This window comes from Podarcis raffonei, chromosome 11, assembly GCF_027172205.1.
Source record: "Podarcis raffonei isolate rPodRaf1 chromosome 11, rPodRaf1.pri, whole genome shotgun sequence".
NCBI classification, from domain to species: domain Eukaryota; kingdom Metazoa; phylum Chordata; class Lepidosauria; order Squamata; family Lacertidae; genus Podarcis; species Podarcis raffonei.
The window spans coordinates 36129978-36202066 of NC_070612.1; the positions used below are offsets into that span (position 1 = coordinate 36129978).

The 72089-nt window shown below is 41.6% G+C and overlaps 3 long non-coding RNA genes across 9 annotated transcripts in view; all 3 read right to left on the reverse strand.

Moving 5' to 3' along the window:
* Positions 1-2523: 2523 nt before the first annotated feature.
* On the reverse strand, positions 2524-4511 carry LOC128423783 (uncharacterized). Its single transcript, XR_008332854.1, has 2 exons — positions 4411-4511; positions 2524-2751 (listed from the first exon to the last, which is right to left on the reverse strand). It is a non-coding gene; the product is annotated as an uncharacterized LOC128423783 (long non-coding RNA).
* A 22831-nt stretch (positions 4512-27342) lies between these two features.
* On the reverse strand, positions 27343-57318 carry LOC128423782 (uncharacterized). Of its 6 annotated transcripts, none has more exons than XR_008332852.1 (5): positions 54150-57318; positions 44654-44807; positions 38569-38818; positions 36398-37633; positions 27343-28228 (listed from the first exon to the last, which is right to left on the reverse strand). It is a non-coding gene; the product is annotated as an uncharacterized LOC128423782 (long non-coding RNA). The 6 variants fall into 6 exon arrangements; XR_008332851.1 differs by lacking the exon at positions 27343-28228 and having other exon boundaries at positions 32346-37633; positions 54150-54275; positions 56416-57318; XR_008332850.1 differs by lacking the exon at positions 27343-28228 and having other exon boundaries at positions 32346-36558; positions 37560-37633.
* A 6882-nt stretch (positions 57319-64200) lies between these two features.
* LOC128423276 (uncharacterized) overlaps positions 64201-72089 on the reverse strand; it is a 9921-nt gene continuing 2032 nt past the window's right edge. The window contains exons 3-4 of one of the 2 annotated variants that reach the window (XR_008332710.1): positions 66093-66217; positions 64201-64611 (exon numbers count right to left, since the gene is read on the reverse strand). This is a non-coding gene — a long non-coding RNA (uncharacterized LOC128423276). Of the gene's footprint in view, positions 64695-66092; positions 66218-72089 lie in introns of both variants that reach the window. The other variant, XR_008332709.1, reaches the window with a different exon arrangement.

Sequence of the window (72089 nt, forward strand, 5' to 3'; positions counted from 1 at the left end):
GATCCAAATGGTCCGTTTCCTCCAGGCGTGCTTGGAGTTGTTCAGCAACCACCCGCTCAATCACCTTGCCCAAGAATGGCAGATTTGAGACTGGGCGATAGTTGGCCAAATTGGCCGGGTCTAAAGATGTTTTTTTAAGAAGCGGTTTAATGACCGCCTCTTTCAGCGGGTCTGGGAAGGCTCCCTCACAGAGGGAAGCATTCACCACCCCGCAGAGCCCATCGCCCAGCCCTTCCCGGCTTGCTTTTATCAGTCAGGATGGGCAAGGATCAAGGAGACAGGTGGTTGGTTTCACTTGTCCAAGCAGCCTGTCCACATCCTCGGAGGTAACAGATTGGAATTGATCCCATGTAACAGGACCAGACAGAACTCTAGCACTCTCCCGCCCTGGCCCTGCTCCCACGGTGGAGTCTACCTCCTTCTGAATCTGAGCGATTTTATCTGCAAAAAACTTTGCAAAAGCATTGCAGGAGATCTTGGGGTCCCTACCAGGCCCCGGTGGTACAGGTGGTTCCGATAGATTGCGAACCACTTGAAAAAGTCTCCTGCTGCTGTTTTCTGCAGATGCAATGGAGGCGGCGAAGAAGGCCCTCTTCGCCGTCGCCATTGCCACTTGGTAGGCTCGACGTTGAGCTCTAACCCGTGTCCGGTCTGATTCAGAATGAGTTTTCCGCCACCGGCGCTCTAGCCGTCTCAACGATTGTTTCATCACCCTCAGCTCCGGGGAAAACCACGGGGCTGTCCGGGCTCCATGCAATCGGAGAGGGCGCTTCGGAGCCAGACAGTCAATAGCCCTGGTTAACTCCGCATTCCAGCGTGCCGCCAGGGAATCAGCTGAAAGGCCATCAGCTTGGGATAAAGCATCCCCTACCACTCTCTGTTACTTTTAATGTTTATGAACTGTTGAAAGCTGACTTGAGCCTTGGGCGGGTAAGATATAAATGCTTCGAACAGATAAATAACAAAACACATGTATTGCTTTACACCTCAGAAACTATCATGTATACCCAGGTGTTGAAAACAGCAAATATGTGCTGTGCTGCTGCAAGAAAAGAGCTGGTCTTAAGAGGGAACACTTCAGTGGTCACTGATAGTGGTGCATGGGGAAAAGTTGTCCGGGTGCTCTGGTGGACCAGCCTAAGAGAATGGCAGGGAGGCCAGCCAATCTCATAATATGGACTAATCAGGGTGTTGTGTGTCCACAGACAGTCTCCTTGGAATGGTCCTCTTCCTGGTTGCCTCTCCAGACACCAGTTGCCTCTGCTGGCCTCAGTCAATAACATAAACCTGTAGCTCCATTAAAAACAATGAATGGGCATGTTTGTGGGGGTTGGGGTGTTAGGGGAGGAGTAGTACCTCTGGTGGGGGACATATTATGCTCCTTCTGGGGCTGTTTGTCCACCTCTGGTCCCCACCCTCCATTCAGCTCCCACCTGTGGCTCCTAGAAGCTGTAAGCATGTGACAGCGGCCACACCCTGGGAATGGCTTTAACAGGCTGCCTAATCCAGGTGAGGGTAGCCGATGGGTCTCAAACCTCCTGTGAGTTAAGGACTTCCCTGCCCGCAGAGACACATAATTACTCTATGAGTTAGTGTTCATGCAAAAGTGCAATGAATTTCCTCCTGCATGACCAACTTTTTGGTTGATTCTGGCATGTTTTCAGGAAACTTATGATTACCAAGATAATTAATGCCATGACTTTTATTTTCCCCTATCCAATCCATAATTACACAGAAGCAAGTCCAACCATGGGAGCTGACTTTTTGGAAGTGACACGTAATTGATTGATCATTTATTGGAGCTTTTCCCCATAAGCACTCACATGATTGCAACCTAAGCCATTTCTTCCTCTTTAACTGTAGTTTCTCTCCCATTATTTACTCCAAAATTATAAAAGCAGTGCAGTGTAAATCTTTATATAATAACCCAGAAACCTTCTTAAATACAAATAAATGGGTGGCCTGCTGTTTGATTTTGGCATACTCATTTACCTTTCTTTACCTTATCTAAAAAGGTTGAGTCGGACAAAATATTAAAACACAATTACAAAAGCCATTATGAAAGCTATAACGGTCCTCATTCAAAGTCTCGGCAGCTTTTCTATGGATTCATATCGGTCTACAAAAGCTTTTCATTCTCCCCCAACCTGATGAGGCAAGAGGTAGTTAGCAGAATATAATGGAATGGAAAAAGAATGTGATGACCAAACAATATTGGTTGGTTTCAGAATAATCTACTCCTTGTGCTGTTACTTTTTGTTTCATTTGCGCAACATAAACACAGTTTATGGACAACTGTGTGGTGAATTTAAAACCCCGGAGCTCACTTCCTATTGCAGATAATGGATTGTTAATTGCTCACTGATAAAGATTGAGGCCCCAGCACCTGCAAACTGCAATAATAGCTGTATTTCATACATATGCATAGCAGTTGGACAGGTAGCAAAATAGCAACATTAACAGTAAAATCATATTCAATAGGGTTTATATCACATTTTGCGAAGAATGTGTATGACCACTGAATCAGACATACTTCCTTTTATGTTTTGTTGAATAGTACTTTAAATTGCAGAATTAAATGCTCAGAGCAGAAACCTTGTCAGTTGCAGTGTCACTGAATCAAATGCTATAAAGATGAAGTAGTCCTGCTGTTCTTTCTGTCAAAGCCTTCTGGCTATACTTCACAATTTGTACCTTTATTTGTTCCTCCATTTCGATTCCGCAAATGAAATGTTGAAACAACAGCATGTGCTGTGAAATACAGAAAGTAAATAGAAGGACTGAACTTGGGCAGAGGTGGAGAAAAATCTCAATATGAACGACTGATGTTCCCAATTCTGCAAATAAAACATTTTCTAACGTACTTAAAGGAAGATGGGAAGTGTAGGTGTAAAATACATTTTACAAAGCCAGTGCAGATCTTCTCTTGGGACCAAACTAGACATGGCATTATTCTCATCATTTAGCTTTGCACTATGACAGCTAGCATGATTTTATTTAACAAATAGGAGCTTAAGCCAGATCAAGGCCATGGAGGGGGAGCTTTAACCCTTTGCTCCCAGCACAGTCCCAATCTAAATGTGGGGTGGAAGGCAGACCCTCCAAGTTTCCCTATCTTCCAGGGACAGGCCCGGATTTACAGAAGGCATCCCAGTTTCTGATTTGATCCTGAAATATCCTGCTTATCCTTAGGACATCCCTATTTTCATCAGATAAATGCTGGTAAGGTAAAGGTAAAGGGACCCCTGACCATTAGGTCCAGTCGCGAACGACTCTGGCGTTGCAGCGCTCATCTTGCTTTACTGGCCAAGGGAGCCGGCGTACAGCTTCCGGGTCATGTGGCCAGCATGACTAAGCCGCTTCTGGTGAACCACAGCAGCACATGGAAACGCCGTTTACCTTCCCGCCGGAGCGGTACCTGTTTATCTACTTGCACTTTGACGTCCTTTTGAACTGCTAGGTTGGCAGTAGCAGGGACCGAAGAACGGGAGCTCACCCCGTTGCTGGGATTCGAACCGCTGACCTTCTGATCAACAAGCCCTAGGCTCTGTGGTTTAGATCACAGCGCCACCTGCATCCTGGGTATTGTAAGACATCCTTATTTTCATTGGAGAAATGTTGCATCTGAGCCAAGGAGATAAGTAACTATACAACCTTTAGAAGACATTTGAAGGTATAGGGAAGTTTTTTTTTAATGTTTACATTTTTTTTTTTATGTATGTTGGAAGCCACTCAGAGTGACTGGGGCAACCCAGTCAGATGGGCAGGATGTGGTTGTTTTTGTTGTTGTTTAGGGTGTCGCTATTTTCATCAGAGAAATGTTGAAAGGTATGGAAGTGCCCCACACCTGAAGTTCATAATAGGAAGATATTTGAGGAGTTGCTTCTCAAACTTCAGGCCTGTCTGCACTCCTAACCTCATATTTGTTTGTTTGTTTGTTTGTTTGTTTGTTTGTTTAAAAAACACCTCCATGCTCACAAAAAAGAGCATATCGGAAAGTGGCTAAGTTAGAAACTTCTTCATTAGTTCTGTATGAAAATGCAGCTTTTTAGCACAGAGGATCAATGTGCACTTCATGCAGGGACTCGTGGTGTCACTCAGATGTGTGTGATGCTTCACTACTTACTTTTATGCACTTGGCAGAAACACTGAAAAGTAATAAGCTGAAACACAAAAACTGTAATTTACTGCCGCATGTTTAGAACTGCTACAAAAAAAGGGGATTTGGAACTAAATTTTGGATGCAGTGGAGGGATCCCACCAATATTATATTTGGTCAATTTTGTTCAGTGTCTGGTATCTAAAATGGCATTTACCCAGTGAGATTTCATTGCTCTCATTGCTTTCATTTATATCCGGAGCTGGCATAAAGTAGAGAGAATTGAGCGAGGTATCTTGCTTCTCGCATACTTCGAAACCTTTGGTGGTCCAAGGGAGTGCGCTCCCCATCACTCCTTAGCATTCAGTGCTCTACTGATGAAGCAGCCAACCATCTGAGAGTCAATCATCTTTGATGCCTTCCCACATGGATGGAAGCTATGTGTCAATGATGCATCCACATGGGTGGGGCCAATTGCAAGGCTCTTTCCCATGGACTCATTGTGATGTCTACTAGAATTAGCCTGACCATTCTATCAGCACACAATCTACCCACAGCCACGGGAAGGTGAATCTCACCTGTCTGGAGGCTGCATCTACAGGACATGATATTCAGTGGAGGGGGAGGTGGCAATGCTCAAAACCAGATACAATCTAAAGATATTGTGTCATCATTAAACATAACAGATTGCACTATATTTCTTCCCTTTGGTTACAAAGTGCTCTTGTAGGGGGGGGAGCTCTAAACAATTACATTTCATTTTGTGAAATAAAAATAGCATTTTGTATTTGGTTGCTACAATTTCTTTTAAGAGAAGGAGCTCTTTATCTTCAAAAATGGGAACAAACATCTCTGCATGTCAATTGATTGTATTTAGACTTTATTTTCAAAAGCATTAAAAGGAACTCTGGAACAGAGAATAAAAAAAAAAATGCCAGCGCTCTTGTATGAACCCATTTCTGAATGTCAGGTACCTGAACCACACTCACAAATCAGAATTAGATTTCTTTTTCAGGTGTTGTAGGCACAGATTTAAGTTTTGGGCCATTATCTGAGATTCGTATGGCCTGTGCATTATGAAAAATCATTGGAAAATGAACAAATGAAAATCTAACTTCAGAAAAGCATTTTGCACAGGCTAACACCTAGGCTTATTCTTAGTCCAGAGAATACCAGTAAATAATGCACATAGTGCACAATGTGGCTTTCGATCTGCGTTTTGAACTTGGCTGTAGATGTTCTACTAGGTGCCGTGGTTTTAATACCTTATAGGCAAAGATGCAGTGTAGACATTCAAACAGCATATTAGTAACTGACTGAAGCCTATCAGCGCATGCACACATGCCCACATATATGAGAGCTATCCGTGTGATTCAAAGTGATGCTGATCATTCAAAGAATAGGTAGGGGAAAACCTAAAGAAAACCCCAATGTGAAGCTGCTGCTATAAATTACATGAGCTGTTTCTTCTCAAGTTAAGCATTACCCAAGGGTAATGTGCTGGCTGCAAGGATGAAACATGCCTAGGCATGTGCTGAAGCAAGAGACACAAGTGAATCTTGTTAATTAACACTAAATATCTGCATCACTGAAGACCAGCAATACACATAAATTCATAGGGTTGGATCCCAACAAAGTTTGTTGAATTTAGGTCTTACTAAAATCAATAGTAGGGACGCGGGTGGCACTGTGGTGTAAACCACTGAGCCTAGGGCTTGCCGATCGGAAGGTCGGCAGTTCGAATCCCCGTGACGGGGTGAGCTCCCATTCCTCGATCCCTGCTCCTGCCAACCTAGCAGTTTGACAGCATGTCAAAGTGCAAGTAAATAAATAGGTACCACTCCGGCAGGAAGGTAAACAGCGTTTCCGTGCACTGCTCTGGTTTGCCAGAAGCAGCTTAGACATGCTGGCCACATGACCCGGAAGCTGTCTGCAGACAAACGCCGGCTCCCTCGGCCTATAGAGCAAGATGAGTGCCACAACCCCAGAGTCGTCCGCGACTGGACCTAACGATCAGGGGTACCTTTACTTTTTAAAATCAATAGTACAAGTTAGTCATCATTTACATCATATGGAATGAAGTGCATTAAGTCCCATGTTTATCAGTCGGGATGAAGTGGATCCAACACACCAAAACTAGATAAACCTGTTCATGCAACTTTTGCGAGCGCACTATGGGAAACAGAAGAAGCAGCCATGGTTAACTCAACCATCTTCATGCTGCTGCTTCTTGCCAGATCCTATCAGTCTGTAGATTAAGGAACTCCAGCATTATGGTCAGATATTTTGCAATACACTGGTTCTGAGGAGGAAATAAATGTTAGAAATAAGGAACATTAAAGGAAGGTGCCAGGGCTATAAATGCTGCCTTGAAGAAAGTGATTCCTTTACTCCAGCAGAGTGGTGGCATTATATGAATTAAGTTCTCATTTCATCTTTAATAATCATGTGGCCTTTAAGGCAAAACCAAAAAAGAGAAGACACACTCTTCACCCTTAAAAAAATCTTTCTGACAGATGACTTGATTTCAGTTGTTGGGTAAAATAAAGCATGCCATATAACTCAATTCAGATGTAATCTGTGTAAAATTTACTTGAGCGGATTGACATTATTTATGTTCCTGGCTTAACCCAGAGTCAAGAAACAGCAGGTATGAGTCACCCACTATTTGACTGTGTGGTGATTTCCGATAAGTAAGGCGTGAATCCAGTAAGTGTTTGTGCTTTTGATGTTGATTTTTGACCTTGTGGAATGTAACTAAATCGTGTGTGTGTGTGCGCCATGTATGTATAAAGACTTTTTAGAGCATTTTATGTGGGGTGATTGAAAGGAAGATGGTATTCCCCTCCGTACTGAATAACAGTTGGAAAGCTCATAAAGGAATCTCCTTCTGAGGGAAAGTTAGAAGTAGAAAGGATAGGTAAAATTATTATAAAGCTTGCTGAAGCCACATGTGAGGGTGGTAGACCCATTTGTTGAAACCAAGGCCTCTCCTAACCACATACAAAATATATGTGTAGTGATTTTAATAACAAGAGAAGTGTGTACGTGAGGGCAACTGAATCCTCTTCGCATAGAGGCACCACCTATTAATTTCAATGGAGTTTCTGCAGATGAACTTCCCAGAAGTTCTGAATAATGTGTTCATCAATAAAGAGGAGTCATTTTCACAAACACAGAAATCAGACTAGTTTTATTTTCTAAATATGAATATTGTATCTAACCTTTGGCAATGTCAGTTGTTCTATATACATAATAACTTAAACTAGCAACAAGTAAAAAAATGTGGAAAAGAAAAAGATGGGATAGAGATTACATAGTGATTTTGGGGTTGTAAGCAAGTAGAGCTGGATGCTCTTTCTTCTTAATGTTTTTCTTTTTTAATCATTTCATTTTTTTAAAGGCATCAAAATCTGGGCTGCATTGTCACTACTGATGAAACTTCTGTTTTCCTGGTGCTGTTGAGCAAATTCTTAATACTCAAAGGCAGTTCAGTTTCTATCAACTGAATCCTCTTGGAGTTTCCAGATTGTATGGCTAGCAAGTCACTGGCATATCCTGAGGCCTTTTGCTGCTTATGAATTGTGCATCCTGGTTCTTCTTCTTAAAGCACTGTGATAGATCATTATTGGGTATGCATGGAAATCATCGTAAAACAAACTGAAAACTACCTACCAGCATTCCTCCTACATTGGGGGATTTAACAAGTGTCCAAATTAGTCAAAAAGAAATTTTGCCATGTTGAAGAGTAGCAGTCTTGAAAGTGATGTTTACTTAAGTCAGGAGTAGCTACCTTGGTGCCTTCCAGATGTTGCTGAACTCCAGCTCCCATCAGCCCCAGCCAGCATTGCCAGAAAAAAGTCAGGGATGGAAATGGGAGTCCAACAACATTTGGAGGGCACAACCACTGGCTAGCCCAATTTAAATAATGTGTTACAATATCTTAGCAATGGTATTGGAAGTCTAGAATTAAAGAAGTTGGCTGTTGAGGGAAAAACCCAGTCCAGTGTATTCTATCACAGATTTGCAAATACGGTGCTGTCAGCTCTCAGACAGTCTAGCCTCCTTATCATGTTCCAAGTTTGGTTGTTTGAGTCAGCGGTCTTGGTCCATGTGAGCAGCTGTTCAATGATACTAAGTCTTACAGATGCTTTCTGCAGGAGAAGCTCAGCAGCAGTTGCTCTTATCACTGTTTGCCCCAGCAGTAGTCACCTACAGTAGTCACTCCATTGACAAATCAAGAGGAATACAATGATAGCAGCTCTGGAATACATTTTTGCATGTTTAAAGATGAAATTACAAACTTAACATACATATGCAGAACCCTGAGATTTTGACTAAGCAGATTAGTGTGGAGAAAGCTCCTTAGTGAAAGAACTCTTTTGGCGACATATGTTAAAATCCTGCTACAAAACCCCACAGGGGTTAAAAACTTTTAGAAATAATTAATTCATAGAAGAAACATACCCTTTGCAAATCAAATTCCTCTCCAAAAGATCCCTAATGTAATTTATTCATTCTCTGGGCAAGAGAGAGGCTAACATTTGAACTTTTATCAGACAAAACTCTGGATTATTTGTATACTACCAGCCTTTCAGCAACCTTACAGTAGTACTGAATGCCTAGTAGCAGTGCTTTTTTTCTTAAAAAATGTTTAGGGGTACAGTGGTACCTCAGTTTAAGAAGAGTCCTGTTTGCGAACGATTCGGTTTATGAACTCCACAAAACTGGAAGTAATGTTCCGGTTTGCAAACTTTACCTCGGTCTACAAATGGAAGCCAAATGGTGGAAGGGCACCGGCGGCAGGAGGCCCCATTAAGGAAAGCGTGCTCAGTTTAAGAATGGATTCGGTTTAAGAACAGACTTCAGGAACACATTAAGTTCATAAACTGAGATACCACTGTACTCTCATTTTGACTCAAGAAAATCACCGGGAAAGGAAATGAAGCTGTCATCGGAGGTGGTAACAAGGAAACTGACCAATCACCATGCTAGATTGCAACTCCTGCATCACACATTAATCTCTTGCTTCCATCTGAGACTCAGGAAATACCATGACAGCAAATGTGGCTGCCATCAGGGGTAGCAACGGAACTGATGATTCACCCTGCTAGAGAAGAAACTAATTTTTTTAAAAAAAAAAAGTTTCTTCTCCCGTTAGCTTCACAAAATGCTTTGTGGTATGCGTACCCCTCCGTCCCCCCAGAAAAAAAGCACTGCCTAGTAGTATTGAGTGTCTAAATGAACTTAAGGATGGAGCCAGGAGGCATTTTTGTTTGTTTGTTTCTATGCTCCTAGTATTGGGGAGATGAAAAGCTGTCCTATTCTCAGTAAAGTATACTTAGGACTTCATATCATTCTGATTCAGGATCAGAGAGGAATGTGAGAAATCAACATTTATTCAAACATTTGCCACACTTGTTTACTTTGCTTCTATCCAGACTTTCTACTCTGTATGTTGACAAAAGAGTAGCACAAATGTTTCCAATGATACTTGGGAATGAAATGGGATTCAGTTAGATAGCTTATTGCTACACTGTACCGTACAATAGACTCCTGGATTTTGATTAGCTGTACTCCAGCATCATGCTGATGCAACTAGACCCATTGTTCAGGAAGACTTCCACATAATATGAAAATCAGTACAGTAATTTAATTCCTTTTCTTTTTGGTTGTCCTCCATGCATTCTATAAAATAGCTGTGCCCATCATAAATTTGAGAATTTTGCCCTTTCCTGGAAGAAATGATATTCAAAATTAGCACAGAGCATCAATATAAATGCAGCCTTTATTTGGACAAACAGAGGAGGTGGACTGATCATCGAGGTGCAAACTCTTGTGGATTGTTCATCTTCTAGAGTATAGCCACTGACCTTGATGGTTGATCTGTCAATAGCATTGCTGAAACATGGAACAGCAGGCTTACTTTACTCCCCTTGAAGCAAGATTTCTCTTCCTCTGATTCACAACCACAGCCTGGTTTACAAAGGAGCGAAATAGGAAGCAGACAATTAGGCCTGCTTCTAACACCAAGGACAGAGCCCCCTTTTGCTGCTGTGAATTAGCTTTGCACCTACACAGTCCTTCCTATCAGCATATACTGTTCTTTGTTATTACAGCCAAACCATAGTTAGTCATCAAAGCAGAATCAACTGTTTTAACAAACACGAAGTCTTTGGGGGGGGGGGAAACTCCACTTTTCTCCCTGATCAGCTAACATCCATTTTTCTTTCTGGAAAAGTTTGTGGAATGGCTGGTCATTCTGTGTCATTTGGCATCTAGATCCTACTATTTTCACACTGAACATAAGCTATCCTGACTTTCAAGTTAGATTTGTCACTCAGGCTGTACATACAGTATTACAGTAAAAATCTTCACTTAGATAGTAATTGCATCATCCTGATAATGTTAGATCTTCCTGGCAATTTTGATACTTCTAATCACAGAGTACTGGTACTGAGTCTATGACTGCAGTATATGAGAATGGTGTTTGTTTAAGAAGCACACACCAACCCTACTGCATTTTGTGATTGCTGCATTGTATTGGAACGATTGCTTTGCATGTGGAAGGTCACAGATTCAGCCCCTAAAAACTCCAGGATGAACCAATCAGCACAGACAACACTAAGCTAGATAGACCAATTGCCTGATGGCTTATATGGCAGCTCCCTAGGTTTGTGTATGCAGGCCATGTAACTGATGGGCCCCAAATGAGGCAGATTTGGCAGAGTTATAAGGGGAAACCTCGTAATTATAGTCTCTGGTACCTGAAATTCCTATTCTGTGCCAAATAATATATATCTGTTCAAGTTCACCTGAATAGAGCTGTGAGGCATATTAATAAAAGTATCTGCCTGTCTCATCAAGACACTGTACCATTATCTGACTGTATTTTTAATATAGCCCCCATAGAGAAAAGAATTAGAATTTGCTTTAAGCAGCAGCAAAATCTAGTATTGTGGGTGAGGATGGGGGTGTTACAGATAGTATATTTTCTATTTTCTCTTTGAGAAATTGTGTTTTTTAAAATACCGATATATTCCGTTTATATTCAGCCCCCCAACCTCTGCAGATTATGTTAGCCTGAAGCTCATTGAAATTCTAAAAGAAATTGCCTTTCTGGGTATTTCCTGTTAAAATGCTGTAAGATTGCTCATTCTCTTGATATTTTAGTGAACAACGAAATGATGGCAACATGAAGATTCTGCTTCTGGAAAGGCAAAGGATTCTATTTAACTTCTGTCAGGTTGTCCTAAAGGAATTCTGCATGATAATATTTATTTCTTCTGGGAGACATTCTAGATGTGAATAGAAGGGGATTGGGCACCGGGCAATGATGCAGAGGCAGCTGTGAGCACAAGTACCATATTTTATTGCAGTTGCTAAAGTAACAGCATCCCTCCCCTCCAGTATAGCCAAGAAGAGGCATATAAAGCGAGTTCAACTTACACATGCTGCACCCTTTCCTTTCAGCATCTTTCAAATTGTTTTAATGAAATCCCTGTTTTGTGAAATCGAATACATTTCTCCGCCATATATCACGAGCAATAGTGCCTGTGTGAAAGGGTGAGAAATCAGGCCAAACAGAATAAAGCCCTAACGTATATTTATCTGCTGATTCTGAACAGCAGGAATACTGCCAATATTCTTTCAGCCTCCTTTATTATCCTTCGTTCTACTTTGTAGAAGTGTCAAACACCAGAGGAGTAGCTAGGTTAACATGTAGAAGGCAGAAAACACAGATAAAGGCTGGATGTGTGAATGGACTTCATTGAAAAGCACTGTGGCAGAGATGCAAAAGTTCTGTCTGTGCTTTTAAATATGTGCTTGCCCATTTATTTATTTATTATTTATTTGAATGATTTCCATCATGGCTTCCAGAGCAACTTATAGATCACTATTTAAAGATGAAAAACAGTCCTTTTCTAAACAGATACAACAGCAAGGGAAATCAGTTCCACAGATCAAAGCAGTTAAGTGTGCATAAACAGTGTAAGGTGTAACATAAAACATGTAGCATAAAGCATTGAAAAATGTGTGCTTTGCATTAAAGGTGCATGCAATTAAAAGGCAGGGTTTGGATGTGTTCTTTCAAAAAAAATACACACATAATACGATGGAACTATGCTTGAACAGAAGTGAAACTGAAGTGAGATGGAATAAGGCTTCTCAGTCCATTCCAAACTTCCTTGGAATCTCCAAGAAATATCTCTCCTGGCCACAGAAGCTGTCAGTTAATAGCCAGGGACTGGGACTTACAAGTGATTCCTGCCTGTCAAATATGGGGTGGAGGTGGAATTCCGATTCGCTCAAAAATTAATTAGCCAAGCCATTTCCCAGTTTTAGAGGAAATGGCTTTGCTTATTTCTGAGCAAACCCAATGTGAGCCACTGGTGACTCACTCAATAAAACATTACCTTCAGAATCTTTTCCTTCAAGCCAGACCATACATTATGAAGGTACCCAATGCCCTCACAGACCAGTTTCACAAATCTGCACAATTTTTGTCATTATGTAACTCCTTTTGGGCGCAGCAAAAGAGCCATAAGTTCAAAGCTGTGAAGTAAGAGTTACTAAAGCTAGACTGGTCACATTGTAATAGTAAAATTGGCACATTTGATACCAGCATTGAATAGCACAATATAACACGCGTATTTAGGACGTAGCCTCTCTTCACAAACACACAAGGAGAAAGCAGGTACTTCGTGTTTCCAGGTGGAGGGTATTTTATAATTTATTTATTTCATAAAATTTATACACCACTTGATTGTAAAACAAACAAACAAACCCTCAAAGAGGATCTGAAATACGTGTTGATCAAGCTGTAAAAGACTGAAGTGGAACAAAATCTGGAAGCTATCTCTAGAAAATACAGTCAACCCCCTTCTTCCTCGCAACCTTAGCCAGTTTTGAGTGATACTTCTGTTATTCCAGGACGCTCAATTTCCTGCATCAAGATCAAACTTTGATAAGACAAACTCTCTGTGGAGCACATTTGGTAGTACTGCTAGCAACATGGGCAGCAGTAGTCCTGTCGCTGCTGGTATAGCTGTTGTTGTTAAGCTTTTAAATGCACTACATGCTCTGTGCCCTGTGCTGAAGTAAAATATCTACTTAGAGCATGGTTAACATGCTGTTTCCTTAAATTTAACAAATCAAGACTGATTTGCTCACTGCAAAAATGTGTGGAGGATTTTCTTTTCTTTTCCTTTTCCTGTCCGTTGTCATTAATAATATGCTGATTCATGTACTTATGGGTTTTTCATCTGTTCTGTAGGCCTTGTAGTTTTTCCTTGCATGTCTGCTAGCTTTTTCCTTTAATTATCCGTACATTGTTGTTTTTGGCAAGGCTGCACTTTCCATCTTGAAATGTTTACCTTCCAAAAAGGCCTCTCTCCTTCTTATCTTCATTGGCTTATTGATATTTCCTGTTCCAACAACTCTCTTCCTCCCCAAATGCTGTGTAGGAACATTAGCCTCTCGTCAGCCATATCCTCACCTTCACAGCTCACTTCTCTCTCTCCCTCTCTCTCACCACATTTATACCATATCTTTAAAGCAGTATGCTACCACTATAAAGAACCATGGCTTCCCCTCAAATAATTCTAAGAGTTGTAGTTGGCTAAGGGTGCTTAGAGTTGTTTGGAGACACACACCCCAAATTCCTCTCACAGAGCAACAATTCCCACAGTACCCTGTGAAGAGGGATTCATTTTTAAACCACTGTGTAGCACTGTGAGAGGAATAGGAGTCTCCTAACTCTCAGCGCCCTACAACTCCCACAATTATTTGGGGGAAACCAAGACTGTTTAAAGTGGTTTCACAGTGCCTAAAATCTACAGTGTGAACGTGGCCTCTCTCTGCTCTCCTTTTTGAGTAACAAGCTATTTCCTCTCTCAGAAGATGTTTTTGGACTTGTTCCCAAATAGCTCTGACATAAATTATGCCCGTTCTACCCTTCTGTTTCCAGTGAACAACGTTCCAGATGGGTTTCATCAACCTAGGCATTTTACTCTGAAATCCTGGGTGGTTCTGAGTATGTAAATCATGTGCATTGCCATGGACAATGGTGATAGAATTGGTGAGCTTATCCCCACTGGTGATATGCTCCATGGAGCTTAGTTTTGATCCACAAGAAGGCTATTGCACTGGGTTGCCCCAGCTGAATCTGTTATATTTATTCACCCTCAATGAATTTTCAGTTGACTATATGTTGTTACCTTCTTTAACGAAGCTAAGCTTTTTCTGGAAATCAGTTTAACTGAGTCAAAACAAACAGGACTTGTTAACTCTTGAAAGTGAACAGGTGAACACATCGGTAAAGCAATCCTATGCATGTTTAATCAGAATTTCAAGGTCCCATTGAGTGCAAAAGGCTTACTCCCAGATAAATGCACACAGAATTCATGCAGTCCTGGGGAAGTCTATAAATTATTTTAAGCAGTTTGGTGTTGATTTCTTGTTTTTATTATTAGCATTTATTTATTTATTTATACATACATACATACATACATACATACATACATACCCCACCCATCTGGCTGGGTTTCCCCAGCCACTCTGGGTGGCTCCCAACAGAATACTCAAAACACGATAAAAGATCAAACATTAAAAACTTTCAGGGCTGCTTTCAGATGTCTTCTAAAAGTCAGACAGTTGTTTATTTCCTTAACATCTGATGGGAGGGCATTCCACAGGGCAGATGCCACCACCGAGAAGGCTCTCTACCTGGTTCCCTGTAACCTCACTTCTCGCAGTGAGGGAACCACCAGAAGGCCCTCGGAGCTGGACCTCAGTGTCCAGCCTGAACGATTGTTAATAAGTAACAATATTAAGTAGCTCATTAAACAAAGCAGCAACATATCAGACCAAGCATATGAATTGCTGCACTGGCTCTTGGGACAGATGCTAACCCTAGCATTGAAAGAGCTTTACTTCCACCAAGTTCTCTATAATAAGTGGTTTGCAGCAAATTGTTTAACACAGTGGTAGTCAATATGGAGTCCTCCGTACATTGTTGAACTAAAAACCCCATCAGTCCCAGCCAGCACAGCCAATGGTATGAGATTATGGAAGTTGGTGTCCAACATCATTTGGAGACCTATACAAACGCTATTCCTGCTGTAAGTGTTCTTAAATTGGGTGACAAGCCTATTCTCAAACAAAATTGCCTGTAATGGGTGACAACTTCAAAAGAAGGGAATTTTAGAATTGCATGCCTAAACATTTTACTATTATTATTACTCTGTGAGGAACATGGCCTTACAGGATATGGGATGGTAGCATCTGTATCATCAAACATATTCAGGAAAACAGATGTATCCTCTCCAATATTAATTTATTGTTCTATCACTCCAAGTTTTTAGTGCCTCAAGACAGCTAATATTACATTTCCAAAAATGTCTATGAGTAAAAGTTTGTTCAGGTGTGAGTTCTTCAGATAACACATCATATTTTTTATTTAAAAAATTGTACTAATACAGAAAAGAAGTAGGTTTTAAACTTCCCTCTGTAGGCAAACTCTTGTGTGGGAAGAGATCTTAAAGTGCACAAGGAAATGTAATTATAACTCCAGCAATCTCCCATTTAACTTAAGAAAAGTGTTTAAAAATATGAGCAAAGGGAGGAAAGGAAAACATATTTCAGGTGTGAAAAGTTCTACAATCTTTGTCCTTCAGTTTTCCCATTTTACAGATAAGGAACTGACATTATTTGCCTGAGACTTCCAGTGAGATACAGACAATTCACATTTTGCATGGGGGTTATTTTCGAGACCTCCACTCATCAGTGGGACCCGTATTGTTCCACCCTGCCCCCATTCCAATCTTTTACTGACATTTTTGTGACATTTTTGGGTCAACTCCGGGTTCAGTGCCATGCACGATCACATGTCAATTGGATACACGTAAATCGGTCCTTGCCTGTAATTGATTTGAATACAGTTTTAGGTCCACATATTTGCCCCTAGCCAGCAAGGCAAATCTGAAAGCAAAATATTACATGCACTTGCATAACTGATGTGGAAGGGCATGCAGATCCTTATCTGTGTAAGCCCCATGCAGCTGTCCAGATGTGGATTTTGATACAGAAGATGTGTAATCTCAGAGGGACCATGGACTGTTGCACACAAGTAGTTGCATCCAGCTAGAACTTGGATCTGAGCCACTATCTGCATCCTCCACTATTCGTATTTTCGTAATTTTGAAATTTAAGGAAAAACAGGCTGACAGTTCCAGAATCATTATTACCACTGAATATTCCATAAAAAAACAGAGATTGACTATGTCAAGAAGAGGTATGAGAGGTCGAGAATAAATGAAGCATCTAGCCCCTTGGGCCTCAAAAGCAGAAGGCAAAAGCCCTCAGCCAATATATCACCCATGACAACATACACCCATGTGTTGGGAATTCATTTATGGATAAATATAGGTCTAGTTGTCTCTTGCCAGTTTAGAATGTGGGCAGCTCTATAGCCCAGACCTGTTCACTACTTGATTGAAATAACCTGAAAGGAAGCCGCGTTTTGAGGACTTTGGTCTGTTTGGCAAGAGTACATCTGTTTTATATGAGACACGCAATCTGTCTTATTCCAACCTGCATTTCTGGGTCACTTGAGACATTTAAACTGCACTTATAATTAACAGCTATTTTTAAACAGTGAAAAAATAGAGCACTGGTAAGGTACAAAAGCATTAAAATTGCCCCAGTTTTGCTTTTCAATAGGACACACTACTGCAATATGCTTCAAGATCAAAGAGAGCTCAGTAGAAAGAGACAGGCCGATCAGTAGGGATAAATAGTTCCCATTATGACGGTGTAAGAATAGGGTTCTTTCAATTGAAACAATTTAATAACCACATTCATTACATTGGTGTCCACTTGGTTTTTTATCTGAGCAATTTTTGCATAACTGGGGAGCAAGTTCAATTGAGCTTATTCTCTAGAAATTAAGATGTGCAGGGTTTGACGTTCAGAAATTGAGCATTAATAACCTGCAAAGCAGTTGTCTTGAGAGTTTTCCCCTGGATAGACTTAGATTTTGCAGACCACTAATTATGTCAAATACAAATGTGTTCTCCAGAATACCCCCCCCCCAAAAAAAATGCCGTTACTGGTTTTCAAAGCAGCTACGTTTACACCAGAAGGGCTTTTGGTTGTTTGAGCAACTTTATAAAATTGTGTTACAAAAGCAGGAGTTATGAAACAGCAAGGCCACTCACAAACATCCCCAGCAGCAGCCTCGGGAGGAGAAGAGCAAGAACTGATTCCTAACAACCCTGCTAAGCCAAACAACCAAGCAGTGTCACCAGGGTGACACTTCCAGCAACATTTTTTTTAAAAAAGCAACAAGAGGGTCATTGATAGATTTCTTTCTTCTTTCAATGCTGACTTCAGCTACGAACACCTATGTATTAGAAAAGGGTTGGGTTCTCTGCCAAACGGTTTGGCTCGGAATGATTAAGTTTGTAAGTTCTCAACACACAGTGAGGCAATGTACAAAGTGAGCTGCAGTGTTTTGTGGAAAGCTAGCAAGGCATGCTTGTGCACAAATGCTTTTTTAACGGAAGATCTGACTCAGAGTTTTGTTCGTGTCCCATCCAAGCTTCCCTACCCATTCCTTCCTGCTATCCTCCTAGCAGCAGGGGGCGGGGGGGAGTCATCTACCAAAACCTTTAGGAAGAACAAAACATTTCCCAGTGAATGCTCAATCCTATCTTGTTGGGGGGGGGGCGGTGTTTGTCACTATCGCCAAACCAGCCAAGAGGAAAGAACTGCTGGAGCATGCAACGGGTGGCAACTTCATGCTAGCCCCACTTTTCCTCTCCTCCTGCCCCCACGTCTTTTTTACAAGAAGACAAAGTGTAAAAACTGTGAAGTCACTCTTGCCTCAGTTAAAAGCTTTTAAATGGATGCCTTTTTTCCAGAAGCACTTCTCTGTTCACCCTTTTCCCTAGATAGGATTTGCAATATAAAGCCATACATGGATTTGACACACGAAAGCGGGGGGGACGGGGGGGGGGACTTGAACAGATCATGGTTCTGATAAAGCCGTGGAGATAAATGTACTTTTCTTAAAAGTAAAAAAATGAACAATTCAAGTCAATTAACATGTTACTAATTGTCCATATGATTGCCAGTTTCTATAGGGATGAGTTGAAAGTGATATAACAGATTTATAAATAGAAAATTATATCATTGCTATCTCTCAAAAACAATTATTTTGTGCTCTGTATGATAGATATACTCAATATTATTATTTTTTGTTTAGATACAACCCTGGCTAATTAAAATAAAGTAGGCTAGCTTTTTTTCAGAATGTTGTTTCCAGCCCTGGAGCTCAAATAACAGTGCAACAGCAGCATGAAATGTGGTTATAATAGCCCGAGACCACATTTCCTGGAACTAAAACATAGGAGATAATAGTGTGAAGGTACAAATTAAATGCAAATAAAACAGATTCTCCATTGTTGCTAATCCCTGGATTGGATTTCAGTGAGGAAATTAGCTGTAATGTTTAACCTCTTTGTGTAGTAACCATTGACACATTATTTGTTTTATTTTTCAGAGTTTATGAAAAAATTATTTGACAATTTGGGAAAGTTACCTTCCAACTTTTAAGGAAGTGATAGGAGTAAATGGTTTAGAGGCCATGAGTTTAAATTCTTGAGGTAGATTTTTATTTAAAGACAGCCATCAATAAGAAGAGAAATGGCATCCTCTGTTGCTATCTACCCGGTGGCGTTGTGGGTAAAACCTCAGCGCCTAGGACTTGCCGATCACATGGTCGGCGGTTCGAATCCCCGCGGCGGGGTGCGCTCCCGTCGTTCGGTCCCAGCGCCTGCCAACCTAGCAGTTCGAAAGCACCTCCGGGTGCAAGTAGATAAATAGGGACCGCTTACCAGCGGGAAGGTAAACGGCGTTCCGTGTGCTGCGCTGGCTCACCAGATGCAGCTTGTCACGCTGGCCACGTGACCCGGAAGTGTCTGTGGACAGCGCTGGCTCCCGGCCTCTAGAGTGAGATGAGCGCACAACCCTAGAGTCTGTCAAGACTGGCCCGTACGGGCAGGGGTACCTTTACCTATACCTCCATAACTTCTTAAAATCTAGAAGACAGCAAGCCCAAGACATATATATAGCAAAAAATATATAATAATAATCCAAATGGTGCTTCCTATCCAGGGCTGCCCCAAGACATTTTGGCACCTGAGGTGGACCCAAAAATGGCATTTCCCCCCCTCCCTTTTCCTTCATCTTCACTTCTGCCCTGCCAGTTTGAGCTTGATAGGATGTAAGTTAAGAGGGTTGACCTGCTTTCTTGTTTCCCCTCACTACCATCACCTTAAATAATGATGTCCAAAGTGGCTTCAGTTTATGTCATCATAGAGTTCACCCTGCTATGGAAAATCTTCAATAATGTCCATGCTAATTATTATTAAGTATCATGTATAGCCATTACTTGGGGGGGGGGTCAACCGAAATACCCTCTTTGGAGAACATGTAAACAACAAAATCCAAAATGTGTTCTCTGAACTCACATTTGCTTTGGTTTAGTGTTAGGTTCTCCTCATCCAACCATTTTAAGACTGCTTCAAGTCAATTATCATGGTCCACTGATGTGATTCCAAATACCAAAATGTCATCACATAGATTAAGAATTCCTGGGAATTCTCAGCGAGAAATTAATGTATGACATTCTGAAACGTTTCTGTAGCAAAAGCTATTCCAAAATGGAGGTGCTTGTAGTGATGGAGACTGAGTTGAAAAGTTTGTTACATGCCTAGATTCTGGATGGAGCTCCAACTGATGATGGTCAGCTGTCCAGTCAAGTTAGGAATATACCTGAAGGAGCGTCTTCACCCCCATTGTTCAGCCCAGACACTGAGGTTCAGTTCCGAGGGCCTTCTGGTGGTTCCCTCACTGCAAGAAGTGAGGTTACAGGGAACCAGGCAGAGGGCCTTCTCAGTGGTGGCGCCCAGCCTGTGGAATGCCCTCCCATCAGATGTCAAGGAAATAAACAACTACTTGACTTTTAGAAAACATCTGAAGGCAGCCCTGTTTAGGGAAGTTTTTAATGTTTGATGTTTTGTCATGTTTTCAATATTCTATTGGGAGCCACCCAGAGTGGCTGGGGAAGCCCAGCCAAATGGGCAGAGTATAAATAATAAGTTGCTATTATTATTATTCATTCAAGTCTGCAACAATTTAATCTACAGTAGGAATAATGTGTCTCTCTCAGTTAGTGACTACACAAATCAGGTTACTTTGGTTTTTGGACCACTACTATTGAAGAGACCCTGAGGTAAGACCTTGTACTCAGTATGTCAAGCTCTTCTGGAAGTTTTTATTTTTCTTCAGCTAGTTCTGCAATGCAGAAGGGCATTGGCAGCCTTTGGGCTCTCAGATTTTAGTAGCACTCTGGGTGGTGCTAACATTCGGCACATGCACACACCGCCTCTCACCACTGCAGTGTGGCACCCAGTGCAGCCACACCAGTCATGCTACCTTAAAACTGCATCTGAGAAGGGTATATGTCTTTGTGACAGCTTCATTGTCTAATCAGTGTCATGAATGTGAAGTTTTGCTTGCTTGCTTGCTTGCTTGCTTGCTTGCTTGCTTGCTTGCTTTTTAGCTTTTCAATTCCTTTAAAGATTTCTTGGTGAGTTTGGAGAGTTTGAGTCAGTTTGTCAACATATATTTCTTGGGTCATCTTAACCAGTCCTAGCACACTGGCTGTCTTGTAACTAAGCAATGCATCAGTGCCATCAGCTGCCACATACACTGAACTTGTAACAGATAATGTCTCTGAAGGTGGGCTCAGAACATGCCACATGCTGATAGTGGTTCTGGACTAGTGGTAGCTTCTGAGGGGGTGCATCATATGCACACTGAGCCCTCATATTTACAGTGTCAGTGAAAACTTCAGTCCTATGCCCCTGTATGAAAATGTGGCAGTGTGTCAGAAAGTTCTGTTTGGAAGCACTTGTTTGCCTGGAGCACACAATCTAAACATATTTGCGCTCTTCTTGTGGAGGTTCAGCCTGAAAATCATTTGCTTGCTTTTGGCTGTAACTGTGTGGTGCAAACTGTCATGAAATGCAGAAACTTGAGTAGTTATTTCTTTTCCCAAATTTGTGGATGGGCAATTATCTCTGTGGGGATAGGATGCTCCAGAGTTGTAGCAGGTTACCTGAGCTGTCTTCAAAGACTTTCGCTGTGCTTTGGAAGATTGATTGTCACCTTGCAGGTATGTCAGCTGCTTCTTGTTGGAATGGACCTAGAGTGCATGGGCTCCATTTCTCATTTTCTATGTCATGTCTTTTGGACAATGAAAAATTATGTTGATTTTGGGGACAAGAAGAACATCATGAAACTGGAAGCCAAAGCAGATCTCTCAGCACAGGTGTAATATGCCCAGGTTATAGCAATCTGTACCACCATCAGCTTCCAACCAATCCCAAGGGAAGCCCCACATAGAATGGATTACTGTCGTCCAGTCATGAAGCTACCAAGGCATGAATCACAGTGGCTAAATGCTCTCTGCTTTTTCCATGACACAGGACATCAGACCATGTCTATAGGTAATTTTTACTTTTTCTACTTGTATACTGTCAGGGAACTGACTTCGGAGCCAGGAGTGGAGGCAGGGCTCCCAAGCGATGCCGGAGAAGGGCCCAGCAGGGAGAGAGGAGACTCAGCAGCTGGGGAAGGAAATCAGCGTAACACCAGGGATAAAGGGGGGGCGGATGGGGGAATCGGAGAGGGGGCTCCAGGACTCTTCGCCGGAGACCAGCAGGGAGAGCACAGGTCCTCCGCTACCCACACCCACCCTGCGCAGAAGACTTCCGCGCAGGGAAAGTAGGCGTAGACTTGGCGTCAAAGAATTTATTTGCTGGAAGAAATTCAAGAAACGCCCACTGACGGATTCTGCTAGCGCCTGAACAGCCACGAAGTGAAGGGCTGTCCAGCCAGGAAAGGTTTAACCAGGCCACCTAGCCAGGAGTGGCGGCAACTTACGCACGAGCAACCCCATATAACCATTACATATACTTTTTTATATGTTTTCTTTATTGTTTATGATTACTTTTGTTAGATTTGTAAGTATGTAATTTTTCACATTGTAAGCTGCCTTTGAGGAAAGGCAGCATACCAAAAACAAAATGGTGAATGGATGGATGTTATTTGAGAGAACCGTACAATGAAAGGGAAAATAATTGAGGGATAAGGACTGGAGAGATATAAAGACTGAGGTGAAGCAGAATTTGGGGAAGTGGAGTTGTTGCCATGGGCTGCTGGAGTAGGAACTGGATTAGAGGCAGCTGGAGAAGGTAGTCAGCAAAAGCAAAAAAGAGACAGTGCAGAGGAAGCAAACAAGAGATGGAACAGGGTGGAGTGGAACAGATGTTTGAGAGTATGATGGTGCCATAAACTCTCTCAGTAAAGATGAGAGTGCAGTAATGTGACCAGGTTTGGGGTGTTTTAAAACTGAGGCACTCCTTGTCAGTAACACTTGAGAAGTCTCTCAGTACTTAACAGTGTTTATTAATATCCAGCAGCAAGGACTTTTAATAATGTGGAAGGAAAACCTGTGGCTGTGTATCACTCAACCAGAGGATCAACGTAAGCATGAGGCATGTTTGAAACAAAACTGGAATTTTATTTAAACATACTTGATGAGGATTAAAGTTTAATGATTACTTTCATAAGGCACCCCACTTTCTTTCAGCCAGATCACTTTACCAAAGAAATTGAGAATTTTGCTTAAAACTTCAATTTAAACCTGTTCTCTTTAAGCTAAGTCTTCCTAGAATGGCTATTTGTACTACTAAGCCAGTAAAACACTTTCAACCCCTTCTAGGATCTTTTCGTTTCCCTCAGGGAGATGATATTGGTTGTCCTGCCTAGCAAACCACTAACCACCTAGCTAAACCCTGGCTAAGCCCAGTTCAAGCCCTATCTCACAGTTTGTCAGGTTCTATCTTTTAACTCAACTCCCTCTTGATTGGATGATAATGACTCAAATAGGGGGCATACCTGTTGTAAGACTATCCCAATGCTGCATTATTATTTTTAATGAACCCACATTTCCTCCTCCATTGACTATTGTAACTAGTTATTTGAATAAGAGCTGAGGGAATAAGTATATATTATTATTACTTATATACCACCCTAATACTATTAAGTACTTTCTTAAAATATACAATAAATAAGTCCCTGCCAAAGCAGTTTAATATCTCCAACAAGGCATTGTAAGGGACACATTCAAGGGGAATAGGTGGCAAGAAATATTAAACTAGCGCCATGCTCAAACTCAGGATAGTAGAAGTACCAGTTTGTGTTCAAAAATATAAATATATTACCTTTGAATGTAACTCAGAACAGTTTAGCTTTTCCAGCGTACATTTTATAGATGCCTTTGAAGTCCTTTTGCCACAAGTGTGGCTTTTACCCCCATTAGGTAATTTAATAGGTAAGATCAACTTACTCTTTTGCCGCACCCTGCCCCCATTATACACTGCCACCATTAAAGCAGTTTGGGGTCATTGGTCATTATGGTTACAGTATTTTTGTGAAATCTATTCCTTGTTCATTTCACTATCCAGAAATATCTGCTTCTTTAATTGCTACAGTTTTGTTACATCTTGTTATTGTTGTTGTTATTTGTTCATTTAATTAATCCACAGAGAGAGTTCTGAACAAATTGCAGAATGGATTTTCTTTTTTTCTTTTCTTTTTTACAGGTGCAAGTGTGTAACAGAGTTGTTTAAGAGAATGGAAAATGAAGTATAAGGGGAATGCAAATATGCATAAGCCTCATTGTCATTTAACCCATTTGGAGTGGAGGACAGCATAAAAGGCTGATCTTTTCCTTACAGTTTTACATAGACGATGCTGCAAACTGAGCTTTTTCTTCTACTATAACCTTGGTAATAATGTGTTCAGTTAATCTGCAGTGTAGAGTCATCCCCTCAAAAAGTAATTCACTTCTTCTTCTTTTTCTTTTTTAAAGGTGGAAAATAAATATGGTGCCGTAAAATTGTTGAGTAGAGGAATCTATCTGGACATTTCACAAAACATTTCATTATGCTGATAATTCCCAGAAGTGCTCTCGAGAGTGCTTTAAGCTGAGGATTACTGCACTGGATCTGATGGACTTTTTTTGTAGCCCCTTTAAAAGGCAGTGAACCGTTTTTCTATTTTATTTAAATAATGCCCCTTAAAATGGATTTTTAGAGGTATAATAACTCCTTAAGAGTCAGTTATGCTAAACAGTTTCTCTTGATAGAAATGTTGTAAAACTCGTTAACTGCACAATTTCAGATGCCGGCTTGGTGAACACTAACTGACATTTGAATGGTCGGAGTTTGTAAAATAAATTGAAATAGTTGTTGTATCACACAGCTAGCTGTGCACAAGCTGTAGGCCACGAGGGGCTTGAACCTGACAGAAAATTACTTCAAGATGAATGAAAAGTGCTTGTTTCTCTTTATTAGTTTTTGGAGAACAATGAAAATGTTGAATTGTTTACAGAAGGGCTGATTAAAAATGGTCAGTGAGGCCATGTCCCCACTGCTAACTGTTAGCCACCCCCCAGCCTCCCCCCTCTTCTCCCCACCATATGCATCTTCTTATACCCATAATAGTCACACATCTGTGTGTGAAATGTGCTCATTTTGACATTCCTCTGCTGCTGCGAGCTGCTGAGGCCATTGTTAGGTAAAGGGCTGTTGTCAAGCCTAACAAGCTGGTCATGCAATTTGCTGGACACCGCGGCAGAGAATAACCCACGATGAATTGCTTCAACCTCAAACAATGCTCAGTTCAATATTAGAATACAGAAGTATTCTTTGGCTTTGTGTCATCCTGATCCTTGCAATATTTTGAAATATTCTATGCACACACACGCAAATCTCTTTTTTTCCTCTCTCTCTCTCTCGGTCTCTCTTCAGAAATGCATACCTACTGCCCAGAAAGAATATCATGGTAACCAAGCCTTACATGGTTGTTATTTCTAACATATGTTTTTGAATGGTGAAAAGAGAAATTGATACAAAGAGTTAAAGAGCGAGAGACACTTTTGTAACTCAAAATTCATTTTTTTTGTATGTCTTCCACTCCAGGCACAGTGGGATGCTTCAAAGTGCTATCCAATATTCTGTCAAACTGTTTGGTCCAATTTCAGGGCAATTCAAGTCAAGACCCCTTTAGCACAGCTTTGCCTGTAATTTCTTTTACTAACACATATGGTATTGTTCAACGAATTATAAAAGTTTGGGAGTAATTAATATTCCCATGGGGTAAGAGAGCAGTGCAGTCCCTTTGAAGCTTCAAAAACATTTCTCATGATTCTTTAAAAGAGAGGGGGGGGGAGAGAGAAAGAGAGACGGAAATCACTTGTATTTACATGGTACTGTTTTTAAAAAAGCCTCCCTCTCCTCCCCTCCCCTTCCAAATCCCTTCCCCCTTCCCTTAAACACACACACCAAGAGAAATCACCCATTAACATGCAGGAGTATGAATGCTATTTGTGGCATTCTGTCACTATACATTGCGTACCGCCCCAATGTGAAAGCAGGATTTTCTTTTTTCTATCTGCAGAACATGCATTCCAGGGCCTATTATGTGTATAAACAATAGCATATGTAATTACCTTTCCAGGGTGGCAATTACTCTTCAGATTCAATGGCTAGAGTTAAAGTAAAAAAAAAATAATCTGTTCCCATTGCTCACAAAGCTGCCAACCTTTATGGATCAAATCTTGGTCATCGGTAGCACAGGACAAACCCTATCAATCTGGTTTTTAAAACATCCATGGGGTAGGGAAGGGGTGGTGCAGTCCACAGTCCACATTGCTTTGGGGACTTTGTTTCAAATGTGTTCATTTCAAGCCTTGCCTACCCATCAATTGCTTTATACAATTCTCCTCATGGAGGGGGGGGGGCGCAGAGAGAGACACACACACAACTTTTTGCTAGGGAGGATTTCCTCAGCAATTCTGTAGGTATGAAAATTCCATGCCTGTCATGTCAACGTTGGTGGCTGGTGTAAAATGCTGACTTGCTTGACTTCCTTCAAGTTATGATGAGTTTTCTGGAGTAGGGGAAAGGAAATTGCATTTCTCCTCCACCTTTCCCTGCCTCCACCAGCCCCACTCCCCCTCCAGCCGCCCAATATTATTCCATATGGCCTGCGAAGCTAAAATACTGAAGCACTTCAGGCTTAGATTTTCCTCAATTAATCATCACATAATCAACTAAACCTTTAATGACAGTTTAAAATGTCACTAATCTGCAAATATTATTATTATTATTATTATTATTAATAATAATAATAATAATAATCCAGGATTCAGGACATTTGGAGAAAGTTGTGTAACTGAAAGTTTATACAATTCTACAGAAGTAAGTCCCATTGAGTTTGATGCTCCCGTGAAGGTGAATATTGCAGGAATGGTGAACTTGTGGTCCTCCAGATATTGTTGGGCTCAGGCTCACATCAGCCCCAGCCAGCATGGCCAATGGTCGGGGTGATGGCAATTGTAGTCCAACAACATACGGAGGGCCACAGTTTCCACAGCCCTGGAGTAGAGAACTGCATCCTAACACTGCAATTCTGTACCCACTTAAGAACATAAGAGCTTTTGAATCAGGCTAATGGCCTACCTAGTCCAGCATTGTGTTCTCGCAGTGGCCAGCTAGATGCCTGTGGGAAACCTGTTAGGAGGACCTGAGCACAAGACCACTCTGCCTTACTGCAGTGGCCAGCAACAGGTATTCAGATGCATTGCTGCCTCCAACCATGAAGGCAGATAATGGTCATCATGTCTAGCAGCCATTGATAGCCTCATCCTCCATCAATCTATCTAATCCTCTTTTGAAATCATCCAAGTTGATGGCCATCCCTATCTCTTGTGGGAGCGAGTTCCATTGTTTGACTATGAATTGCATTAAGAAGCCCTTTCCTTTATTTGCCTGAATTTTCCAACATTCAGCTTCATTACTACTTACAGTACATGGTAGTAAACCCTGCTGCATTCAGTAGGATGTGCGCCTGAGTTCACATGCAATTGCTGAAATAAGCTGCCTCCCTTTGCCAAATTTGAAGGTCTTAAAGATCATTGTTGCTTCTGGTTGTCATCCAAAGCTAGCAGATCATTTGAAATTGTACTTGATCTTCCTTCAGGAACCTCACAAGAGCACCTTCTCTGAGAGTTTGGAACAATCACTTAAAAGCCAGACAGTTAATTGATTAAAATAATTTATTAAGTTGACAGCCCCAACTCCCATTAATTTATGGGAATGGGGCTTAAATCCAGTGCTGAACATTTAATAAAATCAAACATAAGAATTTTCAACTGTACATGTAATACATATGTTTAATTTAATAGGATTACAGTTACTGTGGCTTCAGATGTGTCATTGATGAAAATGAAAAACATGCCTGGTACTTTTAATTCCTCTACATCTAACAACACTCTCTGTGAGGGACTGGCATTGAAAACCACACAGAAACTTTAAATGGTGCAGAACCCTGTCATTAAATCCTGAATGAGGCAACGTGCTGGGATCTTGTGAACCCCTTACCTGCCATTTCCACTCTTGGGTTGGCTGTGGGGCCAGCCTTGAACAGCATCTGGAAGCTACAACTGATACCGGATACCATGGCCAGATTGTTCAGATTGTTTACTGGATCTGACTACTGTGAACATGTCATGACAAGGTTTTTAAAACTTTTTACTAGCACCTAGCTTTTTTCCAAAGTGCTAGCTGAGGACCACCATCTCCAGCAGAAACCTGCCCATAGATTAAGATAATATTCAGAGATCCTTCTCCAGATTTCACTTCCTCAGCATGCTTGCCTGGCACTTGGGTTGCTTCCAGATGACCTGTTTAGTGAAAACTCTTCTTGATCAAGTGTTTACTGAGCATTCATTTGTATTTGACCCCGGGGGGTTGGGTGGCACATGTTATATGGCTTCACATCAAGCCATTTCTATTTTATGCTTTCCAATGCATTTCCCATCACTTTCCTTACCACAAAAAGTCCCTCCAAAATTGGAAGCCGATTATGGAAGCTCAAGTGTGCCAAATCCACTTTAACTGCTCAACCTGGTCCGCATCTGAATCTCACCTGTGAAACAGCAACAACAGTTTATTATGGAAAAGGTTGTATCAATAAAGATCTCACCTTGAGCTTTTTGGAGGATCAGTAAAATTAAAATGTAATATATAACCATAATAATTTGGTAGCCTGTCCAAAGTACCTTTCACTCTGCCGTTTGGACAGCAGAGTAGCATACAACTGAAATGATGGAAGACAACCCAGGTAAAGGAAGATACCTCTTTCCTTTGAAACTTTCATGCAGATTATGTGGGAAACCAGCCACATGGACTACATAGTCCACACTTATTAGCTATGTAGATGAGTAAAGGCCAGTATCAGACCCTGTGCTTCGAAACAACAGGAAACAGCTGATGTGGAGTTCTTTCAAGTCTACTGCCAGGATGAATCCAAAAATCTTGTCCCAAATACTTTTTTGCTCTTAAAAAAACATTTCCTAGTTATTATGGAACTTTGATGCCTTTAGCATAGAAGGAGGTGTGATCTGACCGCTGCAAATGTTTCTGTTTTTCACTTGAGGGTGTTCTTCCTGTCTCCAGAGAAACAGCCTCCGTGAAAGTTTCCACAAGGCTCACAGTTCTTCTGTTGGAAAGCAACCATCAGGCATTTATTTCCTGTGACATGAGTGCCTGCACCCCACCGCCTCCTCTGAGGCGACTCAGATTATGAGTTTTGACAAACCCCATAAACATGTCATTATGGGGAAGATGGGTTGTAGTCATTGCTCAGTAGTCTTTATTATTTACTACACAATGAATAGACTAGCACAAGGAAATACTATGAGAAGATGAAAGTAAGGTTAGTTAAACATTGAATTAACGGCTCTGTGCTTTATAAGATTGATAGCATCTAAGCTTGAGTTCAAAAGAACTGTGTAAATGTCATTCATTTACAGGTGCTGTTTGGTTGTTAGGACTGTTTTATTGTTCATAATACTGCTGTCTGTAAAGATATGAGCTTTCCACACTGAAGTTAAAAAAAAATAGATTTTACATAAGTCACAAAGTGACTTCAGGAATTGACCTCTGTAAATATTCCTGTTTATCCTCACCTATGGCTTGTATACACATTATAGCTTTGCACAGAATTTGAGCAGTCAACATGAGGGTGCATGAACTCCACCATGCACTTAATTAGAATTCCATTCACTTTATGGAAAAATCAAAGGGCAATGACAGAGCATCGTTCTGCTACTTCTGTGTGCCTTCTGAGTTCACGCAGCATTCATCTTACTCTGGGGACTTTGATGATATATTTATATGAAAAAATAAAATCATATATATATATATATGAAGGGTGGAAAACCTATGGTCCTTCAGTTGTTGTTGGACTACAGCTTCCATCATGCCTGACAGTTGGTTATGCTGGCTATGGCTGATAGAAGATGGAGCCCAGCAACACCTATAAGACTACAGGATCTAATGGCAGTTCATTGGCTTTGGCTGCAGTTATTCTTGATATAACCAACTTTGCCTCTGTCCTTTAGCTTTTCAACAAGTGCTACTCATACCACTTGAAGCAAGGGAGGGAAGACTGTTTGCCATCAAGGCACAGCTGCTTCCACCTGCCATGTCCTACCCTCTTCCACCTAGGAGCCTTTATAAGGGAACAGCTGCCAAATGAACTGTGAGGGGGTTCTGGACTCTTGAGTCTAGGTGTAATGGTGGCAGGAGAGTTGCTAGTTATGTACTTCCTAGCATTAGCTACAGAGCTACAGTACATTTGGATCTTAATTGGCCTGTTGATAAGCTTTATGCTCGCTTAATCTTCTTTGATATATTCTACATAAACTATCATGAGTCTGTTGCCCTCCAGATGTTTTGGACTACAACTCCCATCAGCCCCAGCCATCATGGCAATGGTCAGGGACAATGGGAACTGTAGTCCAACAACATCTAGAATTACATTCCTGCTCTTGGGGGAAGCAAAGAACAAGTCTTTGCTCTTTTCTCACAGCCCCTCAAGTGAGATTTTGGGGTGCAGGGACCTCAGTCGTGTTTGGATCAGTAAGCATTTTCTTGACTATGATGTAGCAGATTAGAAAAGGTACTTAGACTCCAAGCCAGACTTTTGAATTATATCTGAGACTATAGCAGTAGAGAAATAGGAATGAAATGGAAAGAAGTGTGAAAATGGTGGCTGAACTGGAAACTGACCACAGGAGGGGAGCAGTTGTATCCTAAACATTAGGAGATTTGGGGCACAACTGTTCCACCCCTGTGGTCCTAAATCCTTAAAGGAAAGACTCATCTAGATTGCACTACAGTAGCCAGATGCTGAGAATCATTTGTTTGGAAAAGCTCAATCATCCCTTCTATAATGAACTTCTATATTAATGTGCCTTTTTCTATGATTCATCACATTGCCTTTCCTCTATATGCCACACCCCTAAGTAGCCAGAGGAACATCCTCTCCCTCCCCTGGGCATCCCCCATGCTGTGTCAAAATCTGTTCTGGGGCACTGGGGAAAAACCCAGAGCAGCAGATTGGGGAGGTGCAGGGGGTGTGGCAGGAGGAGGGGAATAGAAGGCTCAGTTGTATGAGCAGGGGTCATTCCACTTACGCAGTGACATAGCTGAATGCAACCCAAAGTGTAAGAATAGTTTAAAATTCTTCTTCATCCATGATGCTCATTGGCTGGCCATAAGCCATTCTAGATACCTCCACCTGATCTACTTTTTTATAGGTTTGTTGTGAAGAGGATAGGGGGGGGGGGAGGGCAGTGCCACTGAAACTCGCAGGCTCCTGGGAGAAAGAGGAGGATACATACAGAATAAATGAGACCCGCATGTCACTGGATCCACAGATTAACTCACCAAGGAATATTGCATGTGTAGAACTGCATCAGCCCCAGGCAGAAGAAGCTGCAATTCTGTGTAAATAGATATCCCTCAAAAGATAGATGGAAATGATATACTAACCAACAATATTAATTATAATAAATGTGTTGGTCAGTCAGTTGGTTAAGCTAACCCAATTCAACTGAACAAACAAATGGGCCTGAGCTGGCAGCCTTTTTCAAAGAGTATCTCCTGCCTCTTTTATCCTGCCTGGTCATTAGAGCTGCTGCTGGAGCTGTTTCACTAGACTTTTCAGGTTTACCTGCCAGCTTTTCTGGAGTTCTCGTCAAAGCTCCCACTTCCCTTCGGTTTCGCTGCTGCTATTAAAGTTTGAGCTGCACTTTGCTAAGTGTGGAGGCTTGCACTGAGCGGATCCACTGCTGATTATCATGCAAATCAGACTCCTCTGCTGGCTCCAAAGAGGCTCCCAGCTTTGCTACCCCCATTGATCCTTTCATTGTCAGAGGGATAAGGCTAACCCATCTCTTCTGACACCAGAAGCTACAAAGATAGGTTCCCGTGACAGTGATTGGTAGGAGGAAATGAATCTTTCATGTACGGCAGAAATATGGTTTGATTTAAGAAAAGAAAATAACCATATGTAATTGGGCTTCTGTCACTGTAAATTTTAATGGTAATCGTAACACTGAGGTTTCTGGAACCTTAAATTACAGCTTTCAGTGGCTTCCCACTGAATCTCTCTATTATTCTTCATAACTACTTTCTCAAAGCATGTGCACCATGACATCGATATCACAATTCACGTCTAAATTCGAAATTGACAGCAGGGCTGGATGGTGTGCCCTTGCACTGAACATCAGAGGGACAAAAAGAAAGGATGTCATTTCCTAAGATGTAGCCACCTGTTTCTCAAAGTGCTGAGCGATGAGTAATGCAGTCCTGCAGCAAATGCTTCTGGGAGCCAGTGTGCGGGACAGTTTATTCAATCAACACATTCAAATGCTAAAACTTTTCCCTGGACTCTCACTTCAGGTAGCAAGTATACAAGCATGGGTGGGTAGAGTATGGGTATTGCATGTCTGAATGTTCCACTCTTGGAGGAGGGGGAGACTGCATGTAGAAAAGTTTCATTTCAGGAGATTGTTCTCTCTTCTCCCTGACATGCTCACTTTCTGTATGCCTGTTCACACATCCAGTGGTCTTCCATGCTCAGCTAAGAAATGGAATGAAACAATCTATGATATCACTGGTATGCTATGTAATAGGCCTCATTGATGCTGATTCCACATACCATATTTTTCTGTGTATAAGACTAGGTTTTTCCCCCTTAAAAATAATGTCAAAAATTAGGGGGCGTCTTATACTCTGGGCTATCTCCCCCTATTTTCTTAAATCTGAGTCCCCCAAAAAAGGGGTTGTCTTATACATGGGGGCATCTTATAGACGAAAAACACGGTAATTTTGGTACTCCCGAAAGATGGTGATCTTACATACCCTTGCATATATCTGGTGCTTTCAAACTTTCAGAATTCTTTGTAGTTTATACTTTATTGATAGATTTACAATTGTGTACATTTTGCTATGAAATACAAATGGCTGGCATGTTTCATGCTGTGTGGGGAAATCATGTATAAAGTATCAATCAGCTGCTCAGTTGAAGCAGCAAAATCGCCAACTTCTTTATACAGTGACATATGTGAAGAAGAGACAGCATGCCCACACGTGTACCTGTCCCAATATGTGAAAAGAGAAGGTGGCCTATGGGAAAATGTAATAGGCATGTTGCCCAAAAATATGGAGTTGGATGAGGAATAACTTAATTGCACATTGATCCCATTGAAATTGGATTAAAGCTAAACAGCCTATTAATTAAAATGGGAACTAAGTACAATAAATTTCATTGAATTCTATGGGGCTTACTCCCAGGCAAGCGGTTTTAGGATCGCAGCCTTGGTCTGGATCCAACCAATGGTTCTGAAAAGAGCAGCCATATCATTTAGTTCAGACCTGAATGTACATGTTGGCTTTTATTTATTTAAAACAAAAACAAGAAAACTTCCAATATACAATCAAAGCATTGTTCCATGAAGTAAATGCTCTGATTCTAGTGTCAGTTCATAACTAATTTCTTGAAAATCATGACAGGTGTGCAAAGTGTGCAAAACTTTACACACAAGTACAAATATGTAATGAAGTGTGGGAGAGGGCATAAGAGATATACCACTCATCACATTCAGGATGGGGTGACCTACTTTATCTCAGCATGTTGACGGTATGCTACTTTCATCCAGACTCTGATCCCAGAGAGTACCTGGCAGTTTCAGGTAGCCCTGAAAAACCAGTTGCCACTGATGGGTGAGAGCCAATTATCTGACTGGAGTAATAGAGGTTCTCTTTTAAACAGTTAGTTATGGGATTGGCGGGTGCATGACAGATACCCATCCCTTGAACTCCTGTTATGGCTTTGCACATGTACAACATTTGCAGCACTGCCACACTCTTAATCTTTTTACAGACATGCATTTCTACTTTTTATGCCGGTACAGAAACTTTGCAATGGAAACAAAGTTCCAAACAACACAGATTGAAATCTGTAGTAGGTGGAATGAGCTGATGGTGTGATATTAGAAATCCATGAACTAACCATTTTCTCTTTATTAAATCGGATTTTGCAATATTTGCTGAAAGCAAGAAACATTGAATTATATTTAAATAATCATTCCATAAATACTGCGTGTTTTCACAGCAGTCACAAACTCTGGAATTTATGTGCTAATTACAGACCCCAAATCATCTCTATCCAGATTTGCAATTAAAACTGAAATATTTTCATATAATACAATTCCAGAGTTCATAACAACATCGATGAGATGTACCAGTTATTATTTGCTTAGTACAGTCAAACATTTTATGTTTTCCAAAACCATTGTTTCACTTTTTCTGTCCTTGGGCCTGCTGTTTTTACAGCTGGGAGTGGTTAGGATTTAGTGGCGATGTAATTTTGAAAGGCAAAAAAAACAAGAATGAAATATTCTTACATGGCAATTCACATGTGGTAGAAATCAGTAGAAACCAATGATAACCAGAAGATGCACAGATTATTATTTTTTTTTAAATCCTCACATAGCATTGACTTCTTAATATAATATTGCGGGCTGTTTTTTAAAAAATAAAATCCACATATTTTTAGAAGTATGGGCTGACAGTAAAGAAGAGCTAGAATGCAAATTTAGGGAGAATGTTGAATAATTCAGTAGCTTGTTATGTGATTAGATCTGATTGGTTCCCTACTAAGATATTGCCCATAAAAATGATTTCCCATGGTAGCACTGGTCTCAGGATAGGAAGAGGATGGGGGGTTTATGATGTCCATTAAATGGGAGAACAAGGCTTACTTGAGCTAATAATATCATGGTTGCACAGAGTGATTGATGGTCTTTAGAAAGGCCCAGATTGGTTTCATCTTTCTTCAGATTTTATCACTGACTTGTTCTTAGTCATGTGCAATCACTAAGGCCAAGAGAGGTAACAAGTGTTTGATGTATGATACTTGCGCCACTTTTGTCAGAACTGCATTTATTCTTACACTGTACTCCTATAGAGAGAGATTCCACAGAAGATGGAAACATGAATCTGGACACAGGTGGAGGTGGTCAACGTCCCCCAAAATGGATCAAACATTAACAACTTTTTTCTCCTTTCAGTGAAGCTGCTTTTAATATAAATTAAATGAAGTAAGTGTATGAAGCTATCTATATGTAGCTCTTTTCAGCCTACTTATGCCTCTTTGAAAGAGCTTATCAGATTCCGTTCATTCCTATCTTTTGCAATTTGCAAAGGAGCACCAAATTCCCTTTATGGTGTTGTTGTTGTTTTTAAAGAGTGAACTATAACATGGACAGAATTTAATTTATCTGGCAGAGACATGTAGGCAAGCATGTTTATCAGCATCTCATATACTACGCCTCCAGATGGATATCTTAATCTGTTACTGGAAACATTATTATCAGCATCGCATTCATGGTAGACGGTGTATGCATGAACCACAAAATGTTTGGTGGGGGCTCTGATGGAAAGCAAGGGAGTGTGAGAAAGAGTCCTAAAAGGTTCACAAAATAGCTTTGTGCTATGTGAATAGCTTTCATTCTGAGATCCTTCAGTCATCCCTCTTTGTTCTACTGAGAAGACAAAGTGCCAAACCAATAGAATGTCAGATTTCTATGACTTGGTTTGACCCAGTTTCAGTCTTGCATCCTGGCATGTTCATGCATGTGTTATCGGAGACGCACATGCAACATTTGGTACGATACATATGTGCACATGGACAAAGTGTGTGTCCACATTAATTGGCACATAGGTCCCCTCCCTCGTGTTGATTTTATCCCGTGTAGAGTTGAATGGCTTTCTGTTTTGACAATTTGAACACTGTCTCAAGATTGTTTAGCAAAATCAAGAGCAGTTCTTGGCAATTAATTTCTGCAGTCAATAGTATTCTCAAACTGGGCAACTCCCCTTGGAACTGGGAGCCACAACAGAAAAAGCCTGTGCAAGGGAAAGAGCAAGACAATTCATTAGACAATTCTGCAGCAGCTCAAAGTGGCGGGGGGATGTCAGCCCCTGCTCCTGTGCTTCAATACTAATGAGAGTCATTGCATATTCATAACCCTAAATACAGTCAGCTTCTTATAAAAACGTTTGTCATTGAGGCTTCACGGCAAGAGCAAAGCATTGCACTCTTCGTGTCCTGGCACTTCCGCCAAGAGAGTGCAAGAGCAAGATTGATTGTTTTGCAACGCAGCTTGACAGGGAACTAAGAGATACTGCCCCAAGGGTCCTGAAACTAAGCTTAGTTTGATTACAAGGCTCCAAGTAATCAAAGAAACAAAAGAGGGGGGGAGTGGATTTTTTTTTTTTTAAGATAAAGGAAGGCTCTAAAGATATAGCTTTCCTTATTGAGTGTTCAGAGTAATTATCTGCTAGCAGTTTAAAACAGTTCATATCAATTTTTATCACAGAGAAAGAAGAACAGTGATCTCCAGCAAACTTGTTCCCATGTTGTAGGAACACCGCAGCATGTCTTAATAGATACAAATCTCTAAAACCATATGAAGCTTCCCGTCAATATCAATAGCAAAGATTAGGGAACTCAACCTGTCAGATATTAAAATCACTTCTGCCAAGCGCTGGGCTGCCCAGAATTCATTCACTCTTTGCAGGTTGCTTTTCCTTTGTTGTCAATGTCTTCCTTTTGTGCGGTGCATCCTTATTAATATATTTATTAAATTTGCTTACCTGTCTTCCAATAAAATCCTGAGGGTGCACACAAGCATGCGCACACACACACACACACCATTGCTAACCTCTGACCCCACAATACCTGTCTGCCGGGGTAGCTATCAGCATCCCCTGGAGTCAAAGAAGGAAAGCGCCTCTTTCAGCACCCACTTTGAAAAAAGGCCTTGAGCATTTTCTCACTCATAATGATGTCTTCAGCTGGAATGCCAGCACATTTCCACATCTCCTTGACAGGTGAACAGACTAGAAGATATACATAAAATTAAAATAGAATGGAATGGAATGGAATGTTAAAAGAAAGGTTTGCACTTCTGATTACATTCAGGCTTGTTGTAATTTTGTATTTAAAAAAGGCAGTTTCCAAATGGATCTGCTAATACATGCAAAAGCTCTCTGTTGCTCAATAAAATGTCATAAAATATTAGTGGGAGGGGGATCTGAAATGTTAAACATCTTAGTCATATTTATACAGACTCAAAAAATAGAGGAATCCTGTAGTTATGATTGATTGAGGTAACTGATTAGCCGCAGATATTATAAGTGTTGAGACTAAATTATCAGCTGTATCAGTCTGATTGCAGTAAAACATGAAAACATTGACTTTTGTCTAGTTAGAGAAATTTATTTTTCCCTGAATGACAATCCTTTAAGTAGAAACCAGGCAGTCTGCCAGCTCTCCATGTCATACACTGAAGTTTGCAAAGGCAGGCTGTATTTTCAGCTGTTTGTCTGAGCTCAATGAGCAGTGCTCAGGACTTTTACAGTTTCACAATAAACATATCTCTGCAGATGCTGCTTCAAGCTTCCTTAAGCTGTGTGAAGGACAGTCTCTGCACGTTTGGGATAAATGAAATTATAAATTGAATGGTAACGATAGCCTACATGGAGTTAAGTCTTTGATGAAATATTTCTTTTAAAAGAAACAGTAAGCCACTTTAGAGCACAGCTTCCGGTGGAAGCTCAATTAATATGTTTAACAAGATTGAAGTAAATGTCCACCGTAACTGTCAGCAGTATGGCAGTTTTCAAAAACAGCTTTTGCTCCCATAATTTTCTTTTAAGATCAGCCACCATCACTTCCTGCCACATGAGGAGTATAAAACCCAGGACCTGACCCAAATATGTTTAAAATATAACTTGCCAAAATATGATCTGCCCAGCATTGAACTTGGAGGTCTCTGAAACTTCCTCCTTTAAAAAGTATGGCCAGGGCTGTTGAATCTGATTATCTCTTGGATACTCACTCTAACTGCAAGATACAGATGGAGTGAATTGCTCTCTCTCTCTCATGCCCCCAGTTGGCACATAGTGAAGACATCTGGTAATTTTCCCCCAAAGTCATGATTTGGTAGTAGAAGGGTTTGTTTCGATGAAAAAAAAATAAGCAATATCAACTTTAGCTGCAAATATATGGAATGCTTGTAGATCACAGGTATTATTCCCTTCATTACAATAAGTTTAAAAAACCCTACTGACAAAATATGTAGTGTTCAAACTTTGTATCTTATTAGTAAATTTAGGAGCAGGGGAATGTGGTATAACCATATGAATTAATGTGTGATTAAAGCTAACCACATAAAATAAAAGGAATCCAATATGAATCATATTTTCTGTTCTGACTAATATAAAGGAAAATACTTGGTTTGGTTCAAGACCATGTTCGGTTGCAAGCTTTTTCTCTGAATTTCACAAGGGGATTCATGACATTATTAATGAAAGCAGTCTGAAACACAGGAAGTTTCTAGACAAGTAATATCAGTCTCACTTAAAGCCACAAAAGAGGAAACCCAAAGGGAGGTCAGAATGCCAGGATGGCATGCTGTCTTCAACTTCTGTTGTTGTGTCTATTTTCCTAAAAACTTATTAGAGGTTGTGTTTTTTTAAAAAAAACCCAATCCTGTTCTTTAAAAGCTGAGGACGATTTCCTAAATTGTATATTAATAACAGTCTTTCATCTCATCAATGTTTTGTTAACCATAAATGGAAATCTAAAAGTGCAAATTAGCATTGGAAAGGAAAAGTTGGAAAGCCATACAAGCTACCAGAAAAGATATGTTAGGATGCCATATAGCTTTGGAACCCAAGGTGCTCCTACTTTGTTATGTAAAAGGCATTTTCTCAGAAAATGATCTAGAAGTGATAACTGGTGCTAAGCTCTTAGATATGACAGCTAAGTGGAACTTCTATGTTCGGAGGCAATATGTCTCAAAATAACCACCACTAAGATTCAGACAAAAAAAGTGAGAGTGGTACCTTCATATCCTGCTTTTGGGTTTCCAAGAAATTTCTGGTTGGCCACCATGATGAGCAGGATGCTGCTGGACTAGATGGTCCTTTGGTTTTGATCTAGAAGGGCTCTTCTCTGTTTATGATGAATCAATGAGAATCTTCTTTTGCAGTTATTTAATTTTTATCACAGTATTCCAAATCCAGAATTCCTTTTCAGAAGAAATAATCTTCTGCCCATTCTAGCTAGCACTCTCTCATCTTCTCCCTCCTCTCCCTAAGGTGAATAAGGAAAGAGAATAAACAAGCAGGTGACATCAGTTCTAAATTCAAGAGAATGACTGATGGTTCAAAACATAGCAGCCATCGTGTGGTCTTGGGCTAGGGATTTTGGGGGGTTGTTGTTTCAAAGAGATGCTCATTACATGGAAAAGCCCAGGCAAAGCAGTTAATGATTTTGTCCTTAGGAGTGGATATAACCACTTCCTTAAAAGAAAAATACCTAACATTTTGAAAACTGACTTTTGTTCTTGTACTCAAGTACCTTATGGTTCCAACTAGAAAAAGTCAGTTTTTCTAAGCCTCAAACACACAGCCTGTATAAATATGTAAATGCCAGCTAAATTAAATTTGTTTATGATCTAATTTGCAACACTTCCTATACTGAGATACACTGTGTCATATTTATATAAGAATCTACCAAATGTTCAATATTTATATAAGAATCAGTGGATTAAAACAGCATGATTGTGTACATATATCTATCTGTTTTGCAATGGGTTCAACAGGCAGGCACACATGGCCGGCTCAAGTCATTTTTCTGCCCCCATTCCATATAAGAACTAAACAAACTACATGGGTAATTGAATGATACCAGGAATTAAATGGTGCCAGCCTTGGTGCTGGCATAGTTTATTTCCCTCCTGTGGTTTTTTTTCCAATGGGGGATGAGGAATAATAATGAGAAAAGGATGGAAAAGCACACGATTACTTCTCCACCCTCACTTCCACCCTGACAGCAAGAGCCTGACAGAGTATTGGAGGAGGCTGTTTAACCCCCAGTTCCGACCTCGCCCCAAAAGCTGTAATATATTGCATGATTTCCATTTTTGTATGTGTGCCATACACTTAGGTTTCTCCCTCTGAAAATGCTGGTGAACATTTTCGGATATTAACCTGGAGAAAAAAATCAGGAGATTATGTAGTCCACATCTGCATGTTTTGCATAGCATGGATATTCCACACTGTCAGTTCAGGGGATGTTCGGTGTTCTGGGTATTCAAAGCTAGCAACAAAGGCTTCTGGTAAAGTCACAGAAGCATGATCCCTGCTTAGACAACATATCCCTGTTGACCCAACATTTGACAGGGAGAGCAGCATTGCATGTGCTCTCCTCCCCATGCATACTCAGCACAACTTGAGTTGTGTAAAAGTCTGTCCATGTACAAGTTGTATGCATGTTGACTCTGTTCAAAAGTGATGATAAATGCACTAAGGGGCAGCCCCCATAAGCACAATTCAGTTCTGCCCCACTAAACAATGTTTGAACTGGGCTATGGATTTGTGAATAATTTAAACATTTTAAAGAAGGAGGATGCTTCAAGAGAAACTGGAATTCTAATATACACTATAGCCGGTGCTTTTTTTTCTGGGGGAATGTATACCTCTAAACATTTTGTGAATCTAAGTTTGGCCTCATTGAGAGGGGCAGTATTTCAATATGAGTAGGAAAATGAGGGTACCCCTAAACATTTTTTTTAGAAATAAAGCACTGACCACGGCCAATTATTATTGTCCATCTGACTATACATATATCTGGAAAGAGGTTGGGAAGCTCTCACTTTGCCCAGGTATGAAAACAATCGTCAGAACTGGCTCCTATGACAGATGTGCAGACTAACTATACTATTTCAAATAGACTAGGATATTTTTGTCTGAACAGAGCTGGAAACAATACGCCTCAGATCTGCAAATTGTTCATAAACTCTCCAGTAATTTCATCCCATGGATAGCAAGTACTTGTGCTTGCTTATGGAGAAACACAACCAAAATAAACCAACATAGACTCTTTATGAGGTGCTGAGCCTTCCTCCCCATAAAGGTTGTATACATTAAATGCACAAATGTCCAACAACCGTAATAGTAGAAGGGAGGGAAATCAGTTTTGCTTTTCTACTTCTTTTTCACTTACTTGGTATTAACTTAATGGTATGTGACACTCCTATCAGTGCAGCGCAATAAAAATGAAATGGTGCCCAATGTGCATAGACACCATGAAAATCTCAATGACAACAGCGACAACAAAAATTATACGTCCTCTTTCCTTTCCTTTCCTTTCCTTTCCTCTTTGTATTTACTTGAGAATATGAGGGTTGGCTCTCAGCACACCACAATAAAAGTAAAACTGGTGGTCAAAGTGCCAAGAAAGAAAGGCAAATAAAACCCCGCTGTTTTGTATCATGCAAGGAGATGCAATTCTGATCACAGAATATCCCTTATGAGGAGTGAGAACAGCTAAAATCTTCACTGCTAGTTATTTTAAAACCACTATTCAAGCATTAAAAAACAGGTTTTAAAAGAGGGTTTTCATATACTACACTCTTATTGTGTTTATACTTTTAACAAAATGGATGTTTTTACTTAAATGTTTACAGCGAAATTTCTCATAAAAATAAAATATACAATCATTTTATAGGATAATAGGCAAGCAGACATCTGCATGCAACATTTCCCTCATTAGATGTTATCATGTTAGCTTATTTTTATGACGTTGCCGCAAAATACAATGTGCTGATTTGTAACCTCCTTAAAATATATGTTTTGAAATCTTTAAACTGTGTTTGGGGGGATTGTTTCATTGTTTTACAATGAGCAGTAAGAATCCTGAGGATTAATTATACCAAGACCATCATGTGAACCAAAAGTCCTATATGTGTTACACCAGTTCTTCTCAGATCCCAGCTGCAATTTCAAAAGTGCAATAAGAGCCACAAATATATTAAGTATACATGTGTAGATGTGAGAACTATTGGTCCAATATAGGCTGACATAGATAGCAACAGCTGCAATCAGATACAGATTCAAGTATGCTTGCTCCCAATGGGCAGAAGACCATTTAACTGGACTGTGGCCAATGTATGCAAATAGCCCTCCTTTTTATTCAAATCACTGTACAAAGGATATATGCCAACAGTTCTACAGTCCTTCAACATGCTGGGCAAGCACCATGAACTGACATCAATAGCATGTTTGAAACGGTGCAATGGGGTGAGGTACTAGGCATCACCTGCTCATACCTAAAGTTTGTATTACTTCTGTGTGCCCCAACATTCCTGTAGCAGGGGGCAAAATGACCACAGAGGTGGAATTAGGGGAGCACAACCAGTTCGGCTGCACTGGGCATGGAGCCTTGAGGGTGTCACAACTGTGCTTTAGAATGGAACATGAGAGGTGGGGGCACTAAATTTTGGCATTGCACAGAGCACTACTGAAATTTGAGACCCCAAGGTGTGCCACTGATGACCAGGAGAGCAAGGAAGTTATTGGCAAATTTTAGATTTAGCATCTACAGATTGCACATCACATGCTTCCCGTGTGACAAATCGAAGTGTCTCAATTGTTTTCCTAACAGAACTATTGTTGCTGGTGATGCAAAAATGGAAATCGCTTATCAATGACTCTTGAAAGGTGCCCCAAAACAGCAGCATGACACGTGCTATTAACATTAGGGAAATCTAGCTCTAGAGATTAGTTCTACCTGCTGGAAATTATTTAGCTAAAACTGATGCTTTCCTTTGAGTTTTCCATGCAAAGAGTGATAAATGGGATCCGTTCATTCTTTCAAACATGTTCCTCATAACGAAGGTGACAGGAATACAAAACTGACATTTGAATTTGAATTAAGGCCTACGAATCTACAAATCTATGATTCTAGCACACACTTACCAGATCGTCTGAAATTGGGCTACAGTCCTATATCATGCTGTGTTGGTGACACAGCTTTTTGGCATTCCTCTACTAGATGCAACTCCAGGACTAGCACTAGCCCAGCAACAATGATTAATACTGCTATTGTTACAAATTGTTCTGTAGTAGAATTCCCAACCAAACCCAGCAGTGTTGCACGAGAATAATTAAGGGTACAATGCGGATGCAAGTGGAGACGTGTCAAGACTCACCATACAGCACTCTCACAGACATTTGGCTGCCATAATGACACTAAGTCCAGTGCAATCTTGAATTTAATGCTTTCTTTCTAGCAAATGCCATAGAGTGTATGGTGCAATGGCCACACTGCCATATTTGCCAGGCATATTTGCACACATATATCCAAATCATATTTACATGATCAGCCTGCTCCAAGAGCACTGTCCAGTGGATTTCTTGATCCGGGAATGAAAGGAAGATCCAGCTTGGATAGGGTAGTCAAGTCTTGCGGTTTATTGTCTATTTGGTCACATAATGTCATGCTTCCTACAACTACTCTTGGAAATTGTTAAATGTCAGTTGCACTACCATATAAACTTTCATGGCAGTATTCCCACTGAGCTTAGGAAACCTATTTCCAATAATTATGCATAGGACTGGGCTGCAAGTTACCAATATTAATTCTAAAACACACTGAACATTAAGGGAGTAATTAAAGATCAGGTAATCATTAACAAAATTGGATTGGAATTAATATGAGCAAAAATTCAAGGAGTTGTCCATGAGTGTAACCATCATTGTGCAATGCAAACATCTGTATTTGCAGTACTGACATACCATAAATCAAAGTGTTAGAAGAGTTACTGATCAGCATGAAAGAATTCCCATTAAAGCTACATGTTGCTGGAATGCTGTCAAACCACTCTCAAAATGCATGGCAACATACCAGATTGTTAGGCCAGAGATGTCTTAAAAACCTGTCTCTGAACTGGACAATCTGCATGAAGTCCTGGTTCAGAAAGTACTTTCCTGCTTTATTGGCTATGATTCAGAGTGGAATGAATCCCTCAAGCCACCATTTCTTTCATCTGGGTTTGGTCAAACTATTACACTTCTAAGCTCCAGGTGCCAAAATATGAATATATATCTGAGAAATTCCTTCTTTTTTCTCTGCAAAACTTTAAATCCAGCAACAAAGGAATTTAATGGGGAAGTTACTTTCTTTCTGAACAGAATTCCACCCCAGCTTTCTGCAGCTCTGCTGTTTGGATAAAAATGATTGGAAATCATCACTCCAGTCATTTAAATAATCTGTTAAAAAGCTATTAGGTTTCCCTAATGCCTAGTCATTTTTAAATGGCTCTCAATTTGATTCATGAACAATACACGGCCAGTACATGATTCATGTGACCAATCACTTAGCAAAAATGCAATTTTTATTAAGAGCCTCTTCAGGAAACTGATATCATATGGGGGTGAAATCCATTGCATCTTGTAGCATTTCAACACAATTTTTCAAATGGTTATGCCTCGAGGGTCAACTTTTCATGAACCAAAGTTGGCAGAAAAGTTAGAATTGGTAGAGAAGATCAAGAAGCCCAAAGGAGAGGGAAGATGTGGCGCAGATAATTGTGAAAATTGCGCTCCAGTTCAAGTGCAATTGAAGCTTTGTAAAGACATTGAGCTATCAGTGCATCTCAAATTTTATTTTAATCAGAGCTCATTGCACAGTCATTAGAGGTGTGTACACATGTAAATGGCAGTGGCTACTTAGTTATGAATACATGGAAACGTTCAATGAGACAAATGCATTCTAGCCCTGCTATTGAGACAGCATGTGTTCGTTTAATCAATATGATAAATAGGAGTTGCTAGATTGACCATGTACTCATATCAATTACATAAAAGTACATATTAGCAAATATGTGCAAAGGTGTGGAATTAGCTTGCATTAACCTTAGGGATTCAGGGAACACAAGACAACTGGGAGCTAAACTGGTTAAGAGAATGAGCTGTGGTGGCCCTGATTCAAATCTCAACTCTTCAATAAGCTTTCTGGCTGGTCACAGGCAAGCAAGGGCACACCTAGGGGTTGATTGGGTTGGCCCCCTGCCAAGGGTGCAGGCCTGTGGGGGCACAAAAAAACACACCTCTCCACTTTGGCTCGGAGCGGCTAGGAACCCACCCGTCCATCTGTGCACTCCCTGAGCTGCTCCTCCGCTGTTCTGGGCAGCCAGGCGAAGGGGCAGGGAAGGAAATACATCTCCTTTTCAAGGGTACAGTGGATGGGGAGTGCTGATACAGCTGCTTGCGAGGGACGCAAGGGAGCCTGGGTACACCTTTATTAAGAGAAGCCATATTTGTCAATTCCCAGTACAGATCTAACATAAGAATAAAAGGTACATGTCTAAGTTGTTGGAAGGATAGCTAAATTAATGTTTGTGAAACTCCAAACACTTCAGGACAGTGCTGTATGAAAACTTAATTATTAAAATGTTGGGCTGGGTACATCTGCACAAAGTTTTAGTGGACCAAAGTTTACCCAACAACTGCTGCCTCTGTGTTCTGAGTGCTAGATTGAAATTGATCTCAGGCACCTGGTGCTTAATTCAAAGTGGAGTTTACTCTTGCAACACCCTGGAATAAGTGTCTGTGGGGGGTGGGAATGGTTCTTCACCACATTTCACAAAACAATCATGGAGATTTGTTAGTTACTTTTCAAAATCACTAATATGGTTAAAGAAACGTTGCATATTTAAGGATTACAGCTAAGGCATAAGAGATATTGAATCATGCAATTCAGCGTGTTAAATTAAAATGTTTCTATAAGCAGATCTATCTTAAAGCATTTAAGATTCTAAGTAAAGGTTTATGACGCTTCATTATAAAATGTAAAAGTGATATGGAAAACAATGCACTAAAATCCTAAACATGTTAGGAATAAATCCTTCTAAATTCCATGGGGCGTACTCCCTTCTGTTCACTTCCCTTACCTAGAAATAAGCCCCATTTAACTCAGTAAGGCTTACTTCTGAGTAGACATGTATAGGATTGTGGCTGTTAATGCAGTTATGGCAGCAGTCCTAAGCATATTTACCTGAAAATGTCTCATTGCGTTTAGATGGATGCGATGTAAACATACTTAGGGTGGGAATGTGTGTTGTGCCATCCCTCATACAGAACAGAAAGCAACACATAGCAATATTCAGTAGAAGTGATCTCTTGAAATTTCTTGCTTGAGTAGAATTCATGTTATGCACTTTAAGAGGCTACTATGCAAAAGTTTAATCACATCATGTAAACTCATATTTTGAGGAAATCAGTAATTGTACTTCACAGAAACTATTACATAAAAGCCAAAATGCTTGGTCACTTGAAAAAATGCAACATGCTTAGCAACCTGATCAATGGTTCATTTAGACTTTTTACATTGTGAATACCCTAGTTACTGACTTAGTAAAGAATGATTCATAGTTCATAAATGTTAAGCACTCAAACATGCGTACAAAAGACTTGGATATTATCATAGACTCTTTCTTGGTAAATGATACTGGTGTTATTGTTCAGTTAATCGGTCCCACAATATGTTAAACAATGTACCAAGATACATACAATATCTTACAAGGTAATCCTCTTTGGAATCCACAGTTCAGCTAATAAGTATTCCTCTCTCTAATCTCTCTAATCCTTACTTGATATAGGTCAGGAAAATATTAAAACTAAGCTTCATTTGATAAAACTAAGTGTGGATTTCTTGTTAATTCTTTCTGCATTTTTTGTTATGTTATTTTGAGAACAATGTCAAAGTTTGGGATTTTTAACTTCCGTTCATTTCAATGGGAAAGACTGAAGCTGTAATCCAATACCTACTTCCCTGCAACACCATCTTCAGTTACATATGCATAAACCCCCAGGTTTCAAAGGAACACGGCATCATTTTATAAGGATTTTCCATCTGCATAACAGCAATAGTTGTTAAACTTCTGCATGCAATCTGGTTTGGGACAGGTTATTTGAAGGACCACCTGCAACTACAGGAACCTGCCCAGGCCTTAGGCTCTGTTCACAGGCCTGCCAGCAAGATCAATTAGATAGATGGGCACAAGTCCTTTTTTTGGTGGTGTCCCTCTGCTTGTGGAAGTCCCTCCCAAATTTGGGAGGAATTCCATGTAGCGCTCCACCAGTGCAAGCATTTCTGTTTGTCCATTAGAACAATCTTCCCTCTCCTCCCCACATGTACGGTTCTGGGAGGGTTGCCATATTTCAAAAAGTAAAACCCAAAGTTGATTGACTTGCCTTCGATCCAGGGACAAAGTGCTGCCATTTGGGGATGTTGGGGGTTGTCTTTCTTTCTTTCTTTCTTTCTTTCTTTCTTTCTTTCTTTTTCTTTCTTTCTTTCTTTCTTTCTTTCTTTCTCTCTCTCTCTCTCTCTCTCATATGGGCAAGAGTGCAGGGGGATGAGATGGGGAAAACCTCATTGTGCTACTGGAAGACATTGTGTGGGCTTCTGCTAGTGACACCTGTTACCTGAATCTGGCCCACAGTGCCCCCCAGATGTTTTGGACCAGGGTTTTGTTTCAGCTGGAACTCAGTTCCAGAACCTGTCAGGTGGGCGCCATTGCCATTATAAGAGAAAGAGGGAGGCATTCATGGTGAGTTCAGGTGGGCGCCTCTTTTTCTAGAAAAATAACACTCTTTTGGACTATAGCTCCCATCAGCTCCCGCCAGCATGGCCAAAGGTCACGAATGGTGGAAGCTGTAGTCACCAACATCTGAAGGGCAGCACATTGGCTACCCCTGCTAGAAACTATTTCAGACAGCTGTTTTAGTGGGTAGCGCTGTGGGTTAAACCACTGAGCCTCTTGGGCTTGCCGATCAGAAGGTCGGCGGTTCGAATCCCTGCGACACGGTGAGCTCCCATTGCTCAGTCCTTGCTCCTGCCAACCTAGCAGTTCCAAAGCACGTCAAAGTGCAAGTAGATAAATAGGTACCGCTCCGGATGGGAAGGTAAACACCGTTTCCGTGCGCTGCTCTGGTTCACCAGAAGCAGCTTAGTCATGCTGGTCACATGACCCGGAAGCTGCCTGTGGACAAACGCCAGCTCCCTCGGCCTATAGAGCAATATGAGCACGCAACCCCAGAGTTGGTCACGACTGGACCTAATGGTCAGGGGTCCCTTTACCTTTATATAATGTTTTAAATCATGTAGGAGAGTCACCCTTGGAGAACATGACCTGAGAGGCAGCATATATATCCTGGAAATAAATGAATATAATGCAGTTATTGCGGATATGTGTGCATCTTCCCAAAAGAAGGTGCTGGGTGTGTTTCTCTACTTGATTGGGGTTCAATTTACTGCTTCGCTGCTTGGACAATTTCACATGCCTTAGGCTGTTTGAACTCATTTATATGAGCAGACATAGTCAGTATAAATATCTTCTATCTCACACAGTCATGCATTTCCATAGTAAGATAGAGCCTTATATTTGGAATAGTCTTTGTTTAAAGCCTTCTGACTTTATTTTATTCTTTCTCCCCTGCTCCAAAAAGGAAAAAAAAGGAGGGGGGAAGCCCAGTTATAATGGAAGCTTCAATTTATGCTTTATGAACAATGCCAGCATCATCATTTTAATGTTGTCCATATGGGCTTCTAATAATAGATAAGAGACTACACTTGTATTGTATGTCTTAGAGACATTTAAAATCTTGATAGGGAAAGGCTGATTTCATTGGCCCCACAGTTAAAGGAAAGCAGACCCTAATTAAAAGAATTCTGTTCTGAATTAACTAGTTTGACATGTGCTAATTGACAGTTCCTGTGAAATGGTTCTAATTAAAGTCAATATGTCTTTTTCAATTAAAAGGAAATTAAGAATATACTAATATACATTAACAACTTAATCTGCCTTCAATATCCAATATATCAGCAGCCTTAATGTTATTGGAGAGCCATCTGACATATATCTTCCACTGTTTTGGTTGCAAAGTCTTATTACTCCAAAAGAACACCAACCATATATGAATCCCCTTCCGCAAGGAGAAAGCTGGATTTTGCTCTCATTTTTGCAGACCCTAAGTGCAAGGATAATTGAAGGTAAACCCACGTTTCTTGACAGTTAAGGTAAGGATTCTTATTACGCTGCAAACTTTGGTAACAAAAGTTATTCTAGGAAAACCTTCTGACACTGCTCCTACTACTAATCAGAAGGCTGGCCCATTTTCAGGATTTGACCGAAGTATAAAATAAATTCATATGAGACATGTGCCCAAGAAAACTGACTTTCCCCCATTATATTCTTTTTATCAGCTTGAAAGGAGATGCTCTCAATAAATACTTTTTGATTTATATAAAAATGAAAAATATGATTGCCTGGTAGGTAAAGGGAGAAGCCAACATTGAGCAAGTGCAGCGCCATTCATGCAGCAGGATTTCACATTCCCTCCCTCCCTGTGTACCCCATAAATCTGCTCTAGTGGGTCACCCAACTCTCCAGAACAGATTTTGAGGGCTGCAGAGTGAAGGAGAAGAAGGCAACATCCTGATGTCTATAGGTGGTAAATTTTACTCAGAGTATACCCATTGAAATTAATGAGCATGACTAAGTTAGGTCTATTACTTTCAACCAGTGAGTAAAACTTTGTTGAATACCACCCCATATGTCTGGATTCAGCCCAATGTGCTGGAAGCTGCCCCTTGACTATATGGAATGATTATCAACCCCAATATTAAATCAAATATATACTATCAATACTTTAATGCTAACATCTGTGCTGATTGATAATATTCATTTGCCCTTTCTTCAATACCAGCACTGATACATTTAAGCAGCTGCAATATATGGTAGACTATTAAAATTCAAATGATTTCCTTACATAAAATATATGGTCTAACTTTGGTTTCTGTCTGTTTCAATTGTTTACAACGAGCATAATTAATTATGTTAATTTTGGAGTCACTCTTCCCTTGTAAACAGCATACAGTTTAATTGAACGTGGAAAACTGCCTTATATTGAGTCAAACTACTAAACTATCTAGCTCAGTACAGTGGTACCTTGGGTTACATATGCTTCAGGTTACAGACTCCGCTAACCCAGAAATAGTGCTTCAGGTTAAGAACTTTGCTTCAGGAAGAGAACAGTAATTGTGCTCCGGTGGCGCAGCAGCAGCAGGAGGCCCCATTAGCTAAAGTGGTGCTTTAGGTTAAGAACAGTTTCAGGTTAAGAATGGACCTCCGGAACGAATTAAGTACTTAATCCGAGGTACCACTGTATTATCTGCACTGACTGGCAGCATTTATCTGGGGTTTCAGAAAGGGATTCTCCCTAACCAGCCATGTAGCCAGCTGTCCTTGTGGAGATGGGCAACCACATTTCTAGATGGGGCATTGGGGGGGGTGAATTGTGCCAACCAATTCCTCCTCCACCGCCCCACATCACTGCTGGAGAGGATGTGAGGGCCAGGCCAAGGGAAGGGAAGGGGAAAATATGCCCCCCCATATCTGCCCCAAACATAGCTGGCAATGCCAAGGGTTGAACTTGAGGCCTTCTGCATGGAAAACACATGTTCTGCCACTCTCTCCCTTTTTTAAAATAAGAACTTTGGTATAAGTTCTCATCCTAAAAGACATGAAGAGAATCCATGGCCACATTCATACCATAAATTTGAAGCACTGTGATACCACTTAGAACAGTCAAGGCTTTGCCCAAAGTATTCAGGAAGCTGTAGTTTATTAAAGGTTCTGAGAGATGTTGGAAGACCTCTAGTCCCCTTACAGTTCCCAAAGTTCCCTGCAAATTTGTAAACAGTTCTGGGAAATGTAACTTTGGTCTTCTAACATCAGGTGTACATTGCTTCAGGCATCAGTGGTCCTCCATCAGAGTGAGACATCCTGGGCAAGGTGGCTAGGAGACTGCCTGTACCACCACTACTTTGCCACAGTGACTAGAATTCTTGGCCCTCCCTCATCCCGCTCTAAGAATAATGCAGGGTGGAGGAGGAGAGCCCTGCAGTAGCATCATATGGGCAGCAACAGGAGCTTGAGGAGTGGTCCAGCAGAGAGACCACAAATTTACTACTCCGTCTGCCCATTGCTTGAGACCATTTTTTCATTTTGCCCTATGACTGGACTGGCCCTGGGGCAGAGTGGGAGGAAGCACATGGCTGAGGCTTGCTCATGTAGCCCTAAGCCATGGTTCAGCATTACATCTCAAGTGGACCAATGCATCAAGATGGTGTCCTATGCTTATAGCTCAGTCCTTTGGATGTATACGGGGGAGAGCTTCCAGGCTATTACTGATAACCCCTCTTTATTTCCAGCAGATCCAACGTTTTCCCTAAAAATAACCTCTGCACTACATTCTTACTCACAATTTGCAAGAAGCAAACTCCAGAACAGAAGCAAGTAGGAACAGGGGCAAAATCATTTGTGTATCCCCTGCTTATATAAACCACCTCCAAATGAAATTGTTGGTTCAAGCTAACAAATCTGGATTACAGCCTCAGGACCATGTAAGCAAACAACTTGAAGATTATAGCAAGCACATTTATGAAGGTAAATGCATAAATCTAAAGGCCTCATATATAGGCCTGGTTCAAACAATCATGTCTTAATGAGAACAAACCTAGGGCTGCCATATTACCGGAATGTCAAAGGCGGAATTGGTTTCCTGGGGGAAGTTCTGAAAGGTAACGCTTTGTCTCAACAACTTCTGGTTTTTCCTTTAAAAAGCTCAACAATTTCGGGGTGTCCTGGTTTTTACTTTTTGAAATATGGCAACCCTAACAAACCAAGATCTTAAATCTACTTCAAACCATGGTTTAAAAGCCTGGCTTGCTTTGAACCTGGTAAGGTAAAGGTAAAGGGACCCCTGACCATTAGGTCCAGTCGTGGCCAACTCTGGGGTTGCGGCGCTCAACTTGCTTTATTGGCCGAGGGAGCCGGTGTACAGCTTCCGGGTCATGTGGCCAGCATGACTAAGCCGCTTCTGGCAAACCAGAGCAGCGCACGGAAAAGCCATTTACCTTCCCGCCGGAGCGGCACCTATTTCTCTACTTGCACTTTGATGTGCTTTGAACTGTTAGGTTGGCAGGAGCAGGTAACCTTGGTTCAACTATAATGGGCAATTGTAGTTAATTAAAGACTTCCAATTTAATTGTTTCACACTGTGGGGAGAGGCAAGAGGGGCCTTTGCACAGGCAAAGGATTTGTACATATTTCAGCTTCATTTGACATGGATTTTTTCCTAACTGTACTACAGTAAATATGTGTTTTGATTAAGTCACTAGATTACCAGGATTTTTATGGTGAGAACAGGGCAAGTGAGAACTGCAACAAAATATTGCAGTGCATCCTCGTTCCTAAAAGCATCTGAAATGTCCGGGGAAACCCGGGGTCTTTGGCAGCCCATATTGGAAATGTTGTTTTTTGGCAATTTGCATTTAAAAATACATTAAAAACTTCATTTTCTTTGGAGATTTTGCAAAAAAAACCAAGTCCCACCCCCCACCCCCCGTCGCCAAAAAAAATTTAAAAATAAAAGTTCAACAACTTGCCTGAATTTTCACTTTTTGAAATATGGGAATCCTACCTCCAAGCAATACTTGTTTTCCCACCACCACCTCACAATTCCATTTTTCATCTTCCAACCATTGCTCTACATTGTGTAGCTACTGAGTTTGTCCAGTACTCATTGGACTATTATTATTATTTATTGCATTTATATACTGCCCTATACCCGGAGGATTGCCCCCTCAGATTTGTTTAGCAATGACTTATGTTTGTTTTTATTTCCCAGTTCATTAGACTTCAATTCCCATCATCCTTGACAAATCGGCCCACGCTGGCTGAGGCTGATGGGAGACATAGTCCAGCATTACCTGGGGTCCCAGGGTTGGGAAAGGCTGCCTTAAAAGAACAATTTGCACATTGGCAATAATTCATCTGCACCATTTTGCTCCTCTTTCTATGGCTACTGATTATCATAACCCTTCTACAAGATTAAAGTGGGAGAGTGCAGACAAGAATACAGACATTCTGTCCTGCCTTTCCATTATGTAACGCTCAAGGTGGCTTACAGAAAATTAATATTTTTTAAAAGCTGTAAAAATGAAATCAAATAAGCACTTTTTTAAAAAAGGTACAATTGGCATGTTTTTTAAGCTGCTTCCCAGTCCCAAAACCCCTCATCCAAACCTCTGGAGAACAGGTCCCTGGAGAGACAGCACACCCTTAGACTAGGAAGTACATGCATGCCACTTTCCTCTTTCTGACTAGACAATACATTACTGCTGCTATATAAACAGAGGAAGTGTGATGATTTATTATTATGACCCAGTTCTTACGTTTCTCTGATTTTCATGGCTTTAAATCAGAAAGAGTTTTAAACTGGAACTATTCTTAACTGCCTTTGTAAGTGAAATTGTTTTTAAATGTTTGTATTATTTTAAATATGGAATTGTTTTTAATTGTTTTTAGACTTCTTTTATGGCTATAACTCTTTTTTATATTTTTTTATTTTAAGATTGTAATATGTTAGCGTTGCAACCCACACTAGGACCCTGTTGTGCAGGGAGGTAAGAAGCAGAAATAAATAAATACATAAAAATCCAATTTCATGATGACACACTGGTTTTATTACATACACCACTCTGATTGGTTTTTCTTGATTTGTGGTGTATAAAATAAATAAGCAAACAAAACAGGCATGCAGGTTGAGATCATGGTCACCTTAGGCAGTACACCTTTCTTTAAATTAAAGTCATTTCAGCTAAACATCTTGAAATTCCATATACAGATTGATGGTGCAAGGCTATTCGTGAAGGGTCTGGTGCTTTAAAGCTATTTGGAATAAAGGCTTTCTGACTTTCTGGTGATCTCAAAATGGTGCAAAGGTTGGGATTTCCCCTTCAGCTTTCATACACGTGTGCAAGGCTTGGCTCTCCAGTTCTTGGCTTGTTCTGGTTTTAATCTCACTGTTGGCAGATGGCAGATGGGAATGTTTTGTGGCTTGTAGGCTTTGGACGTCGCTGATGCAACCATGATCGCTCGCACAGATGCACCAGAGAAGAGCCATCTCAGTCCTTATACAATTTCCAGATTCCAGCTATCTTTGCCTTTATACAAATAATTAACCCGGCATCCTTTCTGTTTATATCCCAACTAGCAAAAGCAGAATTGTTTGTGTGAGGAAGAAACTGCTGTGTTGGCAAGGCGAGGCAAGCACATCCTAAAAAACGCTCCAGTCCAAGGAAAATTTTTCTTGGCAGTGGGTCTGTTCAAGTAATCAGCATGTGGGACATGGTATGCCATGGCCCAGGCAAGACCCCCTGTTACTAAAGCCTGTTTCTGCTCAAGTATCTGTCCCCCATCTCTCCTCCTCCCTCCCCCCACACCAGTCACATTTGCCTGCCCTTGAGTTCTGTGAAATAACTATACATCCTCTCTTAATATATACATTCTGGAAACTGTTTTCACTGCTAAAACAGAACAGATAAACATATTTTCAATATTTATTTGTTCAGCAGATAGAAAACAAAGTAATATGGGGTGGTTTTAATATCTTATGGGCTTTGCTATCCCAAGATCTTGGCCTCCGGCAGCCTTTCTTTACACACCAGGCACTGTGCTTCCCCTTCCTCTCCCCACCCCCTTTGTTTGGTTTTTTAATTGAATATTTCATACCTTAGGTCAGCTGATTCTGGCCCCTGTTTGTTTTCCACATTCCAATGTGTGTTGCAGCATCAATTTTTAATTATTGTGGTTGTTATGATGAACATGAAATGCCATTCAAGCTGCTCTCTTCGTTGCCTGGGAAAAGAAAGGAAAACTCCTTTTAGTATCAATGGCTGTATCAGACTGACTGCTTTTATCATGTGTTCTTACCAGCTTTATTTTTTATTAAAGTTCCAAGCTCCTGTTTCTTAATTTTCTAGAACCTTCTGAAGTTTTCCAAACTATGTGTAAAAAATAAGACCCAGGCTGTTTCCAGACTGTTGTTATTTTGCAGATGGGATTCAGCGGCAAACCAGCAAATGGAAAGTGCACAGTGAAAATGGATTTGGAACTCTTGCACAGCTCACAATGGATTTTTTGCTGTAAAGAAAGTGATGGGCAATAGGCACCAGAAAATGTGGGGTAGCAACAACTGCTTAAGGCGGTTGTATAACCTCCTGGCAAACAAATCAGAATAAAAGCTCACTAAACAAGTGATGTTGTATAATGCCCCGCATAATTAGTGTATACAAATTGGGATACATCACAGATCAATTACCACAGATAAGGCTTTATCACCTCAAAGGTAAAGGGAACCTCAAACACAGTACTTAATGGAGCTACAAGCTTCTGTAGGCTGAGATATCAGCTGAGACATCACACAAGGATGTGTGAATATCAGCTCTACATTTTTGGCCTTTTGTGATGTGGAGGCTCTAGCTGTCAATGAAAGAAAGAGCTTCAGTGTGACATCATCATGCAACTTGGTCATTCACTGGTCATACACGGCAGCTCTTAGCAAAGGGCAAAAACATGGTGAAGCATCAGCTCACTTTGATGGAATTGGTATAATGCAGGCTTCCTCAACCTCAGCCCTCCAGAAGTTTTTGGCCTACAACTCCCATGATCCCTAGCTAGCAGGACCAGTTGTCAGGGATGATGGGAATTGTAGTCTCAAAACATCTGGAGGGCCGAGGTTGAGGAAGCCTGGTATAATGGTGTACCGGTAAGTAATTGCTCACAAGTAGAAGCAAAGGCTTCACAGGTTGAGTTTTGATGTCTAATATAAATTTGAGTTTTGAATTGCAGTGTAATTTTACTGAGAAGCATCTGATAGGCAGAAAATAGATACCATTTATGCAGGATTTTCGCATACCTTCTAAAATGTTTTTCAGCCTAATGACTGTATAGAAAGACATATAGATGCATCACCCTGCAGATATGCTTTTCCAGCCAGGCATGTGAAAGAATTTGCAATAAATGAGGCTGATTTTCGGAGAATAAATCTCTAAGAGGAGAAAAAAAAATACATTGTACATTGTGCTTTCTGAAATGTAGGAGCCTGCCCTTGATATATGGCAATAATTGAATAAGTGGACATTTAAAAATTCATATAGGCTTTTATTTTATTTTTTCCGTGTAAATATATTCAGTAGAATAGTTACAATTCACTGGGTTGAAAAAGTCTTTTCTTTGATGAGGAGTGTCACTGTGCAACTCCGAATGAGTGTGTTTTGAAGGTTTAATGGTGTAAAATGACACAAATGTTTCAAGACCGGCTATGCTTTAGTGCACAAGAGTGTGCTATGAGGATAACAGGAACACTGAAGCCACAAATTGCTGGGAATGAAGCATCATTCTGTTTAAGTTTATGTGTGACAGGGAATCCTCTCAGCACTTTCATCAATGCAAATGCAATTAAAACATTGCCTGCCCACAATAAAGGGGAAGGTGTTCTTTATTTTCAGCTAGCTGACAACCTTTTACTTAGCAAGTGTGCAGGTTTGGAAGGAAGTTGGGGATAAAACGTTCCTCCAAAGGGGGAAAACCTTTGCTCTTTCCATGGTCTTTGCCACATGTGTCTTCAGGCTCTACAAGGATCTCCAATTACTGTGGAATTTTTAAAGTTTGTTCATTATATACTTACTTATTTATTTACTGTACTTATCACCCTGCTCTTCCCACTAATGGAGCTCAGGGAGTCTAAGAACAATGTTTAAAATGAAAGAAATGTATTTAAAACAGTAATTAGGAGTCATCAATGAATCAACAACGATACAGTCAACCGTAGGCCATTTCTTTTGCAAGATGTGGCAAACCACCAAAAGCCTAGTGAAATAAAAACATTTTTAGGTTGCCATCTAAATGTCATTGTTTGGGGTGGCAATCAAATCTCCGTCCAAAAGGAATTCATAGAACGGTGGACAGGGGTACATTATGCAAAAGATGTTCTTACTCTTTTGAAGATTCATTTTTTGCCGGAGCTGGCTTTGCCGTGAAGCAGAGGAGGCAATATGCTTCAGGTGATTCTGCCCAGGGTGGAGCTGAGGAAAGAATAGAGGAAAGCAGAGAATGGTGTCTGAATGGGTCAAGTCCTTTGAAAAGTGGTGGTCCTCAACAGCGAGGGAGAACAATTTGGGTCTGATTTCAGACATCAAAATAGCTCGGTGCATTCATATTAGGGATGGAGAGAAATTTTGTTCAATTCACATTTTAAGGCAAACCTGCCTAATTTGGCCTTCCGTACATACACGAACTGAATTTGAATTTTGCAATTCATTTCTCCTACCCAAAGGATGTGTAAAAAAAAATGCAAATATTAGGGGAAGATGTGCACACACACAAAAATATATAGTTTAGTAAGAATAACATACAAAAATTCAATATATTGGTTTTAAAAAATGCTTGCAAAATGTGTCTATTAGGCAAAATTGGGAGAAAGTCCCACCCATAAATTAGAAGAAATGTGCACCAAAATGCTGATGGATTTTCATCAAGACTTTTTATTATTATTTTTTTTTAAATCACCAGATGTTGAGAAACTGAAAAAAATAGAAGTGTCATCTTAAGAGAGTGACTGGGGAATGAAGCTGGAAGATACCAGTTGCAGGAAGCAGAATGTCAAGGAACCAGACCAATTTTTGTTCCAAATCTCTTATGAACTGAACTTAAGGTTGCACTTTATTGTGCAACAAAATTGGGCAATCTGTTGCCCCAAAAAATCCACTAGCACAATTGTTACCTGGTCCTCTGTTCAGCAACATGAAAACTCAACTACCCACTACTGTAAGAGCCTTTGTGCTAGTGAGCAGAGAATGCTGGACACCACCTTGTGCCATTTTTGGTATATTACCATTACCAGCTTGTGATGGGATGATGAGCTGCTTGTGCGTAAAATCCTAATCCCTCAGAGTTTGGCTAAGTCCCCAAACCTCTGTCTGTGATGGAGCTCCTTAAACATGACTCCATCAATCGCTCGTTGCATCGGACAGTGGGCGTTTACGGAACTTCTTCCAGCATAAAAGCTCCTTAACGGAAACGCGTCTTCTGGACTCTCGGCGTGACAGTTTCCGCCGAGGAGTGGGTGTCCCTACAGGAGGTCCTGAAATCTCCCCGCTGCTCCCGCTTGAAGTGTCTCTGAGCCCTCCCTCCGACTCACTTTCCCTTGGAACTCCACTTCTCCCCCTGCTGGTCCCCTCCTCCGCTGAATGGTCTCTCTCACCCTCCATGAGCCCTTTCACCTCCTTAGTCTCAGATGGCAGTTCCCTGACATCCACCTCCCCTCCAGGGCCCCCTTCACCCCCTTCCCTCCCCTCCTCTGCGGGAGGCGAGGGAGCAAAACCCCTGAAGGAACCTCCCTCATCTTCCGAAGTTTCGAACACTTCCCTCCACCCTTTGCTGTCTCCGGTTTCCAAGTACTCCTCCTCATCGGAGTCTGTTCCTCCTTCCAACTCCGATTCCCTGAATCCCTCCAGTTCCTCCTCATCGTCGGTGGTGCCAAAGTACTCCCTCCGAAACCTCGCTACTGGCTGAGGTTTCCTGGGGAACCTTTGGTGGAACGTTTCGATCAAGATCTCGTCACGGACCTCCTCTGCCTTCACCCAGGTGTTTTCCGACTCCGGTTCCCCTTCCCACGCGACCAAATACTCCACCTGATTACCCTTCCACCTGGAGTCGATGATTTCCGCCACATGGTTGCGGCTTTCCCTTTCTTCTATGGCTGGCCCCCGTGTGGATACCCCTTCACCTTCCCCCCTGTATGGTGACAGTAATGACCTGTGGAATACTGGGTGCAGTTTCATGTGGTTCGGTAACCGGAGTCTGAACGCCACTGGGTTGACCTGTTGGATGATCTCAAATGGTCCCAATCTTTTGGGTCTCAATTTCTTGCAACCCCCCTTGAACGGCAACCCTTGGGTTGATAGCCAGACCCGACTCCCCACCCTAATTGTTTCACCTTCCCTTCTGCTCTTGTCTGCCTGCCTCTTATATTCTTCCTTGGCCCTTTCTAAGTTGAGTTGGAGTTGACGATGGATCGCTTCCATTTCTTCTACAAAAAGTTCCGCGGCCGGAACACTCCATCTTTCCCCTCCTTCCCCTGGAAACGCCCTGGGGTGGCACCCATAATTAGCCAAAAAGGGGCTCATCCCGGTGGACACATTCTCTGCATTATTGTAAGCAAATTCCGCTAGTGCCAACTTTTCGACCCAATCGTTCTCTCTGTCATTGACATAACACCTCAGGTATTGTTGGAGGATACCGTTTGCTCTCTCCGCCTGCCCATTGGTCTCAGGGTGCCTGGCAGTCGAAAAGTTGACCTCTACGTGCAACAAGCTCATAAGTTTCCTCCAGAATCTGGACGTGAACTGTTTCCCTCTGTCGGAAACCACCCTCAAGGGGGCGCCATGCAGCCTGAAAATATGTTCTACAAACAATTTCGCTGTTTCTTCCGCCGTGACTGCATGTGAGCAAGCTACAAAGTGACCCATCTTAGTTAACAGGTCTACTACGACTAGTATGGCGGTTTTCCCCTGGGATTTGGGCAGATCAGTCATAAAATCTATCGACACCGCCTCCCACGGTCGTTCTGGTGTGGGTAACGGTTCTAATAACCCCGCTGGTGCCCGCCTTTCTCCTTTGGCTCTCTGGCATTGGTCACACCTTCTCACATACTCCCGTACATCCTCCCTCACCTTGGGCCACCAAAACTCCCTGGTCACCAACCACATGGTCTTGTGTTGCCCAAAATGCCCCGCTGTGGGATTGTCGTGCAGCTGTTTGAGTACTCTCCCCCTCAATTCCCCTTCGGGTATATATAGCGCCCCTCTGTAATACAATGCCCCGTTTCTTTCTTCAAAACCCCCGGGGTCTTCTCCCTCTCTCCTTAGACCTCTGAGCTTATCCTGGGCGTACTCATCATTTACCGTTCCCTCTACCAGTTCTCTTTGCCCCACCCAGGCCGCACCACACACCCAGTGGTCCTCTGGGATAATATGTCTCTCTTCCGGCGCTCCCTCCCCCTCCAAATATTCAGGTTTGCGAGAGAGAGCGTCCGCTCTGATGTTTTCTGGACCTGGCACATAGCAAATTTCAAAATGGAATTTGGAGAACTCCTGGGCCCATCTCACTTGTCGTTGGTTGAGCACCCGTGCCGTTCTCCAATACTCCAAATTCTTGTGGTCCGTACACACTTGCACCTTATGTTGTGCGCCAATTAGTAAGTGTCTCCATCTCCGGAACGCTTCGTGAATGGCGAGTAGTTCTCGGTCATATACCGTGTAGTTCCTCTCGGATTTGTTCAGCTTACGCGAAAAGAAGGCACACGGTCTCCATTCCGACTTATTGCTCCCTGGCTGAAGCAGCACCGCCCCCACCGCCCGGTCTGAGGCATCAGTTTCCACTCTCATGGGTTTCTGTAAATCCACATGCAGGAGCTGTTCTTCCGAAGCAAATGCCTTTTTCAATTCCTCAAAAGCGTGCTCCGCCTCCGCCGTCCAAACAAATTTCTTCTTGCTGCTTAGACAGTCCGTGATGGGAGCCGTTAAGTGGGCAAAGTTCTTGATGAATTTACGGTAAAAGTTCCCAAACCCTAAGAACCTTTGCACATCTTTTTTCGTTTTCGGTGTCTTCCATTCCAGCACCGCCTGGACCTTGCCTGGATCCATGGCTAATCCCTTGTCTGATAAGCGGTACCCCAGGAATTCCACCTCCTTGGTGTGGAACTGACACTTCTCCAATTTCACCCACAACTGGTTTGCTTGCAGCTGGCTCAGCACTTCCCTGACATCCTTTACATGCTGCTCCTCATTCTCTGAATATATCAGCACGTCATCGAGGAAGGCCACGCAATTCTTGTAGAGCAAAGGTCCCAGTACGTGGTTCATGAGCGATTGAAAACAGGCGGAGCCTGATTGTAATCCGAATGGCATAACGAGATATTCAAACGCCCCCAAAGGGGTGAACATGGTGGTTTTCCATTCATCCCCCTTCTTTATTCGTATCAGGTTGTATGCTCCTCTCAGGTCCAGTTTCGTGAATATCTTTCCCTTCCTCACCCTGGTCAAAATGTCATCAATCCTGGGCATGGGGAAAGTCACTGGTTCTGACACGGCATTTAGGGCCCGGTAGTCCACGACCAATCTCGGTTTATCCGTGTTTTTTTTGTCCACAAAAAACACTGGGCTCCCCCCCACCGCTCTGGACTCTCTGATGAAGCCCCTCTTCAGGTTTTTATCAATAAACTCCCTTAACTCCTGCATTTCCCTGTCTGACATGGCGTACAGCTTGCCCACGGGGAGCTGGGCCCCAGGGACCAGGTTAATTTGGCAGTCAAAGTCTCTGTGCGGTGGTAATTTATCTGCTTCCCTTTCACTGAAGACCTTGCTCAGGTCAGCGTATTGTTTGGGCACCTTCCCTTTGTCCGCCACTTCCGTCCCTGCTAGAGAGGCTTTTGCCCCTTCTGGCATCTTTCCCTCTCTGCAGTGTTCCAGGCAATGTGCTGACCCAAAGGAGACCACTCTCTGATGCCAGCCCACTAGCGGGTCATGCAACGCTAGCCAGCTCATTCCCAAAATGACTGGAGCCCCTCCCAGGGTGGCCACATTGAACGCTATCCTCTCAGTGTGCCTGGCCACCCTCATAACCATTGGGACGGTTTGTAGGCTGACTTCTCCTCCCAGCAGCTCCCTCCCATCGATCGTGGTGACCTGCAGGGGGTTGCTTAAAGAGAGTGTCTGTATCTGGTGTTCAGCTGCAAACTCCTTGCTCATAAAATTACAGGAGCTGCCTGAGTCCAGCAGCGCCTTAGTCTTTAGTGGGTATCCGTTTGCCAGCTCTAGCAACACCTCTATTACTAGGGCTGGTCTTGGAGGTTCCGGAGTGGGCACTTTTACTGCTCCTTGGCCTGTCTGCAGTGCCCTGACAGAGGCAGACAGGCGTTGGCTTTTACTGGCTCCTGGACTTCCTCCTCCTTCCCCCCAACAGCTCCCGCCATCCCTTGCCATTCCTTTCTTTGCGGGCAGACTCTGGCAAAGTGACCTGGCTGCTGGCAGAGATAACATTTCTTGGCGCTCTTTCCCTCCTTCTTCCTCCCTTCACTGGGATTTGAAACTGCGCGCGCGCGCGCTGTTCCAACTTCCATCGGCTCTCCTGGCGGGAAACTTGGTTCTGGAATCTCTGGAATGCGGAAATCCCTCCAACGCTCTCCTTTCCCCTCCCGCTTCTCCAAGGCTCTTGCCTCCTGGCGTGCTCCAATGGTCAGCGCTGATTTGGTCAGCTGGTCCATAGACTCCGCCCTGGGCGCCCGGGAAAGTTCGTCTTTCACCGCCGAAGAAAGCCCCTCTTCAAAGAGCATTTGAATGGGTTCCGCCGATAGGTCCCACCCCAATTTATGTATCAACATTGTAAACTCAGTCCAGTACTCACGAACCGATCGGCTCCCCTGTTTGCACGCCATCAATTGTCTGCGCACCAGCCCCTGTTCAATCTCGCTGGAAAACATCAAATCCATGGCGCGAAAAAACTTCCTCGCGTCCTTCAGCATGTCACTATTCCCTGCCATCAGGGGTCTGACCCAATCTCTCGCCCCTCCTTCGAGATGGCCAATCACAAACGCCACTCTCGATGCCTCGTCGGGAAAGTCGTTAAACTGCAGTTCGAGAGCATACTGCATCTCTGTCCTAAAGGCTTGGTAGTTCCTGGGGTCCCCCCCAAACTTCTGCACCATTCCTGGCATCTTTCTTGCTAGTGTAGCGCCTTTTGCCTTTTCTGCATCCTGCGCCCTCCTTTCTTCTAGCCTCGCCGTTTGCATTGCTAGCTGGAGTTCCAACACTCTGTACCTTTCTTCCAGGCTTGGACCCTCTCCAGCTCCTGCTGCTCCTCCGGCTCCGGCTGGGTTACTCATGATGCCTCTTTGCACAAGCTGCTTTCAGGGACTGTCCGATTGCTGTGATGGGATGATGAGCTGCTTGTGCGTAAAATCCTAATCCCTCAGAGTTTGGCTAAGTCCCCAAACCTCTGTCTGTGATGGAGCTCCTTAAACATGACTCCATCAATCGCTCGTTGCATCGGACAGTGGGCGTTTACGGAACTTCTTCCAGCATAAAAGCTCCTTAACGGAAACGCGTCTTCTGGACTCTCGGCGTGACAGTTTCCGCCGAGGAGTGGGTGTCCCTACAGGAGGTCCTGAAATCTCCCCACTGCTCCCACTTGAAGTGTCTCTGAGCCCTCCCTCCGACTCACTTTCCCTTGGAACTCCACTTCTCCCCCTGCTGGTCCCCTCCTCCGCTGAATGGTCTCTCTCACCCTCCATGAGCCCTTTCACCTCCTTAGTCTCAGATGGCAGTTCCCTGACACAGCTTAACGGTCCACATACAGTAACCAACATTAACATCTTTCAAACCTGTTATGGACACTCTTGGGGTCACATTTCCCTGCTAAAATCCACATAGTGGCACAGCCAGAAAATGACAGCTGACACACTTCTCCGTGTCACATGGGTCATATACAATTAAGAACTGAATAGCTAATAAAGCTCCTTTTCTCTTCTCTTGAGTTCATGTGTCACTGTCGAATATTCAGCTTGTATTTACAATGCCATATTGCTATTTAAGGATGTTTTCACACATGAGGCTTAAATTGATTTTTGTTTCAATTGATCTGTAATGCAAATGTAAAGCTTACAGTGACCAGAATGTACATTTGATTTTAAAATGGCTATTTTCTGCTTTCTTTCACACATTAACAACATTCACACATGGTACAAATAAGCAACGTGAAAGGGACTCAAAAGTGCTCTTTATGACATGTGTGAAAATGCCCTAGTAATCTACAATGTTTTTCCAACATGAGCAGAAATCCGTAATATGTGCATTTGATATAAGAGGAGTGTGATGCTGTTGAAACCTAAGGGTAGCTCACACAATTTCCGATGTAATAATACAGTGGTACCTCGGGTTAAGTACTTAATTTGTTCTGGAGGTCTGTTCTTAACCTGAAACTGTTCTTAACCTGAAGCACCACTTTAGCTAATGGGGCCTCCCACTGCCGCCGCACCGCCGGAGCACGATTTCGGTTCTCATCCTGAAGCAAAGTTCTTAACCCGAGATACTATTTCTGGGTTAGCGGAGTCTGTAACCTGAAGCGTATGCAACCTGAAGCGTATGTAACCCGAGGTACCACTGTAATGTTCATAGAATCATAGACCTGCAGAGTTGGAGATGGATAACCCCAAGGGCCATCTAGTCCAACTTCCTGCAATGCAGGAATCTCAGCTAAAGCATCCATGACAGATGGCCATCCAACCTCTGCTTAAAAACCTCCAAGGAAGGAGAGTTCACCACCTCCCATGGGAGTCTGTTCCACTGCCAAACAACTGTTATTGTTAGAAAGTTCTTCCTGATGTTTAGTCGGAATCTCCTTTCTTGTAACTAGAATTCATTGGTTTGGGTCCTAGCCTCTGGAACAGGTGAAAACAAGTTTGTTCCATCCTCCATATGACAGCCCTTTAGATATTTGAAGATGGCTATCATATCTCCTCTCTGGCTCCTCTTTGAAGGTGGCTAAGATCTGTGCATGTGCTTGACATCATCACTACATGCACAATATAACATATTTATTGCAGTACTGTATGCACATTCCTATGCATGCATTTCCCCTTCCCAAAGCCCACCAATTCGCTTTTTAGAGGGGCGGATTACAAAACTTGGATGCATGCATGGACATACCAATGTAAGCACATATTACATCACTCATCTATGTGGTAGGCACATACAAAGGCCGCCACACCACTATAGATGCTTCCCCCCCCCCTAAACTGGAGACCACAATAGTAGCCAAGGTTGAAAAATTAAGACAATGCCTTACCCAAACTATTCAACACAACATTTTCACTGGGGTTATAGTGTGGCATCTTATCAAATATTATCGTTCAAATTAAATACAGTCAGGTGTAGTCCATTTCTTTGTCCACATGACCTTGCTTTCTGCAACTGTTGACTTTACTCATTGTCTTTGATTTTCTCAGACCTGTGGTGTAAAATCACGGTCATGGATCTAAAGTGGAATAAGTAATTGCTTGATAGCTTCTTGCTAACTCTGGAAAGTGCTGTGCAGCTGCTGATGTATGTTTGTGCTGGCATTGCAGAGTGGAGCCCTGGGAATAAGGAATCTGACTTCAGAGAAACAAGAGCTAGCTTCAAAGAAGGGAACAAGTCTCCCCAGCTGATAGAACTTTTACTGAAAGAAAAACAACAATGAACTAAGAAACACACCAGTAATATCTCTTGTTACTCCTCTGCAATCCTTTTCCAAACTTTATTTTCATTTATCTGATTACACACTTCCGTCTCCACAATCTCCATTGTGATGGTTCTACCTTTTCTGTTAGTTTAGGTGCTTGATGGTAGATTACAGTGAGACCACATTACTTCAAAGCACACTTTTTAGTTATTAAAGCAAAAAATATGACTCCCATTATTATATGTCCTTAGAGGCTTCTACAGATTTGGAGGTACTAAATCCAAGGAAATGATTTGATGTCTATTAGTTATATGTGTGTTTTTTACAGATTAAGAAGCTATTGTGTCCTAATAAATAGCTCACCTAGAGTTTTCACTTGTAACCTGACATATTTTATCACAACAAATCTAGCCTTGGTCAGACTTTTCGTATGGTGAATTGGTAGGTGGGCCTCAAATTGTTCCCATTTTACTTCTTTTAAAATAAAACTAACAGAAAATAGTGGGGGCTGAAATAATGTGTATCTTTCCAAACTTGAACTTGGGGAAAATATGGAAAATAAAATATTACCATAAGACTCTAGGTATTACCTTGTTCAAAGCAAATAGGGAATTTTGCCACTCCAGTTATAGACAAAAGGAGCCTAGTTGAGCATTGTTGGGTATTATGACTATAAATTAGCAAATCCATTATTGTCATGTTAGTTTACACCTATTAACAATGCTAAATGGTTTATTTAATACCCATTAAGCTTTTACTTGCAACATTTTCACTTGGGTCAGCCTTTACAGAAACTGATTGGTTTTTTTAAGGAAAAATTGAACATTATCAATCAGTTTCATTCTCCTGGCTGCAGGCAGTGCAAACTAACATGAGTATAACATTAATACACTATTCAACAAAATTCCATTTGGCAAAATAATACTTGGTGCACCACTATGTTAAAGACACACCTATGCACACTCACCTGGGAGAAAGCCCCATTGACCTCAGTGGTACTTCCAAATAAACATGTATTTGTAATTGCTCTTTTTTAAAGTACCATTTGCAAAATAGAGACCAATGACAAGAAAAGCCATGCCTATTTCTACATTGTCTCATGCTTGCCTCATGGGGAAACAAATAAGATGAATGGATGTCCATGCATGCAACAGGTTTTTGTATACCCAGTTTAGCAGAACCATATGTAGAAACACTGGGGGTTGCTTGATAGAAGACAGCTATTACTTAAAAGGACAGTTCTGTTTATTCAGTTGTAGTTGGTGGGAGGAAGAATAATACAAATAATATTTTTCCCCCTGAGTAAGTTGTAAAAAGTGTGACTTACACAACAGCATCAGAAGAGCTTGCCATTGTTCAATGAATCACAGTGAGAGAATAAATTCATAGTTTTACCTGTATTTACATTAGGCAATGGTTCCACGAAAACAAAGAAAAGGATGCAAGTGACCTTCCTGCTAGCCATTTGCTTGGGTTCCCTGCAGATAGTCAGTGTGAGCAGGAAATTGTCAAAGCACAGTCTGAAAATAAAAATGAAGCTCCATCAGTAAAGAACAGAAAAAGGCTTTCAGCATTGATAGTGCACATAGCCGAGCTAAGCTTCTTCTTACCTTTCAAATGATCTGCCTCTACATCACAGTGTAACATTTTTATGAATGTCTTTTTCTCAAGAATATTTCAACCTCATGTATTTATCCTCACAACTACTTTGAGAGGTATGATGGACCTGTCAAGGTTCACAAGTGCTGGAAAATCTCAACCTCTGTCTCCCATGTTCCAACTGTCTTCTCCATTCACAACATACTTAGATACTTTTCACGTGATTGTTTAATACAGGGCACACAGAAATCCAAGAGAAGTTACCCCAGAAGAGAAAGGGTTGAAGGAGCCTGGTTGGCATGGCCCCAGGAAACAGATGGAGAGGACAAAAGGTCAAAGGAGGTAGGGGGCCGATAGAAGGGTGGAGCCCTTGACTCTGAGAAATAAGAAAAAGAGTTAGGCTCAATACAGGGGGAGGGAAGAAGGAAAGAAAGAGGAGAGACGGATGATGTCAGATAATTGAGAGAAGAAGAGCGAGCAAAATCCAGCAGAGGGCTAAGGAAAGACTGGTTCTCATGGCATCAGTCTGCCAAGAGGTGCAACCTTCTGGATGCAGGGGTGGCCAAATAAACCAGGTGCCCATAGAAAGAAGAATGCAGCGGCACCAGAGGAAGAAGGAAGCCAAGGAGCTCTGACATTGAGCTGGGCACACTGAAAGCCCACCACAATTTACAAGCCTAAACTAAGGCCTTAGGGCTTTGTACCCAACTCTGGAATGATGCTAAGTGCCAGAAGGTGGGTGAATAAACCTCTTTTCTTGCTGTGGTGTGAGGCAAGTGTGGTGCTACTTCATTATCCTTTGATCAAACACAAAAAAGCTGTGGAGCTCCGACCATCAGGCCCCAACACATGAGGGAACACAAAAATGAATTAAGTGGAAGAATGAATTTTGTACCACACACAAAGATTACATTTCCTTTATGTTCAGTGTCCCTTGCCAGAGAAAGAAATGTAAAGAAACAGCCACTGGCAGGAGTCAAACTTGGGTGTTTTGTTTGTTTGAAATATTTCTTAGCTGTCCTTCATCAGATTCCAGAGTACAAGAGCATGAATAAAATCTGCAAGGACCTAAAAACAAAAGGCAGCCAGATGGAGCTCCCATTCCCAGAAAATGTTTCTGCATGATTTTCAGGCTTTCTTCCTTTCCCTCCCACCCCCATGCTACAGCCCCCCTCATTCAGAAGTTTTCCCCAATCCTTAGGAGAAGGGGGAGAAGAGGTGGGTAATGTCCCTTTCCATCTACTAGCTTTCTCCAGCATATCTGTAGATCAAATACCCTTTTCCCCATGCACCCTACTCCCCAGAACTGTAAGTAACCAGATATAAAGGAGGACCAAACATTTCTGCCTTTTCTCATTGCATAGAAAAGGGAATTTCAGCAGGTGTCACTTCAGACTACAGGTGACATGTTTACTCATATAACAAGCTCTTTGCAGTCAGACTTCAGGGACTTTTCTTCTTCCCACAAATATTTTAAAATGTAATTCTTCCATCTGCAGTCAAAAGTGGTACGATCCATTCTGCTGTGTGTACCGACCAGGCTATAGGTCAAAAGCAAACGGCTTAGTAGGTAATATATTTTGTTAATGGCCTTGCTCTTATAATGTGCATCTAGCTCAAGTATTTGCAATTGTTACCAGGTAGTTTTCAGTCTTCTAAAATCCTTCTGTTATCTGAGTATCATTTTATCTAGCTTGCTATTTGCTGGTGTCATCTGCAATAAATAATTGGCTTAATAAATGCTCACGTTTAGCCTCCATCCCTAAGAGGCAAAACATAATGTATGCATTATTTCTTTGAAATAGCAGTTTGTAAGTTTTGCCAAGAAGTTATATATTTGATATAGAGGAGTTTGCAAGGCAGCAGAGGAATAAAGACCATTTTTGTAATGCAATCCTGTCTCAGTCAAGCTCTTGCAGCTAACAAATCCCCTGGCAGGAAACCTCTCAGTGGACTGTTTCCAAGTCCTCAGCCTGAACAGCAGTTACAGGCTCTTCAGAAGAGCAAGCCCAAGATGGTTCCGCACCTTTGACTTCTGACACTTCATCCTCCTGTTACCTCATGCTTAGTGAACCTCTGAAGGAATCCTTGGCTGCCCTGTTTATAAACAGCCTTTGCCTTCTTCAGAAACAGCCTGGAAGGACGTATCTAGGTCACAAGCTACAAAACAGTCCCCTAATTAAGTCAAAGAGCCACATGTCACTGCTTGTTCTAGTAGCTGGGTGGCAAAGATATATCCTGCATGGAGCTGGCGCCCCACCCAAGGGCAGAGTGAGGTGGCTGACAGAGGCAGCCAGTGCAGGAGGGCAGAAAGCCTTAGACACTGCTACACTGCTAAGTAGCATATTCTGTGCCCCTTAGCTAGCATAGCCTGCTATACTCAAAGGCATCAAAGGACATTGAACTAAGATTCAGTTGCCAGACCAGCTTCTGTATCTAAAAAGGGCAGACATCAAAGCTGCCAACTTGAATAAAATAGGGGGAGCAGGTAAACCCTGCCCCACAAGAGGCTGTGCACACACACCATTTGAATGGCAGTGCCCATCAACTTGGAGGGGTGGGTCAGATTCCTCAAATATTTTATTGAGGAGGGGCGAAGGGACTTGGTCCCTAGGAGTCCATCCTATCCTTCACTTCGGACAGCAAAATGTATTGTTTTAATCATCCTACTAGCGAGCCCACTAGTAAAAGATGATTCAGCTCGCCGTGTCTCCCACTGGAAGTTCAAACAGCAAAATGTCTTTCAGTGGCCCAACCCCTTCCCATGCCCCTTCAGGGCACTGTGATATGCCCTGAAACCGAAAACACTACACATGCCACACTTAAGCTTGGGGGGGGGGAACCAGCTCCTGGTTCCATTGGAAGACTTTTTTCAAACTTAATTGCTGTGGAGGGCTTGGTAATCATCTTGGAGAGAGCAATGGGAAGGGAGGGGAAGAGTTATCCCAGCCCTCCCTAGTTGCAACCTCCTGGAAGATCAGCTTGGAGGCGAATGTAGCCCTAATGGGGGTGTGCATGCATGGAGACATGTGAGAATGTTGTGTGGTGCATGCTGTGTGTGAGTGTTGTGGCTAGGGATGGGGGAATATGTCCATTTCAATATCTCTAAAGTTTTTGATATTTCCAGTCTTAGGGTTAGTCCTCCACATTTCTACATTCTATGTGCAGCCTGTGTCTTCAATCATCACTGGCTACTAATAATGATGACTATATGCAACGTCAGGATCTGGTTGGCCACTCTGGCCTGAAGAAGCCATTCTTTTACCTAAGAGTCACGAGGTAATGCTTTAACAGTACATTCCCATGCATGTATCTTCCAGCAAAAGTAAGTTCCATTATATTCAATGGGCTTACTTCTAGGTAAGTTGATAGAGGACTGCAGCCTGGAGGTCCTACATGAAAACCACAAGTGTCAGGAGATATGAATCCAGCCCCATCTTGTAAAGAGAAATGGGTTTCTGTTTACTCCAGTTTCACACATGGCAGTGGTTCCACTTTCTTATTTTTCTGTGGTGAATGATTTTACCCACACCTTTACAGTGGTACCTCGGGTTAAGTACTTAAATCGTTCTGGAGGTCCGTTCTTAACCTGAAACTATTCTTAACCTGAAGCACCACTTTAGCTAATGGGGCCTCCTGCTGCTGCCGCACCCCCGGAGCACGATTTCTGTTCTCATCCTGAAGCAAAGTTCTTAACCCAAGGTAATATTTCTGGGTTAGCGGAGTCTGTAACCTGAAGCGTATGTAACCCGAGGTACCACTGCATAAGCATTCTTTGCCTTATTAATCCTGCTCTCAAGACTAAAACAAATTAATTGAAATGAGCGTTGTGTTTTAGTTCTTTTTATTCGGTAGTCAAAAGGTGTGGTTGCCAAGAGGAAATTTCATCATGTTTCTGTCATGTAGGTTGTGGTTTGGGGGCAGGAAATAGAAATAAATTCACAATTGGGAACAATAAGCTGATGCAGCTGGTAGTTTGATCAGATTGGACCCCTCAGTTCAGTTTCAGGTCAACACTGAACTCCCACAATCTCTTTTAAAATTCATTGATATATTCTAGTGAGCTATTTCCAGTACTGACCTACATTCTTGACACATCTCTGACTTCACTAGGGTTGTATAAGGTGAAAATCAATGAATAACTTGAATGCAGAATTCCACGCCTTCAGATTGTGCCTATTTAATAGCTATTTTACAGGCACAATTTTCTCACTCTGTCCACAATACAAAGTTGTGTACACAGTAGTGAACAGTGTGCATAGGGATGGGTTTTTCTGAAGATCTTGATGTCAAGCTTATTCACATAGATTTTTTCTATTTCCTGTCTTGCTCTGTAATCTCAGTGAAAAGAGAGTGTTTATCCCCCTTACCCCAGTTCTGTTTATAATACAAACAATATTTGCATATTATATGCATTATTGTATGCATTATTATACACCTATACACTCCAGGTTTCCAAAGTAACCAACAAATAAAATTGTATAGAAATGCATATATTTATACAATTATACTACATAAATATAATACTGCATAGGACTTGGATATTATTATTATTATTATTATTATTATTATTATTATTATTATTATTATTATTTAACTATTTATTTATTCCCTGCCCATGTGGCTGGGTTTCCCTAGCCACTCTGGGCAGCTCCCAACAGAATAAAAAAAGCGATAAAACATAAACATAAAAACTTCCCTTCTAAAAGTCAGATAGTTGTTTATTTCCTTGACATCTGATGGGAGGGCATTCCACAGAGAAGGCCCTCTGCCTGCATATAAATTTGCATGGAATTAGTCAGGTTTGTTTTTTAAAAAACCTGATAATACATAAGTGGCTCAGAGATAAGTGGGGACTCAATACAGGAAGTAGTACAAAGCCAACTGGGTCAGAACCACTGGATTCCATATATAATTCCAAGGTGCTTGTGTACAAAGCTTGGAACTAGGATACCTGAAAGATCTCTTCACTTTTTATATACCCAACAGATCACTGGGCTCTGCAGGAAAGGGCCTCCTGCAGGTATCATCTCATCCTGAAATTAGTATGGTGGCATCTGCTGTTTGGAACTCCCTCCCATTATATATCAGATACATGCCATCTTTATTTATTTTCCACACCTTTCTCTTCCAACAAGCCTTTTAAGTGGCAATTAAGTGGTGATTACTGTTCCAGTGCTTATGTGCATTGTTGTTGTTAACTGTTTGGGGATGTTTCTCGAGAAGCAGTGCATGAATTAAACAAATAAATAAATAAAAGCATGCAAAACCGATTCCTCCTACATCCTTCAGCATGCATGACTCTGCCTTATAAGCTAGTCAGCGCTGTCAGCCTTTACAATGCCTATCATCTGCTTAAAGGAATGGAACCTGATTAGCTGGATTCAGTTGGCCCACCTCAAACTACCCAATCAACGCCATACGTATAGCCCCCTAAGCCACAACCACCTCCTATGCCACAAATTGATCTCAAGGAAAACTGGAGCTCCACAGCACTCTCCTCTTCTTCGGTTTCCATCAACCGGCATTCAGAAGCATACTCTGCCTCTGATAGTGGAGGTAGAACATAACCACCAGGGTCCATAGCCACTTATTGCCTTCTCCTGCATGACTTTGTCTTTAAAAATCATCCAAGTCTGTGGCCATCACTGCCTCTGGTGGGAGCAAATTCCATTGCTTGCCTATGCACTATATGAAGAGGTATTTTCATTCAGAAGCTCTTTTGTCCTAGAAGGAGGGAGAGGAGGAATTCTGATCTCCTAAGCTCTTCCAACATTTCAGCTTATTTTGATG